We start from the raw sequence: 52,983 nt of genomic DNA on the forward strand, positions 1-52,983 counted from the left end.
AGTGGGGGAGAGAATTGGTGTTGAAGCCATGTACAGTTAGACTCTGCTGAATAATGCATTGAGTAAACCCTGGCATTGGGAAAGGGGAATGCACTCTGCATTTGATTAGAGAGGCTGCCAATGCGCCCACACACAGTGGGAGTGATGGAGCATATATTTCTGTTTTCCACAAAGGGGAGGAGGGAGAGAGGGAGGGAGCATGTGAGAAAAATACCAATTATGTAGAGACGTACAGCTCTGTACTAAGCCCTCTGTTGGAGCGTTGACCTTGAGCTACATAGTAGTGAACAATGCACATTTGATTTCACAATAGTACAATACAGTACACTTTCTCTGACAACACAAATGCGTACATTTTTCTGGCTTGCTGCTGCTCAGTTAGCGATTGCATGTTCAGTATATTTTCTACACAGAAACAAATTGTTTTGGCCCAAACAGGCACATGAATCCAGAAACCCTAGTAGAAAGCAAGCGCGCACCCCCCCCCCCCCCTCCCCCCCACACCCTAGTGACCACACCTCTTCACTGTGTGTTTAGAGCATAGTGTGTTTATCTGTGTTGTGTGTGTGCAGACTGTGGCATCGGTGTGGGGCACATTAAGAGATATTAGACTTGGAAGTCTAATGAACACTGCTGGGATGTTAACACTGAGCCAGATGACTACTGAGATAATTTGGTGGGAGGATCAAAGGGAGAGAGCTCAGAGCAGCAAAGGCAGTAGCTAGGGGAACAACATCAACGGGATACAAGAAACTGTAGTACAGCGGGTACTGTAGCACCAGCACTGTAACAGCCACAGTATCAGTCCTCCGATGTGCCAGATGCACCCAATGGGAACATGCATGCAGTATTACACTTTCAGTTGATCATCATCTGACCACCTTCAAATCACATTAAAACCAACAATAACATTACCAACTAAACAACAACATCCTAATTTGTTGACAACAACAACAAAATGCTATTCAGGTATAATGGTATTGGGGGGAAAAAAGTGCACGTGTTTTTTTGACAAGGAGATAGGAAGCGTTGGTTATTGCTTTACTCTTGCTCTGTCTGTGCTGTTAGTTACCAGGGTGATTTCATGTTTCTTTTTTCACTTCATCCATTACCGTAAGCAGATAGCAACCATTATCACCGGGAACTGAGAAGGCCCTGCGACTAGGTGGTGGGGAATAGTGAATAAAATCATTCTTTATGGACGCAGTGTAACATGCTGTCCATTCCATGAGACATAACATGGATCACATTTCCATCTATTTGAATTTGCATCATGTGTGTGCATGTGTAGGGGAGAGAGAGAGCGAGAGAGCGAGAGAGAGACCCGCTGAGACTCCCTGCTGAGCCTGTACTCCATAGTGGCGGGAAAAAGAAGAAAAACATGGAATGAAGGATGTGCTGTATATTGGCTACTCACTACCTATTCCTCTTGTTGTTCTTAATGTGTGTTTCTGCTGGCCACATTCACCATTTCATGATGTGTCATCATCTCGCACAGGGAAGTCTGGAGCGATGAAGCAGAATCTTCACTTGGGGATAGTTTGAGGAAAACAGTCATATGTTAGCACTGAATCAGTACTATTCAGTCTAGTTTTTTAATTATGGCAGGAAAAGCTTGTGCTATCGTCATCCTATCTTTGATACAGCTATAGTAGATCTAAAATGTGCAGAGGAATCATGGAATGATCCCATCTCAACGTCTCATCCCAGGGTGATATACAACTTCCATGACACTTTCACAGCCTTGTCAAGTGCTTCTCAGAAGATCTTACTCCCGTGTATCTTTTGATCAGCATGTCCAGCTAAAACAGTGCAATGCACTTAGGAAAATGTATGCAAATAGAAAACAGTTATATATGTAGACATCAATAATGTCAGCTTGTTATTGACTTTCTCAATATGAATGACCAGCAAAGGATTGAGGGTGGGGAGTAATTTATCTATGGCTAGTGGTGCCCAGCCAGGCAAAAATGTGCAATAGTGGGGGATGGGGGAAACACTGTTTTGACTGGTGGCTGGCTGTTAGCTTGAAGCCTCTATACTTTTTCCTTTTCATCTGATTGGTGGAACCAAGTGAAGGCTCTTAAACCCAATTTGGGAGGAGGGGGAGGGATGGTTATTCTGTGATGGAGCCATTGTGTGCTGGCTCGAATTACTGTATATGATTGTGAAAGTGAGTTGCCTATTTCTTCATAATTCTATTCTGAGTAGTTGAACTCTCCCATTTCTTTATGGACAATATTAATGCATTCAAAGAGACTGGTTGTATAAAATATAAATTCACAGAACTGTATGGCATCTAATTATCTAAATTAATACAATATTGGCTTACCATACGTTTTAATCGTTTTGCAGGAAATAACATTTCCTGTACACTTTTTCTACATGTGACTATGCTTTCTGTGTCTCGCTTCAATGAGTGATGTTTGGAAATACTGTAGCAAGCTGCCTGGACTGCCCATTTTTGTAGGGAAAGTCGCGTCACTGTGTTGAGTGTCTGAAGCCGTTGGCTTCGAACCGCCTGGCTTTGTATCTTATCTATTAGCGTTAAAATGTTAATTAATTTCCTTGTTATATCAATTTTGCAATCTTTGGAAAGAGATAACATGGTTTAGCTTTAAACACGTGGATTACAGCGGAAGCCATCTATCAAAAGATTTCAGACAAAGTAGGTAGCTAGCTACTGGATTATGGGGACACATTTTGAAAGAGCAGCTAGCTAGCCTTGCTAGCTAACCAGCACCGTTCATATAAAGAACGAATCTTGTTTTTTTTGGTTTTGTTGTTGGAACACAGGAATAAATGCAAAATATTGCGACCCCTTTCTAAAGGTATGCCCTGTAATATGTTTTTGTGACTAACTAGTTAGCTACCGCTAAATCCTTGTTTAGCAATGCCTCATGGTCGCGGGAGAGTGGCGACCGAAAAACCACGTCGCGGTGCCCAGGCTAGCTAGCTAATCACTACGTTAGCTTAGCCTCTTGCGTACAACCGTGTGGGGGATGGGCTTTGTGCTCTTCGCGCTAGCTAGTTAGCAATGCTAGCTAGTTAGCAATGCGAGATACGTTAGCTTAGGCTAGCCGGTGACATAACGCCAACTATCGGTAGCTAGCTAACGTTAGACGAAATCGTTTTTTAATATTACTGTCGCTAGCTAACGTTTATAAATTAGGTAAAACCTAAATTGCGCAGTTGGGTAGTTAACGTTAAGTTGCGGATAGTAAATTGTGCCGACTGGTGTAGTGTGTCAATGTTATAACGTTGACTATGATAGCGTTTTCTATCACAGCTGTACACGAAGGTACTGTACATGTTAACGTTACAGTAGTAACTAGGTAATTATTCTTTCCAGTCTGCTTCTTGCGTACTCCTACCAGGGCACTTGTAGCACAAAGGTCCATTGGCTGTATGGATTCATCACTGACCCAGTCTGATAGTATAGCGACACACCCCTCTTGGCCAGTCAGTTTTTAACTCTTTCCTCAATCTGCCTGCGTAGGCACTGCAACATTTCCCTTACAATTTCCATATAATATTGGCAGGTAATATATCAATGTACTGGGATTGTTAAGTCCCAGTTGTCGTGCATAATTATGAGCTCTGAAGTTGCTATGAAAGCATCATGCTCTTGCCATGATACCTATATACTTCTAAACAGTATAGTCAAGGGTTCACTCTTATGTACTTACTCAGAGAGGGTCAACATGAACAGTGTATAAACTGGAATTGAAAATAAATGCCTTTCGTTAACTAACACTCACGCTTGACTTTTCCAGTACTGACGTTCTTGAGGAAACTTACTATGACCGAGATGTGGTTGTCCCACCTAGCTATCTTGAGATGAATGCACTAACTGTAAGTCACTTTGGATAAGAGCGTCTGCTTAATGACTCAAGTGTAAATGTAATTATTCTGTTCACTGTCTTCGTTCCTAGATTGCGGAGTTCCTCCTCTGGACGGTGGAGCAATGAGCTTCTGAAAGACACTTGATCACATGGTGAGTAGTCTGGGGCTGACATAATCGTATGTAATTGCATGCATAGTGATGGCTGAGAAGTGTTTCCGAAGCAACACACAAGTTGTGCTTTTGTCTTATATAGTATAATAGAAAGCACAGTGGTTATCTCAGAATCACACTGACATGCCTGACGATTGCATTGTAAGGATGACTTTCTCCATACTTTGGCTCAAACCTGGACTACCAGAATGCGGAGTTGTTTTGGATATACCCACAGGAGCACATCTCCCATGATGTGGGTTTTCAAATCCCCAAACAGACCGTCAACTTTCGTGAAGGAGCAGGAGAGGAGTCTGCAGATGCAGTCAGACCCTCGGCAAGGTGTCAGGACTCTGGGGTTATGGCCTGTACTTCAGTGCATGTCAAACAGAGAGACAACTAACTCACACTGGTGAGCCATATTCGCCCTCCTTGACCCGACTGAATTGTCATCACCCCAAAGAGGCATGAGGGAAACTAGGGCAGGGCGATATACTGAATTAATTCAAAATAATGTTTTAGCGCAATGTTCCAAATACCTGTATTGCAAAAGTCAAGTATTATTTAATTGTTTTTGTTTCTTTGAGTGTTTTGTCTTTTTGGTCTCGTCTCCTTCGCTCCTTCTGTACTGTGTACTTTCGCACACAGACACCAAGCCCCTCCCCCTGCCATTTCCTCTCTGACAACAAGCAGTTTCAACTCGCTATTTGCATTTGAGGTTTGGTCTAACATAATTGGTCATATGGACCCCCAAACACATTGAGACATTATTTGTACTGTAATGGAGGAGAACTTAACCTTCATAATGATACCCTTTTTATGTCTCCACTCCCAAAATATAGAGCAGACCATACTAAGACGGCAGTATCAATGAATGTGGAAAATTAATACTCAGTTTGTCGCAGGCGGCATTGCAGTACCATGTACCGTTAGCAGCATTTTAGCCAGACGGTAATGCGCAAGCTGTCTAGTCTGTGTTTTGTAAATGTGCAAAGAGCATAAAAATACTCATTTATTTAAGGAATTGTCAACCCATTCTGAGAAATAAGCATCTTGTCCAGGTAGGCCTCTTGATTTCCACATCTAAACACAGTGATCAGGCTATTTTGTTCAAACAGTTGCAGACGGACAGGAAGGTGTGTCCATTAGCAAACAAATACAGTGCATTTGGAAAGTATTCAGACCCCTTGACTTATTCCATATTTTGTTACGTTACAGCCTTATTCCTAAATTGATTTTGGTTTAAAAAAAAATATATCTCCTCATCATTCTACACACACAATACCCCATAATGACAAAGCAAAAACAGGTTTTTAGAACATTTTGCACATGTATTAACTGAAATATCACATTTACATAAGTATTCAGACCCTTTACTTAGTACTTTGTTGAATCACCTTTGGCAGCGATTACGTTCTCGAATCGTCTTGGGAATGACGCTACAATCTTTGCACATCTGTAGTTGGGGAGTTTCTCCCATTTTTCTCTACAGATCCTCTCAAGCTCTGTCAGGTTGGATGGGGAGCGTCGCTGCACAGCTATTTTCAGGTCTCTCCAGAAATGTTTGATCGGGTTCAAGTCCGGGCTCTGGCTGGGCCACTCAAGGACATTCATAGGCTTGTCCCGAAGCCACTCCTGCATTGTTTTGGCTGTGTGCTTAGGGTTGTTGTTCTGTTGGAAGGTGAACCTTCACCCCAGTCTGGGGTCTTGAGCACTCTGGAGCAGGTTTTCATCAAGGATCTCTGTACTTTTCCCAATTCATCTTTTCCTCGATCCTGACTTCTCCCAGTCTCTGCTGCTGAAAAACATCCCCACAGCATGATGCTTGCCACCACCATGCTTCACTGTAGGAATGGTGCCAGGTTTCCTTAAGATTAAGACGTGCGCTTGGCATTCAGGCCAATGCGTTCCATTTTTGTTTCATGGTCAGTTCTTTAGGTGCCTTTTTGGAAAATTCCAAGCGGGCTGTCAGGTGCCTTTTACTGAGGAGTGGCTTCCGTCTGGCCATTCTACCATAAAGGCCTGATTTGGTGAAGTTCTACAGATATGGTTGTCCTTGTAGAATGTTTTCCCATCTCCACAGAATATCTCTAGAGCCATCGGGTTCTAGAGCCAAGGGTCTTCTTCCCTGATTTCTCAGTTTGCCCAGGCGGCCAGCTCTAGGAAGAGTCTTGATGGTTCCAAACTTGTTCTATTTACCCTTCTCCAGATCTGTGCCTCGACACAATCCTGTCTTGGCGCTCTAAGGACAAGTCCTTCGACCTCATGGCTTGGTTTTTACTCTGACATGTACTGTCAATTGTGGGACCTTTTAAATAGACAGTTGTGTGTCTTTCCAAATTATTCTTTAAAATGTTTTTTAACAAGGCAATTCAGTTAAGAACAAATTCTTATTTACAATGACGGCCTAGGAACTGCCTTGTTCAGGGGCAGAATGACAGATTTTTACCTTGTCAGCTTGGGGACTCAATCTAGCACCCTTTCGGTTACTGGCCCAACTCTCTAACCACTAGGCTACCTGCCGCCCCAATCATGTCCAGTCAGTTGAATTTACCAAGTTGTAGAAACATCTCAAGGATGATCAATGGAAACAGGATACACCTGAGGTCAATTTCAAGTCTCATAAAAGGTCTGAATATTTATGTAAATAAGGTATGTCTGTTTTTTTATATAATACATTTGCAAATATTTCTAAACCCCCTGTTTTCACTTTGTAATTATGGGGTATTGTGTGTAGAATGATGAGGATATATAAAAATACATTTTTAGAATAGGGCTGTAACGTAACAAAATGTGTAAAAAGTCAAGGGGTCTGAATACTTTCCGAATGCACTGTAGATCCAAGTTGGCTAAACTTTAAATATAAAAATTAGCTGGCTACTCACTACCAGGTGGGCTTGTGCTTGAGAGATTGTTTGAGACCTGTGTTAATGTTCTATAATACCTGGTAAGAAGTTGGCCATTATCAGTGGTTCTGGTTAAATTTGTAACAAAAAGGGAATTTTCTTTGACTTGAAAGTCAGATCAGTGATTATTGCAACAAAGCCGGTTATAATATTTTCATTTGTAGTGGATTTATTTAGCCTAGGTATAATTTTACAAGGCCGGAATTCATTAGATTATTCCTGACTGTTTGAAATAGTGTATTGACCCTCAACATTTTTATATATATGTTGTGAATCACTGATAAGTTTGAAAAGGCCATATCGCCCAGCCCTAGAAAAAAAAACGTCAAAAAATACTTTCCGTCCCCCAAACGCTGTAAATATTTGCGTGGGGTAGTTGGAATACACAGCCATGACCATTAATAAACGCCTCAACCCATTTTGGCTTGGCTTCTCGAGCTGTATCTGACATGCATTCCTGCACATAAACTCTCATACAAACTGTGCTGTTTTAATGCATTCATACTTATAGCCTTGGGCCTCGTGTTCAGAGAGAGAGTGCTGTCCTTGGGCAAAGTGCAAAAGGTGAGATACAGTAGAAGCTACAGTATAGCCCACAGAGAGGCTTGTATACAAACAGACTACAATCCTTTCCACTGAAATGTGTGGAGGGAAAGAAATGGTCCAAGGCTAGAATGGCTGGCATTTCATTGTTATTTTGTTGATGTTTTGAACAACAACGCCATAGTTAGCATCTCCGATATAAAGTCGAGCTGAGGATCGATGGTTCCAGGGACATTCTCTTCATATCAGATGTTTAATTAAGGCCTACTCTGTGTGTCTAACCCCAAGGAGATCTGGAAAAGGGTTAAAGGCCTGGAGAATAAACCCTCCTCACAGCTGCCCATGTCCCTTAAAGTTGATGATGTGGTTGTTACTGACAAGAAGCACATGGCTGAGCTCTTTAATCACCACTTCATTAAGTCAGGATTTCTATTTGACTCAGACATGCCTACTTGCCCATCCAAAATTTCTTCCATCTCCCACCCCTTCTAATGTGACTATCACCAATGCTTCTCCCTCTGTTTCCTCTGCCCTGCTACAAAGTTTCTCCCTGCAAGCAGTCACTGAGGTGCTAAAGGAGCCCTTGAAACTTGACCCCCAAAAAACATCTGGGTCCAATGGTTTAGACCCTTCTTTAAAGTTGCTGCCCCTATGATTGCCAAGCCTATCTCCGACCTTTTTAACCTCTAGCGTCGAGCAACCCGTATCCGGGAGTGTAATCATAGCCTCAAGCTTATTACCATAACGCAACTTTTTCTATTCATGAAAATCGCAAATGAAATGAAATATATTCAAACACAAGCTTAGCCTTTTGTTAACAACACTGTCATCTCAGATTTTCAAAATATGCTTTTCAACCAAAGCTACACAAGCATTTGTGTAAGAGTATTGATAGCCTAGCATAGCATTAAGCCTAGCATTCAGCAGACAACATTTTCACAAAAACAAGAAAAGCATTCAAATAAAATAATTTACCTTTGAAGAACTTCGGATGTTTTCAATGACGAGACTCTTAGTTAGATAGCAAATGTTCAGTTTTTCCAAAAAGATAATTTGTGTAGGAGAAATCGCTCCGTTTTGTTCATCACGTTTGGCTAAGAAAATGACCGGAAAATGCAGTCACTTACAACGCCGAACTGTTTTCCAAATTAGCTCCATAATATCGACAGAAACATGGCAAACGTTGTTTAGAATCAATCCTCAAGGTGTTTTTCACATATCTATTCGATAATCCTTCAGTGGTGGCAGTTGGCTTCTCATCAGAAGCAAACAGAAAAATACTGCAGCTGGAGATTATGCAATAATTGCAACGGAGGACACCAAGCGACCACCTGGTAGATATAGTCTCTTATGGTCAATCTTCCAATGATATGCCTACAAATACGTCACAATGCTGTAGAAACCTTGGGGAAAACGTGGAAAACGTAAGCTGACTCCTAGCTCCTTCACAGCCATATAAGGAGTCATTGGCATGAGGCGGTTTCAAAAAATGTGGCACTTCCTGATTGGATTTTTATCTGGGTTTCGCCTGTAACATCAGTTCTGTGGCACTCACAGACAATATATTTGCAGTTTTGGAAACGTCAGTGTTTTCTTTCCAAAGCTGTCAATTATATGCATAGTCGAGCATCTTTTCGTGACAAAATATCTTGTTTAAAACGGGAACGTTTTTCATCCAAAAATTAAAAGAGCGCCCCCTATATCGAAGAGGTTAACCTGTCTCTCCTTTCTGGGGAGGTTCCCATTGCCTGGAAGGCAGCCACGGTTTGTCCTTTATTCAAAGGGGGAGATCAAGCTGATCCTAACTGTTATAGGCCTATTTCTATTTTGCCCTGTTAATCAAAAGTGTTGGAAAAACGTAATAATCAACTGGCTGGATTTCTTGATGTCCATAGTATTCTCTCTGGTATGCAATCTGGTTTCCGCTCAGGTTAAAGATGTCAGTGCAACCTTAATAAAGGTCCTCAATGTTGTCACCATTGCAATTGATTCAAAGCATTGTTGTGCTGCTATTTTTATTGACTTGGCCAAAGCTTTTGATTTTGGTAGACCATTCCATTCTTGTGGGCCGGCTAAGGAGTATTTGGCCTGGTTTGCGAACTACCTCAGAGAGTGCTGTGTATAAAGTCAGAAAATCTGCTGTCTCAGCCACTGCCTGTCACCAAGGGAGTACCCCAAGGCTCAATCCTAGGCCCCACACTCTTCTCAATTTACATCAACAACATAGCTCAGGCAGTAGGAAGCTCTCTCATCCATATATATGTAGATGATAGTCTTTTATACTCAGCTGGCCCCTTCCCAGATTTTGTGTTAAATGCTCAACAACAAAGCTTTCTTGGTGTCCAACAAGCTTTCTCTGACCTTAACCTTGTTCTGAACACCTTTAAATCAAAGGTCATGTGGTTTGGTAAGAATAATGCCCTTTTCACCACAGGTGTGACTACTACCATCTGAGGGTTTAGAGCGGTGTGGAATCAAGGAAAGGGGCCCTGCCTGTTATTGGTATGGGACACGAGAAGAGCAGTGTACTCGGCATATAACGCGTGTGTGTGAAAAAATAAAATAAACTTTTTAGATTTAATTCTCAGGATCTACAGTTGAAGTTCGGAAGTTTACGTACACTTAGGTTGGAGTCATTAAAACTTGTTTTTCGACCACTCCACATTTCTTGTTAACAAACTGTAGTTTTGACAAGTCGGTTAGGACATATACTTTGTGCATGACACAAGTAATCCAACAACTGTTTACAGACAGATTATTTCATTTATAATTCACTATCACAATTCCAGTGGGTCAGAAGATGACTGCCCTTAAACAGCTTGTAAAATTCCAGAAAATTATGTCATGGCTTTAGAAACTTCTGATAGGCTAATTGACATAATTTGAGTCAGTTGGAGGTGTACCTGTGGATGTATTTCAAGGCCTACCTTCAAACTCAGTGCCTCTTTGCTTGACATCATTGGAAAATTTTTAAAAATAAGATAAGACTGCAGAAAAATATTGTAGGCCTCCACAAGTCTGGTTCATCTTTGGGAGCAATTTCCAAACATTGAAGGTACCACGTTCATCTGTACAAACAATAGTACGTGAGTATGAACACCATGGGACCACGCAGCTGTCATACCGATCAGGAAGGAGACGCGTTCTGTCTCCTAGAGATGAATGTACTTTGGTGTGAAAAGTGCAAATCAATCCCAGAGCAACATCAAAGGACCTTGTGAAGATGCTGGAGGAAACGGGTACAAAAGTTTCAATATCCACAGTAAAAGGAGTCCTATATCGACGTAACCTGAAAGGCCGCTCAGCAAGGAAGAGGCCACTGCTCCAAAACCGCCACTAAAAAAAGCCAGACTACGGTTTGCAACTGCACATGGGGACAAAGGTCGTACTTTTTGGAGAAATGTCCTCTGGTCTGATTAAACACAAATGGAACTGTTTGGCCGTAATGACCATCGTTATGTTTGGAGGAAAAGGGGGATGCTTGCAAGCCAAAGAACAACATTCCAACCGTGAAGCACGGGGGTGGCAGCATCATGTTGTGGGGGTGGCAGCATCATGTTGTGGGGGTGCTTTGCTGCAGGAGGGACTGGTGCACTTCACAAAATAGATGTCATCATGACGTAGGAAAATTATGTGGATATATTAAAGCAACATATCAAGATATCTGTCAGGAAGTTAAAGCTTGGTCACAAATGGGTCTTCCAAATGGACAATGACCCCAAGCGTACTTAAGTATTGGAGTGTCCATCACAAAGTCCTCACCTCAATCCTATAGAACATTTGTGGGCAGAACTGAAAAAGCATGTGTGAGCAAGGAGGCCTACAAACCTGACTCAGTTACACCAGCTCTGTCAGGAGGAATTGGCCAAAATTACCCAACTTATTGTGGGAAGCTTGTGGAAGGCTACCCAAAACGTTTGACCCAAGATAAACAATTTAAAGGCAATGCTACCAAATACTAATTGAGTGTATGTCAACTTCTGACCCACTGGGAATGTGATGAAAGAAATAAAAGCTGAAATAAAGCATTCTCGCTACTATTATTCTCACATTTCACATTCTTACAATAAAGTGGTGATCCTAACTGACCTACGACAGGGAATTTTTACTAGGATTAAATGTCAGGAATTGTGAAAAACTGAGTTTAAATGTATGTAAAGTTCCGACTACAACTGTATATCTTGAAATGTAAACACACTTCTTGTTTCTCAGCAACCTCACCCCTCATAGTCAATGTGAATAGGACCAACTATGGGTGTTTCCTATGTGTTATCCTGAATGTACAACCAAACCCATCAGCTGTACCCGTGACTAACGCCACATATTGCAACACGATCCCATTCCTACCATTGTCATGATTCTGTCTGTGTGTCGTGAAGTGCATCGCATTCTCCAGAGTCCAAGGCTCTCTTGATTTGTTTACCATTAGCTATCATTTCTGGTCTCGGTGTGTACTTTTCAGTGGGCTAGCATGATGAAGTGCTATAAATTCCAATCCAGCCATCCTACTGTTGTTTCTTTCCACGGTCCTGTTTAAACAGTGTGTGCACTTGAATAAATACGCATCTCAGGAATACGAACTATGCGGGATGTTATTCCTAACCCCCCCCCCCCCCCATCTTTCCTTTCCCCCAGTGGTTTTGTCCACATGAGTCAGCCTGCCCTCTTAAGGAGAGCTCAGTAATTATTTCCAGTTGTGGGGGTAATGAATGGAAACTGGTGCCTTGCCTAAGGGCCAGGATGGAATTTAACTCCATGATTGTACTGCCAATTGATAATGATAAGTTTGGCCGTAACCACAGAGTGTTATGAATTTTCCCCAAAGTAGGTCAGGCAAGGTAAGGGATCAAAAGGCTTGCCCATTTTGATACGGTGTTACATAGTGGAGTTATGTCATCTGTTGGCAGGGCTACAGACCATTTAGTCACATTTTGTGACCCTTTGACTTAGCTGTGCAAGTAAACATTTTTAAATTGGTCGCACTGGTGCAAGCTGCACATTCTACTTGGACACCTCAATCAAAAGGTTCAAATTTTGGGGCAGATAAAACCATTAATTTGTTAAACAGTAAAGTGTCTGCCCTGCTGCCTGTTTAGCTGGGGCTTGCTGTTGTAATGACACACTCTGTCCCCCCTCATGATTGTATAATAGTGATGGGGGGGGGGAAACAATATTATTTTTGGACACTATTATATTGGTTTTTAGATATTAGCCAACACTAGTCAGCTGTACTAGTGCCAAAATGCTGGTATTTTACACCCTATAGCTTGTTCTCCATCTTTTTAAATTATGAGCCTAGTTTTCAGCACTTATTTCCATGACAGAAACTAATTTTATCATGCTCTCTCATCTGCAGCAGACATAATGAGCAGTATGTTTGGAGCATCAGATCGCAGTATTGAATCACAATACATATAGAATTGTGAGAATTGCAATACATATCGTATCGGCACCTAGGTATCGTGATAATATCTTCAGGTCAATGGCAATTCCCAGCCCTATTGTATAATATTTCTAAATACAATTGGGGGAAAAGCACAACTTTGGAAGCAACTAGTGTCGCTATTAAAGAGAGACGGCCCCTAAAAAGCTATTTCTCATTTTCAAAATGGCCTGTGTGTCCTCTAATATTCTAGTGTCAAACTTTGTTTCCAACTTTGTGGCAACAGTTTGCAGAAGGCCCTTTCCAGTTTCAGCATGACTTTGCCCTGTGCGAAATGCGATTTCCATACAGAAATGGTTTGTCGAGATCGGTGTAGAAGAATTTGACTGCACAGAGCCCTGACCTCAACCCCTTCGAACACTGTTGGGATGAATTGGAACGCAGACTGCGAGCCAGGTCTAAGCGATCAACATCGGTGCCCAACCTCTCTAATGCTCTTGTGGCTGAATGGAAGAAAGTCCCTGCAACAATGTTCCAACATCTAGTGGAAAGCCTTCCCAGAAGAGTGGAGGCTGTTATAGCAGCAAAGGGGAGACCAACTCCATATTGATGTCCCTGATTTTGGGATGAGATATTCGACAAGCAGGCATGTTTGACACTGCAAATATGTTTAGGGGGTGCCACCAGATCAAGGGCTGGTGCCACTAACTGAAACAGTTAGAGGCACCAGTGCCACCAGGGGAAAATGTTAGTGTGGAACTCTGCGTTGTGAGTTCGTGTTTTTTTTACACCTTATTTTATTGACTCAGGGTATTTGCATGGATCTACTATCCATTGACTTTCAACATGTCGTCTAGACTGTAAATGTTGCCACTCTCCAAGACTCCCAAGTTCAAAAGCAAGCTCAGTTCCAACTAGATGCCTCGTCACTAATCAGTGTAGTGGTAAACTGAAGTCCATCGGCAAGCGTTCAACCATAATGAAGGCACTGGGTTTGTTTGAAGTGTCTGTTTTTAATCTGTTAATAAGTATCTGAGTATAACACAAGCTGTACAGCATTCATATTTTGTCAGGCTGTGTTGTAACTGTGTGGGTGTGTCTCTCTCTTCCTAGGCTCCCATTCCCTTTGTTGACCACCAGGATTAAAAATGAGCATTAGCAGTGATGAGGTCAACTTCCTGGTGTACAGATACCTGCAAGAGTCAGGTAAGACCCACATCTGATCTACAGTGCCTTCGGAAAGTATTCAGACCCCTTGACCTTTTTAAACATTTTGTTACGTTATATAGCCTTATTCCAAAATTGATTTAAAAAAAATCCTCATCAATCTACAAACTATCCCATAATGACAAAGCAAAAAACGTTTTTTGGAAATGTTTGCAAAAATAAAAACGGAAATATCACATTTACATAAGTATTCAGACCCTTTACTCATTACTTTGTCGAAGCACCTTTGGCAGCAATTACAGCTTTGAGTCTTCTTGGGTATGATGCTGCAAGCTTGGCACACCTGTGCCAAGCTTGCACCTGAGTTCCTCCCATTCTTCTCTGCAGATCCTCTCAAGCTCTTTCAGGTTGGATCGGGAGCATCGCTGCACAGCTATTTTCAATTCTCTCCAGAGATGTTAGATTGGGTTCAAGTCCGGGCTCAGGCGGAACCACTCAAAGACATTCAGAGACTTGTCCCGAAGCCACTCCTGCATTGGCTTGGCTGTGTGCTTAGGGTTGTTGCCCTGTTGGAAGGTGAACCTTCACTCCAGTCTGAGGTCCTGAGCGCAGGTTTGGCGCAGGTTTTTTTCAAGGATCTTTCTGTACTTCGCTCCGTTCATGTTTCCCTCGATCCTGACTAGTCTCCCTGTCCCTGCCGCTGAAAATCATCCCCACGGCATGATGCTTCACAGTATGGATGGTGCCAGGTTTGCCTTTTACTGAGTAGCTTCCGTCTGGCCACTCTACCATAAAGGCCTGATTGGTGGAGGGCTGCAGAAATGGTTGTCCTTCTGGAAGGTTCTCCCATCTCCACAGAGTTGCTCTGTCAGTAACCATTGGATTCTTGGTCAGGGAAGTTTGGTCAGGAAGATGACCAAAGCCATTCTCCCCCAATTGCTTAGTTTGAATGGACGGCCAGCAGTTCCTTCTTCCATTTAGGAATGATTTTGAGGCCAGCGTGTTCTTGGGGTTCTTCAATGCTGCAGAATCTTTTTGGTACCCTTCCCCAGATCTGTGCCTTGACACAATTCTGTTTTTGAGCTCTACGGACAATTCCTTACGTTTTTGCTCTGACAGGTGTGTACTAGAGGTCGACCGATTAATAGGAGTGGCCGATTTTAATTTGGGCACCGATTTCAAACTTTATTTTTATACCTTTTTATTTAACTAGGCAAGTCAGTTAAGGACACATTCTTATTTTCAATGACTGCCTAGGAACTGTGGGTTAACTGCCTTGTTCAGGGGCAAAATGAGAGGTTTTCACCTTGTCAGCTCAGGGGTTCCAATCTTGCAACCGCACAGTTAACTAGTCCAACGCTCTAACCATTGCACTCCACGGGTAGCCTGCCTGTTACACAAATATAGTAGAAGCCAAGGTAAATTGCTAGCTAGCATTAAACTTACCTTATAAAAAAACAATCAATCATAATTACTAGTTATAACTACTGATCCAGTTTAGCAGGCAATATTAACCAGGTGAAATTGTGTCATTTCTCTTGCGTTCATTGCACGCAGAGTCAGGGTATATGCAACCGATTGGGCTGCCTGGCTCATTGCGAACTAATTTGCCAGAATTTGAATTATGACATACATTGAAGGTTGTGCAATGTAACAAGAATATTTAGACTTAGGGATGCCACCCTTTAGATAAATTCCTGAACGGTTCCGTATTTCACTGAAATAATAAACGTTTTGTTTTCGAAATGATAGTTTCCGGATTCGATCATATTAACGACCAAAGGCTCGTATTTCTGTGTGTTATTATGTTATAATTAAGTCTGATTTGATAGAGCAGTCTGACTGAGCAGCAGCAGGCCCGTAATCATTCATTCAAACAGCACTTTCGTGCTTTTTGCCAGCAGGTCTTCGCAAGCACAGCGCTGTTTATGACTTCAAGCCTATCAGCCTAATGGCTGGTGTAACCAATGTGAAATGGCTAGCTAGTTAGCTGGGTGTGCGCTAATACTGTTTCAAACGTCACTCGCTTTTAGATTTGGAGTAGTTATTCCCCTTGTGCTGCAAGGGCCGCGGCTTTTGTGGAGCGATGGGTAACGATGCTTTGTGTGGCTGTTGTCTGTGTTCCTAGTTCGAGCCCAGGTAGGGGCAAGGAGAGGTACGGAAACTATACTGTTACACTGGCAATACTATAGTGCCTATAAGAACGTCCAATAGTCAAAGGTATATGAAATGCAAATGGTATAGAGAGAAATAGTCCTATAAATACTATATTAACTACAACCTAAAACCTCTTACCTTGGAATATTGAAGTCTCGTGTTAAAAGGAACCACCAACTTTCATACGTTCTCACGTTCTGAGCAAGGAACTTAAACGCTTTTTTACATGGCACATATTACTTTATTCTCAAACTTTGTTTTTGTATTATTTAAACGAAATTGAACATTTCATTATTTATTTGAGGCTAAATTGATTTTATTGATGTTTTATATTGAGTTAAAATAAGTGTTAATTCAGTATTGTTGTAATTGTCATTATTACAAATAAGAAAATTGGCAAATTAATCGGTATCGGCTTCTTTGGTCCTCCAATAATCAGTATCGGCGTTGAAAAATCATAATCGGTCGACCTCTAGTGTGTACTTTTCCAAATCATGTCCAATCAATTGAATTTACCTTCTTGTAAAAAGAAGTGATAGTCAGTCTCTCCTCAACTCTTAGCCAAGAGACTGGCATGCATAGTATCTATATCAGCCCTCTGATTACAATTAAGAGCAAAATGTGCTGCTCTGTTCTGGGCCAGCTGCAGCATAACTAGGTCTTTCCTTGCACCACTGGACCACACGACTGGACAATAATCAAGATTAGACAAAACTAGAGCCTGCAGAACTTGCTTTTTGGAGTGTGGTGTCAAAAAAGCAGAGCATGTCTTTATTACTGCCAGACCTCTACCCGTCTTTGCAACCATTCAATCTATATTTTATGACCATGACAGTTTACAGTGTAAGGTAACGCCATGTAAGTTAGTCTCCTCAACTTGTTCAACAGCCACACCATTCATTACCAGATTCAGCTGTGGTATAGCACATAAGGAATGCTTTGTACCAAATACAATGCTCTTAGTTTTAGAGATGTTTAGGACTAGTTTATTACTGACCACCCATTCCAAAACAGACTGCCACTCTTTTAAGGGTTTCAGTGACTTCATTAGCTGTGGTTGCTGATGTATATATGGTTGAATCATCAGCATACATGGGCACACATGCTTTGTTTAATGCCAGTGACAGGCATTGGTAAAAATAGAATAGAGGGCCTAGAGAGCTGCCCTGCGGTACACCACACTTCACATTAAAGAAAACCCTTTGAGTTCTATTAGATTGCCAAATTGTGGAATCAGAACTGAGGTTGAAAAGCCATAACACACACCTTTTTTCAACAACCGGTTATGGTCAATATTATCAAAGGCTGCACTGAAATCTAACAGCACCGCTCCCACAATCTTTTTATTATCAATTTCTTTCAACCAATCATCAGTCATTTGTATCAGTGCAGTACATGTTGAGTGCCCTTCTCTATAAGGATGCTGAAAGTCTTTCGTTAATTTGTTTACAGAGAAATAGCGTTTATTTGGTTTGTAATGTTTTTAAGAGCTGGCAGCAAGCTTATCGGTCTGCTGTTTTAACCAGTAAAGGCCGCTTTACCACTCTTGGGTAACGGAATTACTTTGGCTTCCCTCCATGCCTTAGGACAAAGACTTTCCTATAGTCTCAGATAAATAAAAAAATATGACAGATAGGAGTGGTTATAGAGTCAGCTACCGATTTACATTGTGCTGAGTCGGTTCCGGAAATAAGTGTCTCACCCTTTTGAAAATAGTTTTTTGAACTATTTTGGAAAGCAATACATTTTTCCATTATCAGATCTGCAAATGGTCTAGCTTAAATCCAGGGAAAATGCTTAATATCGCAAACAATTCAGCTACCATAATCCCCAAAATGAATCTTAACTGAGTGCTGCCCAGCGGGCAAAGCCAGTTGACATGTTTATCACAACCAGACATTGGTTGAAATTACATTATTATGACATCATTTCAACCAGTTTTGCCCGCAGAGTGTAAACTCTGCAAGGTGAATGTAAACATAGTGACGCAGTGGTGTGGTGATTTGAAGGACAGTGGTGTGCAACTAATTTTCCCCTTCCTCTCGCCCCATCCTTCTGCCAGGCTTCTCCCACTCGGCGTTCACCTTTGGCATAGAAAGCCACATCAGCCAGTCCAATATCAACGGAGCCCTGGTTCCCCCTGCTGCCCTCATCTCAATCATCCAGAAGGGCCTGCAGTACGTGGAGGCAGAGGTCAGCATCAATGAGGTCAGTACCCACAACACTAACTTTCCTATTTACTGACTGTACCCCAAACTCACCGAGTGGTATACCACATTTTGCTATATACCGGGATTGATGCATGGACCGGTTTGGGGTTTTACTTTACAATCTATAACGGTATTTCAATGTTTGGTTAGTTAAATGTGATACGCAACTCAGGCAGGTATGTCTGTTTTTATCATTCACTCCGTTTGCTACTTGAGTCGTCGTTCTCCCTCCTGCTGCATGCCACTTCCAAACACAAAGCCCTGCCCCCTGTCACACAAGGAGAGAGTAGATGTTCGACCACGGAGTCACGGACACTTTCTTGCCGTTCACTCGGCAGTCTGCATGGTCAGATAGATGGAACAAGACGTTGGTGAAAACTCTGCTGCTTTCCATGTGTTCTATAATTACACAAACTAATAGTAGTTTGCAGACAGTAAGATACACTATCTGCTAGTTTGTATTTTCTTAGCCATTTGTGACTAAAATAAATATTTTTAGATGCTAATCGCTAGTTAGCTGGCTAGCTAGCTTGCTTGCTAAATATACTCAGAACAAATGTATAAAGCTAATACAGCCTGGTACCAGTGCTGGTGTAGGCCTAGATGAGCATATTGTTTGTGCAACAATTTCTTAAATCAGAGAAGAATAGGTGAAACATATGTTAGCTACATGGGTTAAGAACATCTCATTACGGTCCCCTGGAAAAATTGACCAACACTTTGGTTTCTATCCTGTCAATATTTCATTCATTTTCATGTCAAACAACAATGCACAACAAATATTATGGCTGAACTTAAACGTGCTGGTTGATAAAATACCTGTATTTATGGGAAAGATGTTTGAAAAGGGTATTTTGTTTTTAAAGGATATTGTAAATTGGAATGGTAGAGTTATCAGAATTGTATGGAAAGGTCTGCTCAATCCAAGAGTACAACCAATTTATTACAGCGTTACCCCAAGCAGGTAGGAGGCAGGTAGGATGTAGGGAACTGGTCTGTCTGCCCAATATAAAGGATCAAAACTGGCAGAGAAATAAAAAATAGCATAAATAGGAAAGTAAATCAGTTTCATTAGAGGTCCCAGATGTGCTCAATGGGATTGAGATCTGGGCTCTTTGCTGGCCATGACAGAACACTGACATTCCTGTCTTGCATTAACCTCTCTGTGATATGTGGGACGGTAGCGTCCCACTTGGCCAAAAGCCAGAGAAAATGCAGAGCGCCAAATTCAAATAAATTCCTATGAAAATCGAACTTTCATGAAATCACACACGTAAGAAACCAAATTAAAGCTACACGTGTTGTGAATCCAGCCAACATGTCAGATTTCAAAAAGGCTTTCCGGCGAAAGCAAACGATGCTATTATCTGAGGATAGCACCTCCATAAACAAGACAGAACATTTCAACCCTGCAGGCGCAGAAATAAAAATATAAATCATACCTTTGACGAGCTTCTGTTGGCACTCCAATATGTCCCATAAACATCACAAATGGTCCTTTTGTTCAATTAATTCTGTCCATATATATCCAAAATGTATTTTTTTAAAGTAAAGCGGTCACGACGGGGCAGACAATGCAATGTCTTTTTTTGTGCATGCAAAACTCTGCTGGCACCCAGCCATCCACTGACGCGATGTGATCATTCTCGCTCATTTTTCAGAATAAAAGCCTGCAACTATATCTAAAGACTGTTCACACCATGTGGAAGGGAAAAGAATCTGGTTGATATCCCTTTAAATGGAGGGAAGGCATGCAATGGAACAGGGAGTTTTCAAAATAAGAGGCACTTCCTAGTTGGATTTTCCTCAGGTTTTCGCCAGCAATATCAGTTCTGTTATACTCACCGACAATATTTTGACAGTTTTGGAAACTTTATAGAGTTTTCTATCCTAATCTGACAATTCTATGCATATTTTAGCTTCTGGGCCTGAGAAATAGGCAGTTTAATTTGGGTTACTGCCCCCTACACACAACAGGTTAAACCCTTTACAATGAAGATCTGTGAAGTTATTTGTATTTTTACGAATGATCTTTGGAAGACAGTGTCCTGAAAAAGGGACTTTTTTGTTGTTGTTGCTGAGTTTATAAAACTACCCAAGATTCAAGACTTTGTGCTTTTCAGATAAAATTATTATATAGAATTCCAACATAATAAGAATTTCAACATAATGTTGACTATTTGGGGCATTCAATCATCGAAGCTCTGCAGATTTTGTTGTGAGGATACAGAATCAATAGACCATTTATTTTGGTATTGCCCTCAGGTAGCCTGTTTCTGGTCTCAGGTTCAGGAATGGCTGACAATGCAGAACATTGATCTAAAATTGTCCCTATAAATAGTGCTGTTGGGAGATCTGGAGAGACCGGATCAGTCAATTAATAATATACTAATACTCTTAGTATAAGTATTTATCTTCAACTCGCTGTCTTTGGATTCTATTCGATTATGTCAAACATCACAGCATAGTTGAAAGATATATGGTGCGTAAAAATCCAAAGAGGGTGAGAGATCTGAAGGAAGGGAGTGGAGTTTAAAAAAAAATTATTTTAGCATTATTTAACTAGGCAAGTCAGTTAAGAACAAATTCTTATTTTCAATGACGGCCTAGGAACAGTGGGTTAACTGCCTGTTCAGGGGCAGAACGACAGATTTGTACCTTGTCAGCTCGGGGGTTTGAACTTGCAACCTTCCGGTTACTAGTCCAACACTCTAACCACTAGGCTGCTGGGTGGGGGATAGAATGACGGTCAAAGATGAGTATTAAAAAAAATGAAGTCTAAAACAAAACTTAAGTTTGAATGAACGGTGTGGGACAGTGTTTTTACAGCTAATGCCTGTTTGCCCGAGGCTGATGCTGTGCTGGTGTTTGTACGCATGCATATACACACACTCTCATTCAAATCTGCACATACACGGACACATAGGTAAATAGTGCCATACATGCACTCAAACATATTCAGTTGGCCTTGCTGTTATGATTTTTGTTGTCCTTTGTTGTTTTTTTTGCATTGTTGTTTTCTGTTTTTCTCTCTCTTTTGTTCATTTTGTTGGTGTATAGGGGGGGTGGAGAAATTGAAAAAAAAAAAATCTGAGTGGAGGGAGGGGGGTCTCGAATGGTTGAGGTGCAGCTCTTGGAGATCTGTGGGGGGAAGGGGTCTTGGAGGGCTGGTGGTTGGGAGCTTAGGCCGGTGGCTGATGGAGCACTGGTTCAGGTCCCCGTTTTTTGACCTTGTGGAAGATCTGCCGACGTGCCCTTGAACAGGGCGTTGACCCTGGTTGCTTGTATGTCGCTCTGGATGGGAGTCTGTTAGATGACTAATGTGATGTAGTTGTTGAGTGGCTTTACGGCAAGTATGTTTTAATCATTCAATAATAAAGAAATAAATGCATTCAAGGAGCTCCCTGCCCACTATATCATGCATATCATGCAGCCCTGCATGGCACAGTGTGGAAATTATAACAAAAGTGCAAGAAATGGTTTAAAATATCGCCCAGCCCTATGTTAGACATATCTGTTTAAATATTAAAAGATTAAGAACAAAACATCAAATTTTAACTTTTGAGTGGAATTCCCCTTTTTTAATGAAAATGTTTCTGAACCTGTATCACTGGTCAATGGCAACTGCTGTGTTGAAACCCTAACACATGTCTCGGGTCGCGTTAATGCAGGATGGTGCGTTTTTTACACAGAAAAGGAACGTTCAAATGTAGAAAAGTTCTTGCTTCATTTTGTAAACGGATATCTAAAGTGCTTCCTATTGAAAATTCAGTTGCACTTCTCCACTGGGATTAAATATATTTGCTCTTGTCATTGAACCACCAGACAGCGCTCTGACTGATGTGTAGGTTACTTTTCTCTGGTACTTTCGTCCTGTGTATTTTTTTTTTTTTTTTTCTCCAGTCGCAAATTTAAAATGCAAGATTAACTTCAAACAAAACATTAGGAAATGTAGCTGGCTACATTCTTTCTATTATAAACATTTTAAAAATATGCATAGTTTTTGAAAAAAATAAAATTTTTCTTTGTACGCTAATTTACTTGTGTGGCTGGTAGCCAAATAGATTAGCACTTCTGTTGTCATTGATGAAAACGGTTTTCTGCCTCATGCATTTTGTGTGAAGAAAAACTAGAGTTGCACGCCCTGTATCACTCGATTGAAGCAACAAAAAAAACACTTGACTTTCAATGTGAAACTAGGAATGGGCATGAGTACTCAAACTGATGTCACAACTCAATATTTAACCCGGAGATCATTTTTTTTTACAATACTGTAAATGATTTGGTCAACGTTGTCTTGAAGACGACGTTCATTTGCTTTGATTCTAGTGTGACATTTGTACATGTGCATTTGTGGTACACAACAAAAAATAAACCAGGCCAGGCATCACACGGTTCTGCTCGCTAAATTCCCTTTCTCCTCTGTCTCACTAACTCGTTTGCCATCCGACCGCGCCCTTTACACAGAAGTGCTGAGTGCGACTACAGAAATAAATGCGTATAAAACTGTATTTAACTGATGGGATAAACGAGCTACATTTTTTTGCACAAATTCAAAATGGACTGGTTGAAGTAGGGAAATGTGTTCCCACAACAAGCTGCAGTTTTGGAATAACTGCGTAATTTTCCTCATAGGCTACTTTGTGGTTATCACTACAGCCACAAAGTCAAAGTTGGCTATTGTAAAAATTCATGACAAAAATTTGCTGAATTTGTACTTTTCTGTGTGAAAAACGTATAATCCTGCGTTAATGCGAAATGTGTCTTAATTTCAACCCCTTTGAATCAAAGAGGTGTGTTTGGGGCTGCCAGAATCGACATCCACGTCTTTGGCACCCAGGGAACACAGGGTTAAAACTGCCTTGCTCAAGGGCAGAACGACAGATTTTTACCTTGTCAGCTCTGGGAATCGATCCAGAAACTTTTCGGTTACTGGCCCAACCACTAGGCTAGCTGCCGCCACTTTTGAAGATTATGTTCCACGATATAATATAACCAGTTACAGTTTCATAAAAATAATGTTAAATGGATATATGAGGCAATTTAGCAATAAGGATTCGTTATCTGTAATGGTTTTTTGATAAATTAGGCATTGTTACGCACTGTTGGCATATAGATAAATAATGTTCACATTGTTTTCCTTGTTCTAAAAATAGCTCATGCGAGTACAGTCAAAGGCCAAATGCCCATTCCTATATGAAATGCAGATTAAATCCCAGATTTTTTTGACGGTCAGCGTTTTGAAAATGCAGATTTCTGAAAGCTAATGCTGCAACCCCTGTATCGTGTCATCCAGGATGGCACTCTGTTTGACGGGAGGCCCATCGAGTCGCTGTCTCTGATCGACGCTGTGATGCCCGATGTGGTGCAGACGCGGCAGCAGGCCTACCGGGAAAAGCTGGCCCATCAGCAGGCAGCCGGGGCTGGCAGCGCCAGTGGCACCCAGGGCCCCCAGCCCGGCAGCACCAAGAATGGAGAGGGTGGAACCGCTGCCAACGGCGAGGAGAATGGCGCCCACGCCTTAGCAAGTGAGCAGAACCTTTCATTATGACACCTCCTTTTTTATTTTTGTTGAATTTTAGACTTTTTTTCCCTTTCGTAATAACATGATATCATAACCAGGGCTGGGATCAAATCCAATTTTATTTGAAATTCCAATTCCATTTTTTATTAACTTGTTGAATTGTAATTGTAAAAACATTTACTCAGTTAATTAAATTAATGCACTTAGTATCAAAAATTTACTGCAGGATTTGTTTGAAATAATTTCAACTGATTTTGTATATTTCTAGTATAGCGAAGCTGTCTGAACATTGACATTATCGGCCTGAAGACCTGAGGGAATTGAAATCAAATTGGAATTTGGGGAATTCTTGGGGATAATATTGAACTAGAAATTGAATTCACCTAACATTGGAATTGGGAGGATTGGAATTGAGGACTTGAATTGTCTCTGAATTCAAAGACTGACCTGGAATTTGAATTGAATTAAAAGGAATTTATTGGAAGAGGGAATTGAATTAAGATTGGACAGTACAAATGAAAAACAGTACAAATGATTTACAATACATAGACCTACATAATCACCTCCTTGTGTTTAAGCACAACTGATGATGGAGATTGTTTTACCTTTTCCTCTCCATCATTCCTACTAACACTAGCATAGGTTTAGCTGCTACTCGACAAGCCTGACCAATGAAAATCTTGACGTTTCTTCCATCATGCATTTTAAGTGGTCGAAACTCCCTTCAGCCAATGCTTACATCAATCCCACACGTTTAAAAGATGATCAGGGAATGTCCAAGTGCACATTTAGGAGATTTAGGGGGCAGCCCAAGACCTCAATGTGATGGTAAGCGGACAAGATGGATATAATCCGCTTGATACAAAGTTGAGTCCTCTATCTAACTCTATGGTGTATTCCATCCTCTCCCACTCCAGACCACCATGCAGACATGATGGAGGTGGACGGGGATGTTGAGATTCCCCAGAACAAGGCCATGGTGCTGCGAGGGCACGAGTCCGAGGTGTTCATCTGTGCCTGGAACCCCGTCAATGACCTGCTCGCCTCAGGGTACAGAACCGACTCCTTTATCCTTCTGTTTCTTTTCTCTTTCTAACTTCTCTTTCTCTCTCTTTTGGTTTCACTGTGTGTCTTCTTCTCTCCTACTCCTCTCTCCTTTTCTCTCACCCTCCGATCACTCACTGTCTCCCTCTCCTTCTACTTCTCTATCCCTGTTTCTAGAGAAAGACAGCCTAAAGATAAATGCTTATTGTTCGTAAAGTAAATTCCCCCTTCATATAGCATTGGCAGTTTTCATGATTAGTATGCGTTGACCTACATTTTGATGAGTAGAACTTAATCAAGGAAGTTTACAACAGAGTGTTGGTGGTAAACTTAAGATAAAGCATGTGTATATTTGGCAGGTTTATGTACTCTCGCATCTAATTTAATCCTGAGAAGTGTTTTATTAGCCCTTTTCACACATACCCTTATACAGTTTGAAAATTGAAGATTTGGGCACTAGTAAGTGCCTAAATTGGAACGTAGTGGCTGTACAGTAACCTGCTATACATTACCTCCGAGCTCTCTCCTCAGAGTGATTTATTTAAAACGAGGCTCAATTTGGTGAGTAGAAAGACAATGTTTTCAGGGATACACAGACAGATGTTCAATTTAGTTTATTCTGCATGTTCTTTGGGATTTTCTAAATGGATTAACAATTCCACATTGAACGTTGCATGGTGATGAATTACGGCCATGACATCTGTTTGGTGAGTAGGCCTAGGCTTAATGATTCTGTTCCGAACCGAATGAGCCGATGTTGGTTTATTGAGTCGAACACGTGCCGCAGCAAATGCACCTGAAATGCACTCATGACTCTTTTCTATGCGCACCAAAATTCCGACCTGTTTCTCTGAATCGCCTTGTGAAAGCCTAACACTGTAAGATCGTATTTTATAACTCAACTAGTCATGTTGGCAATAGAGCAAGCTTTCAAATCATGCCCACCTGATCCAGATTGCTATTTAAAATGGACCGCTTTTGGATTGCGTAAACAACAGTAGTTGTGTGATGTTGGGGATGCAGGGTTGTATTCCAAACGAAACAACTACAGTGTGCTTGCTCTAGTTCCTCAACGGCACAGCTAGGAGAGCTAAAAAAAAAAAGTTACTTTTAGTTGAAGACTCTTCTTTTAGACATAAAAGTGTATTGAAAATGCTTAGGAATTACGTACACTTTGGAGATGTGTGTGTGTGTGGCCACTTGGAGACCCCAGTTAGTCCTCTCATACATTTTTTTATCTTATGTGGCCTCCTACCCCACATCTTCCAGGAATTAGTCTTGTCATTTCACTGAATGTATTGTAAGATTGAATTTAGCCCTATCGCTATAGTCCAATTCCCACGAGTGTAAAGGGTTAATGTTGCTATGTTTTAGGCTGACAAGCAGCCAAAGAAGTTTCACATTAGACGACAGTGTGTAACGTGTGCGTGTGTGTATGTGTGTGTGTATGTGCGCGCGCGCAGGTCTGGGGATTCAACGGCGCGGATCTGGAACCTGAGTGAGAACAGCACAGGCAGCTCCACCCAGCTGGTGCTGAGACACTGCATACGGGAGGGGGGTCAGGACGTACCCAGCAACAAAGACGTCACCTCACTGGACTGGAATGTGGGTTAGAGAGAGAGAGAGAGAGAGTGTGTGTTTGAGGGGTGGGGGCAGACAGACTGTGTGTGTACACACTCTGGTGTGCGTGTGTGTGTCTCGGCTGCCAAAGGCATTCTCTGGCAGCGCTTCCCAACCGGATATATGGGACTGCTTCATTCCCTCCCATGGAAAATGCAGGGCTTTCACTACCGCTACTCAGAATATAGACTTACAGTAGAGCAGGCTGTCATTTCTCCCTGATCTACAAGTTGCTGGAGGATACTGAACCAGCATTTTTAAGTACTTTTGGCCAAATCACAACTCGAGATGTAGGAAAAACGGACTTTCTCAAATGTTTGTCATCAGGAGATTTAATCCAAGATTTGAGTAATTCACATAAATCTCAAGTTAGGATCAGTGCCATGTTTTGTCCTAATTTTGGGTGCAACAGAAACCCAGAACTACAGGTTATTGAAAAGGTTTGGTTTTGGTCCCAAAAATGACTAACTGAGGAATTTCTATCTTTCAGAGTGAGGGTACGCTGCTAGCCACAGGCTCGTACGATGGCTTTGCCAGAATATGGACTAAAGACGGTAAGCAATTTAAAGATACACTATGGGCATGCTAATTGTTTACGTAAAATGTTGGCTTGAATCCTTAGTTTTAGGGGAACAATATAAACTTTTGCTCACAGGCGAGGGGAGGAATGATGCTTTCTGTCCAATTAGGTCATTATGGACAATATTTCTGTCCATTTAGGGGACCCCTTTGTGTGGCTCAAGAGCAACCTCGAAGGCAAAAGTTCCGTATTGCCTCTTTTTTTAATGTCAGAACTTTCACATCTCAACATTTCTAAACAGATTCACAGATGGTCTAAAGTACTGTTCTCTTGCTAACCAAGCACCATGACATGTTTTTTGCAGGTAACCTCGCCAGTACCTTGGGCCAGCACAAAGGTCCTATATTTGCCCTCAAATGGAATAAGAAAGGCAACTTTATCCTCAGTGCAGGAGTAGATAAGGTAAGATAATTGTTTGTGTGTTAAAGGTCCAATGCAGACATTTTATCTAAATTTTTACCCTGAAAGGATTTGATATCAAGTGCCTTACTGTGATTGTTTATTTTTTGCCATTTTCATTGAAAATAAAAATAGCTTCTTAGCAAAGAGCAATTTCTCAATTAAGATTTTTGCTAGGACTGTCTGGTTGTTGTCTGAGTGGGAGGGGAAAACTAGCTGTTATTGGCTGAGAGGTTTGGAACTCTCTTTCTTATTGGTCTATGTAACTAATTTACTGGCAGGCCAAAAATCCTTCCCACCAAAACAGGCAGAACTTTCAGGCGGTCGTTTCAAACAAATCTTACACTAAAAGGGCTTTATCATAATTGTAACAATTTCACAGTATTATTCCGAACTCATAGTGAAAATACCATGAGTGTACAAAACATTAAGAACAACCCCTCCCTCTTACTCATTCCAGTGTTTATCTTTATATTTATGTTCTACATCGATGAAGACATCAAAACAATGAAATAACGCATGGAATCATGTAACTAAAAAAGTATAGTTGAGATTCTTCAAAGTAGCCACCCTTTGCGTTGGATGACAGCTTTGCCTTTCTCAACCAGCTTCACCTGGAATGATTTTCCAACCGTCTTGAAGGAGTTCCCACATGCTGAGCACTTTTCCTTCACTCTGCGGTCCAACTCATCCCAAACCATCTCAATTGGGTTGAGTTCAGGTGATTGTGGAGGCCAGGTCATCGAATGCAGAACATCACTCTCCTTCTTGGTCAAATAGCCCTTACACAGCCTGGAGGTGTGTTTTGGGTCATTAGCCATGCTGGTTAAGTGTGCCTTAAATTCTAAATAAATCACAGACCGTGTCACCAGCGAAGCACCATCATACCACCTTCTCCATGCTTCACGGTGGGAACCACACATGCGTAGATCATCGGTTCACCTACTCAGCGTCTCACAAAGACAGGGCGGTACGAACCAAAAATCTCAAATTAGTGCTTGATGGTTTTTGCGACTGCACTTGAAGATACGCCCAACGTTCTTGAAATTTATGTCTTAAAGTAATGATGGACTGTCATTTCTCTTTGCTTATTTGAGCTGTTTTTGCAATAATATGGACTTGGTCTTTTGCCAAATAGGGCGATCTTCTGTATACCACCTCTACTTTGTCACAACACAAGTGATTTGCTCAAACACATTAAGAAGGAAAGAAATTACACAAATTAACTTTTAATAAGGCACACCTGTTAATTGAAATGCATTCCAGGTGACTACCTCATGAAGCTGGTTGAGAGAATGCCAAGAGTGTGCAAAGCTGTCATCAAGGCAAAGGGTGGCTACTTTGAAGAATATAAAATAGATTTTAATTTGTTTAAACACTTTTTTGGTTAGTACATAGAGGTCGACCGATTAATTGGAATGGCCGATTTAATTAGGTCCGATTTCAAGTTTTCATAACAATTGGTAATCTGCATTTTTTGGACACCGATCATGGCCGATTACATTGCACTCCACGAAGAGACTGCATGGCAGGCTGACTACCTGTTATGCGAGTGCAGCAAGGAGCCAAGGTAAGGTGCTAAGCTAGCATTAAATGTATCTTATAAAAAACAATCAATCTTAACATAATCACTAGTTAACTACACATGGTTTATGATATTACTAGTTTATCTAGCTTGTTCTGCGTTGCATATAATCGATGCGGTGCCTGTTTAATTTATCATTGAATCACAGCCTACTTCGCCGAATGGGTGATTTAACTAGGGAAATTGTCACTTCTCTTGCGTTCTGTGCAACAGAGTCAGGGTATATGCAGCAGTTTGGGCCGCTTGGCTGGTTGCAAACTCTGAAGACTATTTCTTCCTAACAAAGACAGCCAACTTCGCCAAGCGGGGGATGATTTAACAAAAGCGCATTCGCGAAAAAAGCACTGTCGTTGGACCAATGTGTACCTAACCATAAACATCAATGCCTTTCTTAAAATCAGTACACAGAAGTATATATTTTTAAACCTGCATATTTAGTTAAAAGAAATTCATGTTAGCAGGCAATATTAAACTAGGGAAATTGTCACTTCTCTTGCGTTCATTGCATGCAGAGTCCAGGTATATGCAACAGTTTGGGCCGCCTGGCTCGTTCCGAACTAATTTACCAGAATTTTACGTAATTATGACTTAACATTGAAGGTTGTGCAATATAACAGCAATATTTAGACTTATGGATGCCACCCGTTAGATAAAATACACAACGGTTCCGTATTTCACTGAAACGTTTTGTTTTCGAAATTATAGTTTCTGGATTCGACCATATTAATGACCTAAGGCTCGTATGTCTGTGTTATTATAATTAAGTCTATGATTTGATATAGCAGTCTGACTGAGCGATGGTAGGCAGCCGCAGGCTCGTAAGCATTCATTCATACAGCACTTTACTGCGTTTGCCAGCAGCTCTTTGCAATGCTTCAAGCATTGTTCTGTTTATGACTTCAAGGCTGTCAACTCCCGAGATTATGCTGGCAGTACTAAAGTACCTAATTAGAACATCCAATAGTCAAAGGTATATGAAATGCAAATGGTATAGAGAGAAATAGTCCTATAATAACTACAACCTAAAACTCTTTACCTGGGAATATTGAAGACTCATGTTAAAAGGAACCACCTGCTTTCATATGTTCTGAGCAAGGAACTTAAACATTAGCTTTTTTTACATAGCACATATTGCACTTTTACTTCCTTCTCCAACACTTTGTTTTTGCGTTATTTATTTGAGACTAAATTGATTTTATTTATGTATTATATTAAGTTAAAATAAGTGTTCATTCAGTATTGTTGTAATTGTCATTATTACATCTATATATTATAATAATAATCGCCAATTAATCGGTATCAGCTTTTTTGGTCCTCCAATAATCGTTATCGGTGTTGAAAAATCATAATCGGTTGACCTCTACTACATGATTCCATGTGTCATTTCATAGTTTTGATGTCTTCACTATTCTACAATGTCGAAAAATAATCAAAAAATAGAGAACCCTGGAATGAGTATGTGGAGAAAGCCATCTAAGAATAGAAGAAACCAGATGTTTTTTTCCAATGTTATGGAATTGTCATTTTGTCACGCACATGACGAAAAGGCTCTGACAATGTATCCTTCTCTCGTTTAGACCACGATCATTTGGGATGCTCACACAGGGGAGGCCAAGCAGCAATTTCCCTTTCACTCAGCGCCAGCGCTGGACGTGGACTGGCAGAGCAACAACACGTTTGCCTCCTGCAGCACGGACATGTGCATCCATGTGTGTAAGCTGGGCCAGGACCGGCCAGTCAAGACCTTCCAGGGACACACGGTACGGACTGGACTGGCCTCTGGCCTGGGTGCATCTCGATAGTCTCTTCTCCCCGTCACATTAACAATGGTTGTGTTAACATAGGCAGACCAATTCTGATTTTTTTGTTCAGTTATTTGCAAAATATCTAATCTGATTGGTCAAAAGATCTGAATTAGTCTGCCTGTGTAAACGCAGCCATTGTGACTGACATTGATTAATCTCAGTAGTCTAAAGTGGCAGCCTCTGGGTCAAACGCATTGATCTGAATATAGAGGATAGGTGAAAGCTTTTGCCCATCCTGTTTCGTCACATCACTGCAGGAAGTGCCTTTGTACGTGCACCCTGTTTGTGCACTACCCATGTTATAAAGTTCACGCAAGTTTCCTTGTATCCTCCCTCCCTCATAACCCCTTTGACTTTTCCCTCTAGAATGAAGTGAACGCAATCAAGTGGGATCCTACGGGGAGTCTGCTGGCCTCCTGCTCCGACGACATGACACTCAAGGTCAGGACACACAGCTCACACACAACTTCCTAACTACTGCCAAATATGTCATTTCATGGAGTAAGAACGGTACAAAATAAGTGTTATCGGGGTCCACTTTTGGCTGTAGTTTATAAGCCGTAACTAGAATCTCTTCTTCCCAAGTCGGTTCATATAATTGATTGGAGTCCTCACGTCTCTTTCTCTCTCTCCTCTCCCCTCCATCTCTACCAGATCTGGAGTATGAAGCAGGACTCGTGTGTCCATGACCTGCAGGCCCACAGTAAGGAGATCTACACCATCAAGTGGAGCCCCACGGGGCCTGGGACCAACAACCCCAATGCCAATCTGATGCTGGCCAGGTAATATAAGGCTAGGAACCACTCCAACTCCCAGCATGCCTCTGGGGTTTGGGCTAAAAAGGGGTTTTGTGTCAAACAAATGCATTTAGGATCTGTACGTGATGTAGTATGGAGTCATGTATGTTCATTCTATGCTTCTCAATCTGTTACGTTCTGTTTGCCCCAACTGAATAGATCCCAGGATAGTCACTGTAATCAAATGAAAGTGAATGGTTCTTCTCTCCCTCTTTCCTCTCTTCCTTTCTCTCTTTCCTCTCCTCTTCCTTTACTCTCCTAAATTGCTTCGGGGCGCTGCACTGGGGCTGACCCTGTACTCCCTCCAGAGTGTGTCTGCTTTTCTGTGGCGTCTTGGAGGTTAGGAGCAGAGCAAAAGATGAATTTCCTTTCCAAGATGGACACTAAAGTCTTATTCCATCTCCCCCCCCAGTGCGTCGTTTGACTCGACTGTGCGCCTGTGGGACGTGGAGCGCGGCGTGTGCATCCACACGCTCACCCGCCACCAAGAGCCTGTCTACAGTGTGGCCTTCAGCCCCGACGGGCGCCACCTAGCCAGTGGCTCCTTTGACAAGTGTGTCCACATCTGGAACACACAGGTACAGGATGGACTGACACGGACTGACACACACACACACACACACGCTCTTCTCACTCATACGTCATTCACATCTCAAGACCAACTGTTTATTGCAGGGCTGGTCTGATGGTCGATGCATGGGTTTGAATATTTAGGTCCAAATCCTAACTTGAGATGTGAGCGCAAAACTCTGACTTTCACGTGAATCATGCGTTGATTTCAACCGGTGATTTGTTTGAACTATTCTCAAGTAAGGATTCAGCCCTAAGTGAGATGCATGTAAAACATGATTGAAATTGACTTGTCCCCAGTTCTCCTGTTTATCAATGTTTTGCTGATCACATCCGTCTGTCCGTCTGTCTGTCCGTACAGACGGGTGCTTTAGTTCACAGCTACAGGGGAACGGGGGGCATCTTCGAGGTGTGCTGGAACGCCACGGGGGATAAAGTGGGAGCCAGCGCGTCAGACGGATCAGTAAGTCACCAGCCACCTCTTCATGGCCAGGAGTTATTTTCCTGATTTCAGAAGGAACAAATATTAGACCACAGTTAAAAGGTATATCTGGGGTCCCAAGTTTTTTTCTGGCTTCATTTATGGTCACTGATCACCTATTAGTGACACATATATATGGATGATGGCACTGTGCTAATAGCAACTCGCATGCCCAGCCCACCTTAGGATCTGTCTTTTTTCAGCCATCTATGTCCTGTGTTTTTGAGAGGTGCCAAATCCAATTCTAACTTCAATCTCGCTGGATTGATTGCTTTCATTCTACTCATCATACTCTTTCATACCTGTTGTCCCCCCCGTTAATGTTACGACCGGGAAAATGTTTGGAATGACCTGTCGAACACACCCCGGTAATGGCTGAAATGGGCTCAATGGAATTCATCGTCTTTCCAGTGAATCTATATGAACGCTAAAGCTTCGTCAGGGATTTAACACATCTCGGCACTTGCATTACACACAAAAAAGTTCTCATTTGATACAGTTGAAATGTTTTCAAATTAGATGAGCTGAAATGAAACAAATTTCCGAATGTGAACACTCTGATTATAGTGGTATTTTATCTGATCTCTCAAACAATGTAAAGTGTGTATACTGTAGATGGGTGTAATCTAGAGCCGAGCGTGTTGATTTTTTAATCAGAGCGTATCCTGCTATTGACATTCTTGTTGAATTATGCAACAGAAAGTGACAACAGTATTTAAAGAGGCAGTCTAGAAAAGTGTAGGTAGGCCTAAACGGAGGACGTTTTTGTGGTTGTAAGCCCTATTCCACCTAGGGTTGTGGCAGTCCTGAAATTGTCAGCCAGAGACCGTCAAGCAAATAACTGCCAGGCTCACAGTAATTAACCGTTAATTAGCATAACCAAGTTTAGCATCTCCTGGCTTCCACACACATCTTACAAGCCACTGACGCAAACCTTTGGAACATCTACTTTTTTTTTAAGTCTTAAGAAATCTATTTAATATAGTCTACGCAATCACAATAAATTCATGATTTATTTTAGACCGGTCTAAAGAAACATGATATGAAGAAAATGTAGTCTATTTCAGAAGAACAGAATAGCATACTCGGAGTTGTCCTTATGTTAGGTCCTGATCTGGCTATGCCATATGGCTGTGGGCTACACTAGTTCATTTAGCAGATTTGCTTAGAATTCCATTTTTTTTTAATGATTTTATAGTATGAAGAATACAATTGAACATAGCTTAATAAAATAGAAACAATATTTTCTCAATGATTCCAGAGGAAGTGTGCACATGCGACTATTCTGTGTTGAGCGGTTAACGAAGAAATGGTATATGCTTAACTTTAATTGTGATACAAAGGTTGGGCTATATGTTTTGATGTTTAAGACATTCTAAGGCTGCATGATGAGACTAATGATTTGAAAAAAGTCGGAATCTGCACACCATCAGTATCCCATTCACAATTTGACAAGCACTTGATAATATTCTCACCAGGCCTTGAATTTCCCGGCGGAATCCCCCTTGTGTGGCCCTTAAAAAAAAATCTATGCCTCTTGTGGCCATTGTGCCCTTGGCCTGAATATGATAGGCTAATTGTAATTCCCTTCTCTTGGCTGCCATGCTCCGACGCACCTCCCAAGGGAAAACGGAGCGCTGAGTACCAGGCAGTAAGCAAGTTTGTTAGGCTGCTAATGACCATCCGCAACATCAGAGCTTGGAGAAGCCTAGTTGCCGTGACTGAACGGCCACGTGGAATTTGACTGCTGTCATGACTCGTGGTCCCATGTGGCTCAGTTGGTAGAGCATGCCCAGGGTTGTGGGTTCGATTCCCGCCGGGGACCAGTACTGAGAAAATGTATGCACTCACTACCACTGTAAGTCTCTCTGGATAAGAGAGTCTGTGAAATGACAAATGTAAAAATGTGACACACAATATAAAATAAATACCTGATACCATTTGAAAATAGACTTGAGTATACATTCTCTTTCCATGACATAGACTGACCAGGTGAATGCTATGATCCCTTATTGATGTCACCTGTTAAATCCACTTCAATCAGTGTAGATGGAGGGGAGGTGACAGGTTAAAGTGAGGGTTAAAGTGAAAATGTTTTATGTGCTATAATTCATTAAATACATTATGGATTTAAGACATTCAAAGAGTTTAGTGTCTTCATCCATTGTCCAACTGTTTCATTTAAAAATATATTTATTATTATTATTATATATTTTTTTAATCGTGGCAAATGATCTCTAGATGTAGGTCCTCGGTTGGTAGAGCATGGCACTAGCAATGCCAAGATGGTGGGTTAGATTCCCGGGACCACCAGGAATCGAACTACCTATCCAGTTTTCAGTATCTGTTTTACTCATCAAGTGTCGGTATTACAGCTAGAGCAGTAAACAATGTTTATTTTTATGTCAATAGTTGCAGCTGTGGAGTAATTAATCAAACGGATAGTTTGTCAATAGGCTTGAGCATCTACGGATAATCTGTAAGGGATTGTCCTAGTGCATTGAGACCCACCACCAATTATCTCCTTGCATAATGCAGTGTCTATTGACGGGGACGGTTAGGAAGCCGATAGCTATCGTTCTGACTGGACTTGAGAGGTTTTACACATTGGCACAGCTGAGTTCTAAAATTGAATAATGAAAGGAAGTGTTTTTCAGCAGTGGAAACAGCACTACTTAGACTAATAATGGATGTGTGTTTCTTATTGTTAAGGCCAGGGGTTTCTCTGGTCACATGGTCAGAAAAAAACAACAACCTTGCCCTGCTCATTACATTTGACCTTTAACCTCTCCCTCTCCGTTCCAGGTTTGTGTACTAGACCTGAGGAAATGACGCTCGTTTGGGGAGCCATGGACCGACTACGAATGTGTACATAGCCAAAATGACTGTCCCAGCCTGTCGTCTACACTGCTGTAGTCCCATCAGAAGCCATGGCCCATCCTCACAGCCACCACCACCACCATTACCATCACAGCCAAACAGAGCACCCCAACACCCCATAAACACAGACTACCCCTCCAGAGAAGAGGTCAAACTAACCCCCAGCAAAGGGGATCTGGACTTCCCTCAAGTCCGACTCAGACCCACAGGAGAGAAAAAGGACTATATTATGGTCACCGAGACAAAAATCATATTGAAGAGAAGAGGACCCATTGCATACATACCAAAATATCTGCAATTTGTTGTTTGTTTTATTTATTTTTTATCCTTTATACCAGAAATGAGAAATGTTAAGCTTTTTTCCCCCCACGTTGTTGGTGTGTGCATATTGTACATGTCCACATTTTTTGTTGTCCTGTGGCCATTTTGTTTTGCTGTAGGTTTGTGTTACATGTCGAGAGAGGTAAGGTCAGTAGGATTTTTTTTCTTAAATTTGGGTTTCAAACTGATATTGGGAGAAATCATTCATTTTGGCACTGTCCATGCATGTTTTTGTGGTTCACAAATACATTGAACAACAAATATATATTTATAAAGTTGAAATAGGTTCATTTGTTTTCAATTCAAAGCTTCAAACAATTAAATTCAAAGTTTTTTTTTTCAGTTTGCCAAAATCCTTTTATTAAACATTTTTGGGAGAGCAGTTAGAGGGGATTAAAGGTGCCATATGCATACTTGTACTTCTTATTACCTTTAAATGGCTTCAGGTGTGCAAAACTGTTAGCTTAGTAGATATCTGAGAATTATAATAAACTCTTGGACTAAAGATCATCACTGCAGCTACTAGAAAGCCCCATCCTCTTACATTCTAACTACATGTGATGTTAGATTTGAGTGTAATGGATTGGTTAGGGGAAGTTGCAGACACTGATCTAAGGTCAGTTTGGCGTTTTCTCCCGTAATGGCTATGGCTAGGATTGGGGGATGGTAAGCTGATCCTCGATTTGTGCCTCTCGGGGAGCTTTTAGCCAGAATATAGGGATGGCAGTGCTTTGGGTAGCTCATGAATGACAGGACAACCCACATTCAAAGCCACAATGTCCTACAGGCGGGTTGTGTTCAGTAGGACACTAAGTAGCAACAAGTTTTGCAATGGAAAAACACGTGTTTCACTTTGGACACGTTCAATTAGAACCTCCACGTTTCAGAACGATTTCTCCCTATTGAACACTCTCCATGTATCCTGATTGGTTGATAGAGGATGTTACCATTAACATCTGAGCTGTGCTATTCACGATATGTTGTACCTCCACTGTCCATCGCGTGCTGAGCTAACAAATGCTAAATGATAATCAGACTAAGCCATCACTTAAGTTTATTTTTTGCTTTGTTTTGTTGACCGGTCTTGCTTGGTAATTAATCTGGACATACTGTAGCTGTCTTGATTTCAGCAGTAACACTTGCATAGAGTGGGCGTGTACTGTACAGAGGACCTTCATAGCACCTACATAAGTATTACGCCCGGCCCTTTCAAATGTCTGCAGTCAGTTTCAACCATGCTTCCTTCAATCGACAACCAACTCATCACATTTGAAATGTTAAGGCTGGGCAACCTTATTGCAATTTGTCATGTTGAACAAAATGTTATGATTGTCATTGACTGTTGATGTCTGGGATCTAGTGATGTTTATGTTGATGTCTTCAGGTGTCATGTTTAGGTGGTTGACTCCGACGTCAAAGTTAGACGGTAGTTTTCGGGCCCGAAAGAGGTCTAAAGGCGTCCGCATGCTTCAGTTTGCCTGTTGGCTAGCCAAAGTCGGCTAGGCGAACTGAACAAGTGTGCTCGTATACTTCCGTAAAAGACCTTCACTTAAAAAAATTGAAACAAGCGGCAATAGTACTGTTTCTCCATTTTGAGACACCGTAGCCAGTATACACTTTCTCAAAATAATCTGAATTAATCTAAGATTAATCTAAATCCTGAGTTATTATATATTTTTTTACCTTTGTTTAACTAGGCAAGTCAGTCAGTTAATTCTTATTTTCAATGACGGCCTAGGAACAGTGGGTTAACTGCCTTGTTTAGGAGCAGAACAACAGATTTTTACCATGTCAGTTTGGGGATTCGATCTGGCAACCTTCCGGTTACTAGTCCAACACTAACCACTAGGTTACCTGCCACCCCAAATCTATCAATTTTTACATTTTTGCAGAGGAGATCTTAGATATAAAATTGTGCGACTAAGATGTTTGGTGCAGTATTTCTCAATTAAAAAATGTACATGAAAATGAGTTGTCTCATTGAATGTCAACAGACTTCACTGAAGAATCCTGTTCTTCAGGATGTTGACCAATCACTGACGAACAGGTGTAGACTTCAGCTACCAACCTCTGCTTTTCTCGAGAAAATATTGTGTGCCTGGAAAAACCCTTACCGATGTCCAAAACGAACAAAAACATCACAAAATATCATCATAATATATGCACAAACTCTTCCGAACTGTTTCGGCTGGGAAGCATGCGGACGCCTTTACACAAGATTAGTCTACGTTCCAAGACTACTTTTTGAGTTCTATAAACATCTGACAAAGTTAGATTTTTGGAGTGAACCATTGCTTTAAGTGTTCTGTTTTAGGACACAATGCTGTGTCTGCTCTTTGGTCGTGGTTTTAAAAGTGATTTTGTGCACAGCACCAACACAGGCTGTGTTGAGGCCTATGCATGGATAGACTGCGTTTTTGTTTTGTAGTGTTTCAGAAGGTGCAGGTTTTGTTAATTTTTTTTAAGCCTTTTTTTTCCCTTTTGTTTTTTTTTTTGCAGGGAGATTAGTTGAGATGAGAAGCGGACTTTGGGACATATATGACTTCATGTAACTACATATAATATATCTGCGACATCACAGGCGATTTCTTTTTATATGCCACTCAAGTGCAAGGGTGGTTTTAAAAAAAAAAAAATCTAACTCTTGAAGACATGCTTGGAAAATGTGGCGGTACTATACATCATGTGGGTCTTTTACCATGAGAAATGGTTCTTTATAAAATACCATTAAACGGTCATAGCTATAAAAGAGAAGAGCAGCCCTAAGACTGGGTTTATATGTTTTTTTTCCCCCTGCACTTCAGAATAATGTGTAACAGGGAGATGTTTAAACCAGGGTTGTAGTCAATTCTATTTTGATTCATTCTGTAAGGGAACTTTCAATTCAAGAATTGAAAAAAATTCCTCATTCAAAATTAATGCCACTTTTTTTCCATTCTTGAATTGGAATTTCAGTTCATCCCATAAATTTAATTTAGAGTTGATTCCCAACCCTGGTTGGCACATCCAGACGGATTAATGCTCGTGGTTTTATTTCACTCTCAGCTGAACGTGTGCAGTAGTTCCGTTAAAAAGGAAGGGGAAATAGTAGTGTCTAAACAGTTGACTTATTGGATCCAGGCCAACTTCATGGCATTCCAAAATCCCATATCTTAGCCCTAGCTATCATCCTGTCGCTTTAAAACACCAATGTTGTTTTTTGTTGTTGTCTTTTCAAAGGCCTCCTTTGCGATTTTCTTTCTCAGAATGTCACTTGTTTTACAAGCAAATTTTGTACAGAAGCTAAGAGTATTTTGACGTTTTCTTTAATATAATCAACAGTGAGTGGATTGTACCATGATGACACGATTTATTATGAAGTCTATGACAGTGGAATGGTATTTTATAACCCTTTTGTTTTTAAAAAGAGAAGCTTTTTACACTGCATTCAAGTGTTTGCTATTTTTTTTTGTTCCTACCTAAAGTACTAATTCTATCTTTGCTATGTCTAAAAAGCCCTTGAAGGTTTTGTACTCTTTGGAAACTTTTATAATTCAGATTTATTTGTAGCTATGTACGCAAAAATGAACAAAAACAATAAATCTCAACATTAACAAGGACGTGTCATAACACCCTGGACCATGTAAATACCTGTTTGCAGATTTTTTTTTTGTTCCATGTTGTCTTTGCCCTCACCCTTATGTTCTCTCTCTCATATGGTTGCTGAGACTCTCTCTGCAACCTACGCATTTGACTGTTGTAATATCACTCAGATCTTTGAAACGTCTAGAATAAAATCTATTTTGATAATAGCCAAGTGGTTTTTCTGTTGACTTGCTTTGTTCCTCATGACACCTAGAGGGCCTTCTGTTGTATTGCATTCTCCCTCAATGTACAGTTAGTGGCAATCCGCAGTAGAAACTAAGTGGCCTCCCCACCCCGGTTCTGTAAAAAGATGAGGGGTGAGGCTGGAGAAATGTTATCTCAAATCGTAGACCAAGCTATGGATACAAGGATTGACCATCTATGGTATCAACATTTTAGTTTAAACCATGTTTTGAGGTGGTTTGACATTTAAAAAAATTATTTACAAGCTTATATTTTGGGTTCTGATGGGGTACGACAGTCAAACTAAAGTCATGAGTCGTAAATTACATTTTAAAATAATGAATGGGTAAATATCAATTTATAAGTAAAAAAAATAATTGATCATGTTTACAATGTTTATTGTAGCAACTGCTGGTTGCTCATTTAATGGTATCCGTATCCCCTTTAGCCATAGGGGCTGGTTGTGTATAGTACTCTACCCTTGGACATGGTACATGGCACAATGTCTTGAGCACTTTCGGGTCTTGTGATGTTTGCATGTTCTAAATCCAGGATACAAATTAAGGAAACATGCAGACCAGAAGACAGCATAGCCTACATTTTTTAAAAGGCCAGTGACTGCCATCTAGTGGTCAAACGTTTTATGAAATTGGGAAGTTAAAGGTGCTACACAATTTCTCCCCTATGTGGAAGCTAGGTGAATTCCAACAGCACTAGGCTACATTCAATTCTCCCTCCCAGAATACCATTTCAGTAACATGGCAGACTCCCACTTGAGCCTTTTACTTTCTGTTTTGGTCTTCCAGCTTCAAACAGCTGTAAAAACTATTTTTGTTATTGAATATATATTTCACAGATGGTAAAATTATATCCTACACTATTCATTGCTTGTTTTCTCACTTAAACAGAAATTGAGCGAACAGTGTAGAATTTTAGCAACCAGGAAAATTACAGCGGTTTCTACATTGGCTGCTTGCCCCGGTTTCCATTAAATAACACAGCCACAAAGTCAAACCGTTTTCGCATTTTTCTGGTCCAGCGGGATAAATTAATTAGCGAATGTCACAGCCAATTACAAAACTGACGAGTAGACTTTAAAGAGGCAATCTGCGATTGCGACATTTGTGGACATTTAATGAGCGACTGCCTTTCAAAAGCAACAAATCCCATCGAAAATGGCCTATGTGGCATCGATTTGAGTCAGAAACAGTTATTCCGAGTGTCAAAATTGACTACAAACTGTAAACAGGATCATTTTGGTCATGAAGTCAGCCTTGTCTAAAACGGAGTTTGGAACATCACTGCGTCACAATGGGTAAATGGAGGTTGGGTTTTGATTTGACCATGTCCATTTGCCCACTAACATGGGGTGAACAGTTGCGGTGATTTCCCTCTATCCAATAGCATAGACAGTAAGACAGACCTGCCCAGCAGCTCTGACTTTGTTTACATATGACAACACGTTGCACATTTTTAAACTTGAGAAATACTGCACCAAACACCGTAGTTAAATGTCAAATTGAGCAATTAAAACATTATTGGCAAAAATGTCGACATTAATTGCAAAATTCTTGATTTATTTTACATTCATTCTGGCGATTTTGAGGAAGTGAAATAGGTTTTTGCGTCTCATGTGGGACAAATATCATTAACCAAACGTAGAATATCAGGAAACGCACCTCCAAGACTGAAATCACGCAACAGAAAGACACGCAATTGATTATTGAGGAATATAACTTAGACTAAATGCCTCATGAGCTTAGTTCTACTGTCTTACACCATCAGAACCCCAGAAGAAGCTTCCCACTGGTCAATCAACTTTGTTTCCACGCCATTTCATTGAAGTTATGTTGAACCCAAGTGGAATAGACATTGAATTGACATCTGTGCCCAGTGGGTTGTTGTATCCTACTCCACTGTAAACAATGTAAGCAAACATTGTTTAGCTTAAAACATGGTACAAACAATATTTTACGGAGGGTCAGTCATTGCATCCATAGGTCTGTCTATGAATTTGAGTGGTTACATTTCTCCAGTGCCATCCCTCAGCTGTTCACCTAAAAAGGTGTCTGGGTGTCCTCTTTGTTGTTGTTTGAAGTGCTCCTTTCCATTTAAGATCATTGGAAGAAAGGAATGTCTGGTTAAAAAAAATGATCAGAATAACATTTTGAGGTCACGTCATTATTGACCCACATAGGCATACATACACAATCCATTTTAAACAAGTTTGATATTCAAGAGATACCCTTTGGTCTTTGAAAACAGTTGCTTCTGAGTTAATTCACTCCTATTGTTTTGGGGGTGAAATATACCAATGAAAAATAAACTAGGGGGACAAAGTCAGAGAGCATTGGCTTTCTTTATTACAGATAAAGGCTTGTATTGACTGTGACATTGCAAATTCAATTGTAAATTGAAACCTGGGCCCTACTAAAGTGTGAACCTAATATGTCTTCTTTTTTCTGTTCTCAGACTGGTGTCAAGCTTGAGTTTGAGGGCCACGGCTGTGTGGAGAAACATCTATTCTTCAACGGGTCTTTTCTACAGCCCTTGGAGCAGCTCTCTCTGGCGCAGCTTGAAATCAAGTTCCAGTGGGATGTGTTCTGCACACCAAGGTTCCTCCTGGGCCCACAGGCTCTCAGTGTATCCCTGTACAAGGAGCTGCGTGCGACCCTGAGGGGAGCGAGCCACGAGGCCAACCGCAGGCTGGTGCTGCCCCAGTCCCAGTCGGTGCAGCTAGAACCAGAGCCCAGATCCCTCTCGCTGGACCTCACAGCCTTGGCTGAGAACTGGCTTAAAACCCCCTACAGTCAATTTCGAAGACCCCGTGTGAATCGAATTAGCATAACAACACAATCAGTGTTTTTGCATTGGATGCATCTCAATCCACCGCATGTCGCACTTCTGCATCTGCAGTGAAAGGTGAGAGAGCTAGAGCGGTATTCTCACACATTTGTCTGTAGCATACGAACAGTTTAGCCTACAAACTATTATGACCACTCTATGGAACGATGAGACTCTCACAACACGAAGTCGGAAGAGCCGATCTGCCAACTTCTGTCTGTAGTGTCCGAACAGTTTGGACTACACCCTAATAGGACCCCTCTGTAGAAAGGTGAGACTCGTCTGAAGGTCCCCCAGTACCAGTTAAACACTTTCTATGGAAGTCTATATGGAGACAGTTTAGTGCCAAAAATAATGGGTTAAAAACATGTAAAAATATATATATATATCAAATGTTTCCTGATCTTTCTTAAATGTCTCCGATATAGGACAGACACTTCAGAACAAACTTCCTTTAGATAGAACATGGAACAAAAACTATCTGTTGTTCCATGTATTGAATCTGTTATTCAATGTGTTAATTAAACCAGGGAGGATCTACTGGCTGGAGCTACAGCCTCAACCCGCCCACACCCTGGTCAGGGACACCATCATGGCCCACCACCTCAGAAACACTCTCCCGATCGGGCCAACAGTAACCTTCCCAGAGTTCCAGACTTCATTGGTGGCCCATATCCCTGAACCCGCTCTAGTGCTGCTCTCGGCGGAAGTGGAGAGTCGTCTATCAACTCCTGAACAGCTAATCAAATGGCTCCCAGACTATTTGCATTGCATTGCCCCTCTTCTACGCTGCTGCTACTCTCTGTTATTATCTATGCATAGTCACTTTAATAACTCTACCTACATGTACATATTACCTCAATTACCTCGACACCGGTGCCCCCGCACATTGACTCTGTACTGGTACTCCCTGACTCGTTTCTCTGTATATATCAATGATGTCGCTCTTGCTGCTGGTGATTCTCTGATCCACCTCTACGCAGACAACACCATTCGGTATACTTCTTTGGACTTTGGTATACTTCTTTGACCCTTCTTTGGACACTGTGTTAATAAACCTCCAAACGAGCTTCAATGCCATAGAACACTCCTTCCGTGGCCTCCAACTGCTCCTAAACGCAAGTAAAACTAAATGCATGCTCTTCAACCGATTGCTGCCCGCACCTGCCCGCCCGACTAGCATCACTACTCTGGACGGTTCTGACTTAGAATATGTGGACAACTACAAATACATAGGTGTCTGGTTAGACTGTAAACTCTACTTCCAGACTCACATTAAGCATCTCCAATCCAGAATTAAATCTAGAATCGGCTTCCTATTTTGCAACAAAGCCTCCTTCGCTCATGCTGCCAAACATACACTCGTAAAACTGACTATCCTACCGATTCTTGACTTCGGCAATATCATTTACAAAATAGCCTCCAACACTCTACTCAGCAAATTGGATGTAGTCTATCACATCCATTTTGTCACCAAAGCCCCATATACTACCCACCACTGCAACCTGTATGCTCTCGTTGGCTGGCCCTCGTTACAAATTCGTCGCCAAACCCACTGGCTCCAGGTCATCTATAAGTCTTTGCTAGGTAAAGCCCCGCCTTATCTCAGCTCACTGGTCACCATAGCAACATCCACGCACTCCAGCAGGTATATTTCACTGGTCATCCCAAAAGCCAACACCTCCTTTGGCCGCCTTTCCTTCCTGTTCTCTGCTGCCGATGACTGGAACGAATTGCATAAATTACTAAAGCTGGAGACTTATCTCCCTCTCTAACTTTAAGCATCGGCTGTCAGAGCAGCTTACCGATCACTGTACCTGTACACAGCCCATCTGTAAATAGCACACCCAAATACCTCATCCCTATATTATTATTATTAATTTTTTTGCTCTTTTGCACCTCAGTATCTTTACTTGCACATCATCATCTGCACACTCCAGTGTTAATCCTAAATTGTGATTATTTCACCTCTATGGCCTATTTATTGCCTTACCTCCCTAATCTTACCACATTTGCACACACTGCACATAGATATTTCTATTGTTTTATTGACTGTACGTTTGTTTATCCCATGTGTAACTCTGCATTGTTGTTTTTGTCGTACTGCTTTGCTTTATCCTGGCCACAGTTGGAAATGAGAACTGGCCTACCTGGTTAAATAAAGGTGAAATAAAAAATATAGCCCTGCTATTGTTATTTACTGCTGCTCTTTTAATGATTTGTTATTCTTATCTCTTACTTTTTTGTTGTTGGTATTTTCTTAAAACTGCGTTGTTGGTTAAGGGCTTATAAATAAGCATTTCACTGCATTCGGTGCATGTGACAAATACAATTTGATTTGATTTGCCACCTCTACATCGACTTCAAGGACGTGGGCTGGTAGGACTACTGCCACATAGAGTGCCCATTCCCGCTGAGCGAGAGAGCCAGAACGGCACCAACCATGCCATCCTGCAGACACTGGTACACTCCCTGGACCCCTGCGGCACAACCCAGCCCTGCTGAGTACCCATCCGCCTATCACCTGTCTCCATGCTCTACTACAACAACAACGACGATGTAGTCCTATGCCACTACAAGGACGTGGTGGTGGATGAGGAAGGCTGTAGATGAAATACATGAGGAGGTGTGAAAAGAAAGAAAATGCCTTGTTGATTAGTGGAGTGGATTTTAGGAAAAATGTATTTGTCATATGCATTGTTTTTTAAATATATTTTTTTTATCACTCATACAGTGAGGCTCCTGTGGTCAAATGGCTTTGACATCGTCATACAGGTAGATGGTCTCTCTCCTCAGTTTGGCACATCAAATCAAATGTTATTGGTCACATACATACAGTGCCTTGCAAAAGTATTCGGCCCCCTTGAACTTTGCGACCTTTTGCCACATTTCAGGCTTCAAACATAAAGATATAAAACTGTATTTTTTTGTGAAGAATCAACAACAAGTGGGACACAATCATGAAGTGGAACGACATTTATTGGATATTTCAAACTTTTTTAACAAATCAAAAACTGAAAAATTGGACATGCAAAATTATTCAGCCCCTTTACTTTCAGTGCAGCAAACTCTCTCCAGAAGTTCAGTGAGGATCTCTGAATGATCCAATGTTGACCTAAATGACTAATGATGATAAATACAATCCACCTGTGTGTAATCAAGTCTCCGTATAAATGCACCTGCACTGTGATAGTCTCAGAGGTCCGTTAAAAGCGCAGAGAGCATCATGAAGAACAAGGAACACACCAGGCAGGTCCGAGATACTGTTGTGAAGAAGTTTAAAGCCGGATTTGGATACAAAAAGATTTCCCAAGCTTTAAACATCCCAAGGAGCACTGTGCAAGCGATAATATTGAAATGGAAGGAGTATCAGACCACTGCAAATCTACCAAGACCTGGCCGTCCCTCTAAACTTTCAGCTCATACAAGGAGAAGACTGATCAGAGATGCAGCCAAGAGGCCCATGATCACTCTGGATGAACTGCAGAGATCTACAGCTGAGGTGGGAGACTCTGTCCATAGGACAACAATCAGTCGTATATTGTACAAATCTGGCCTTTATGGAAGAGTGGCAAGAAGAAAGCCATTTCTTAAAGATATCCATAAAAAGTGTTGTTTAAAGTTTGCCACAAGCCACCTGGGAGACACACCAAACATGTGGAAGAAGGTGCTCTGGTCAGATGAAACCAAAATTGAACTTTTTGGCAACAATGCAAAACGTTATGTTTGGCGTAAAAGCAACACAGCTCATCACACTGAACACACCATCCCCACTGTCAAACATGGTGGTGGCAGCATCATGGTTTGGGCCTGCTTTTCTTCAGCAGGGACAGGGAAGATGGTTAAAATTGATGGGAAGATGGATGGAGCCAAATACAGGACCATTCTGAAAGAAAACCTGATGGAGTCTGCAAAATACCTGAGACTGGGATGGAGATTTGTCTTCCAACAAGACAATGATCCAAAACATAAAGCAAAATCTACAATGGAATGGTTCAAAAATAAACATATCCAGGTGTTAGAATGGCCAAGTCAAAGTCCAGACCTGAATCCAATCGAGAATCTGTGGAAAGAACTGAAAACTGCTGTTCACAAATGATCTCCATCCAACCTCACTGAGCTCGAGCTGTTTTGCAAGGAGGAATGGGAAAAAATTTCAGTCTCTCGATGTGCAAAACTGATAGAGACATACCCCAAGCGACTTACAGCTGTAATCGCAGCAAAAGGTGGCGCTACAAAGTATTAACTTAAGGGGGCTGAATAATTTTGCACGCCCAATTTTTCAGTTTTTGATTTGTTAAAAAAGTTTGAAATATCCAATAAATGTCGTTCCAATTCATGATTGTGTCCCACTTGTTGTTGATTCTTCACACAAAAATACAGCTTTATATCTTTATGTTTGAAGCCTGAAATGTGGCAAAAGGTCGCAAAGTTCAAGGGGGGCGAATACTTTCGCAAGGCACTGTATATCTAGCAATGTTATTGCGGGTGTAGCGAAATGCTTGTGTTCATAGCTCCTACAGTGCAGTAATATCTGACAATTCACAACAATACACACAAATCTAAAGTAAAAGAATGGAGTTAAGACATATATAAATATCAGGATGAGCAATGTCGGAGTGGCGTTGACTACATTTCAGTAGAATGGAATACAGTATATACATATGAAATGAGTAAAGTGGTATGTAGACATTATTTAAGTGGCTAGTGTTCCATTATTAAAGTGGCCAGTGAATCCATGACTATGTATATATGACAGCAGCCTCTAAGGTGCAGAGTTGAGTAACCGGGTGGTACCTGCTAGTGATGACTATTTAAGTCTGATGTCCTTGAGATAGAAGCTGTTTTTCAGTCTCTCTGTCCCAGCTTTGATGCACCTGTACTGACCTCGCCTTCTAGATGGTAGCAGGGTGAACAGGCAGTGGCTCGGGTGGTTGATGTCCTTGATGATCTTTTTGGCCTTCCAGTGACATCGGGTGCTGTAGGTGTCCTGGAGGGCAGGCAGTGTTCCCCTGGTGATACGTTGGGCAGACCGCACCACTCTCTGGAGAGCTCTGTGGTTGCAGGCAGTGCAGTTGCTGTACCAGCCAGTGATACAGCCCGACAGGATGCTCTCAATTGTGCACATGTGAAAGTTTGTCAGGGCCTTCGAGGCCAAGACACATTTCTTCAGCCTCCTGAGGTTGAAGAGACGTTGTTGCGCCTACTTCAACACACTGTCTGTGTGGGTGGACCATTTCAGATTGTTGATGATGTGTACGCAGAGGAACTTGAAGCTTTTCACCTTCACATGGACACATTTCACCTAACACAGAAATTTCAGATAGAAATTGATATACCTCTCACAGACTGGGATTTATAGTGCCATCCTCTGGCCACTACACATGCCGAAAGCAATCCCTGACCTATTTTTCATTCTGCAGTAAAAAAAAATAAAAAAAATAATAATCAAGAGAATGGCAGTGAGTGTCGAAGATGTTTTAAAACAGCTTTGCTGGTAACATTTGCATCGTATAATCAACTCCAGTGAACTTGTAAGATGTTTCTGCTTGGCTGCCATGATCGGAGAAAATCTCAACAATGAGGCTATTCTCATTGCTGCCATTGTTATCACACAACCTCAGACCTGTTGTATACCTTTCAAAGAATGTCTAGGTGGGGGAAGCTTTCAAACCAGACCTGGGCTGTTGTCAGATCTCATCATTATGAATTATATTATTATCTGAAATTGCCTTGGTTGCAGGAAAGAAGCAGAACAGAGTCCCTGGCTTTCAGTTATTGTTTTATGGCGAAAGGGGAAGGAGATACCGAGTTGCACAACTGAATGCATTTAACCGAAAACGTGTCTTCCGCATTTAACCCTGAGAGGTGCAGGGAGCTGCCTTAATCAACATCCACATTATCGGCGCCCAGGGAGCAGTTGTTGTTGGGGGTTAATTGCCTTGCTCACCGACAGAACGGCTGACCAGGGACCAATGCCCTTAGCCGCTAGGCTTCCTGCCACCCATGCTATAAGCAGCATTCATCCTGTTTGGCTTCTTTCCAATGTTGTCAAAAGGCAGTGTCTTTGAGTCCTTCTACATTGTTGTTGTTTGACTGCGGTGCTGTCAAAAGGGTCTACACTGTAGTGAGTTACATACACTAACAACATTCTTATTCAGAACAATGGTGTTGGAGGTTTTACATGTTTAGCTCTGCAGGCAGTTCAATGTAGAAACCACAGTGTCCTAAAATGTAAAACACTGCTGCATGCAAAAACAGGAAATGCTATGTGGTTTTCTAAATTATGTAGAAGTATCTACCTCATCCCCATACTGTATCTATTTATGTATCTTGCTCCTTTGCACCCCAGTATCTCTACTTGCTCATTCATATATATATTTTATAATATATATATAAAAATATATACACATTTATATATATATATATATATATATATATATATATATATATATACACACATATATATATATATTCTGCACATCTACCATTCCAGTGTTTAATTGCTGTATTGTAATTACTTCGCCACCATGGCCTATTTATTGCCTTAACTCCCTTATTCTACCTCATTTGCACATACTGTATATATACTTTTTCTACTGTATTATTGACTGTTTGTTTGTTTATTCCATGTGTAACTCTGTGTTGTTGTATGTGTCGAAATGCTTTGCTTTATCTTGGCCAGGTCGCAGGTGCAAATGAGAACTTGTTCTCAACTAGCCTACCTGGTTAAATAAAGGTGAAATAAAATTGTAAAAAATCAACAGTGTAGGCTATACACTGTTGTTTCTATGCTGCATTAACAGCTACTATTGTCTCAAAAAGATTTCTAGATATTGCGTACTAACAGCTCCTTGAGGTGAACAATCAGGTGGACTCAAGCAATAGCATAAATAGTAAACAAACTGTTACTCTTCGATGGTGTACAAAGGGCCTTACTCTACCTTGAGATGTATGTACTTATGGTCACTCTTTCTCTAGGCAAAGAGTAGCTACATTGTAGCAAACATTTTAGCTACAGAAAAAAAATGTTTTTGTCAATGATTTCACCATTAAGCTCATCGCCTTCTTTATTCTATATGAGTAAATCAGCAAACAAATGTGTGTCAAGAAATACATTTTTTTTAATATACATTGATTCCATACTTCATTAATATGTGTACATATTATAAAATAAAACCATTCAAATAAAGCACATCACTTGTAGAATCATCATAGATTTGAAGAGGCAGCAGCGTTCATATACAGTGCTTTCAGAAAGTATTCAGACCCCTTGACTTTTTCCACATTTTGTTACGTTACAGCCTTACTCTAAAATTGATTAACTGTTTTTTTCCTCATCAATCTACACACAATACCCCAAAATGACAAAGCAAAAACAGGTTAAGACATTAAGACATTTTTGCAAATGTATTAAAAATAAAAAAACTGAAATATCATATTTACATACAGTACCAGTCAAAGGTTTGGACACACCTACTCATTTAAGGGTTTTCTTTATTTTTTTTTTTGAAGACATCAAATCCATGAAATAACACATATGGAATTATGTAGTAACCAAAAAAGGCTTAAACAAATCAAAATACATTTTATATTTGAGATTCTTCAAAGTAGCCACCCTGAAACAGGTTTTTATCAAGGATCTCTATGTACTTTGTTCCGTTCATCTTTTGTGCTAGTCTCCCAGTCCCTGCCTCTGAAATACATACGGTGACCTCACCCAGTATAACCAGCGTGTCCAGAGATGCAACCTCTCTTATCATCACTCAGTGCCTGGGCTTACCTCCACTGTACCCGCACCCCACCATACCCGTCTGCACATTATGCCCTGAATCAATTCTATCACGCCCAGACATCTGCTCCTTTTATTCTCTGTCCACCACGCACTAGACAACCAGTTTTTCTAGCCTTTAGCCGTACCCTCATCCTTCTCCTCCTCTGTTCCTCAGGTGATGTGGAGGCTAACCCAGGCCCTGCGTGTCCCCAGGCACTCTCATTTGTTGACTTCTGTAATCACAAAAGCCTTAGTTTCATGCATGTTAACGTCAGAAGCCTCCTCCCTAAGTTTGTTTTACTCACTGCTTTAGCACACTCCGCCAACCCTGATGTCCTTGCCGTGTCTGAATCCTGGCTTAGGAAGGCCACCAAAAATTTTGAGATTTCCATACCCAACTGCAACCTTTTCCATCAAGACAGAACTGCCAAAGGGGGAGGAGTTGCAATCTACTGCAGAGATAGCCTGCAAAGTTCTGTCATACTTTCTAAGTCTATGTCCAAACAGTTCGAGCTTCTAATTATTATTTTTTATCTCTCCAGAAATAAGTCTCTCACTGTTGCCGCCTGTTTAGCGACCCCCCTCAGCTCCCAGCTGTGCCCTGGACACCATATGTGAACTGCTTGCCCCCCATCTATCTTCAGAGTTCGTTCTGTTAGGTGACCAAAACTGGGATATGCTTAACACCCCAGCAGTCCTACAATCTAAGCTAGATGCCCTCAATCTCACACACATTTTCAAGGAAACCACCAGGTACAACCCTAAATCCGTAAACATGGGCACCCTCATAGATATTATCCTGACCAACTTGCCCTCCAAATACACCTCTGCTGTTTTCATTCAGAATCTCAGCGATCACTGCCTCATTGCCTGCATCCGCTGTGGGTCCACAGTCAAACGACCACCCCTCATCACTGTCAAACGCTCCCTAAAACACTTCTGCGAGCAGGCCTTCCTAATCAACCTGACCCAGATATGCCCAGATTGCCTGGTCGTTCGTTAAAAGTAATTTCCTCACCATCTTAAATAAGCATGCCCCTTTAAAAAAAATGTAGATCTAAGAACAGATATAGCCCTTGGTTCACTCCAGACCTGACTGCCCTTGACCAGCACAAAAACATCCTGTGGCGGACTGCAATAGCATCGAATAGTACCCGCGATAATGCAACTGTTCAGGGATGTCAGGAACCAATACACAGTCAGTCAGGAAAGCAAAGGCTAGCTTTTTCAAACAGAAATTTGCATCCTGTAGCTCTAACTCCAAAAAGTTTTGGGACACTGTAAAGTCAATGGAGAACAAGAGCACATACTCCCAGCTGCCCACTGCACTGAGGCTAGGCGATACGGTCACCACCGATAAATCCATGATAATCGAAAATATCAATAAGCATTTCTCTACGGCTGGCCATGCTTTCCTCTTGGCTACCCCAACCCCGCCCAACAGCTCCGCACCCCTTGCAGCTACTTGCACGAGCCCCCCCAGCTTCTCCTTCACCCAAATCGCAGATGTCCTAAAAGAACTGGAAAACCTGGACCCGTACAAATCAGCTGGGCTAGACAATCTGGAACCTCTCTTTCTAAAATGATCTCCCGCCATTGTTGCAACCCCTATTACCAGTCTGTTCAACCTCTCTTTCGTTTCATCCGAGATCCCTAAAGATTGGAAAGTCGCAGTCATCCTCTTCAAAGGGGATGACACTCCCAAACTGTTGCAGACCTATATCCATCCTGCCCTGCCTTTCTAAAGTCTTTGAAAGCCAAACAGATGGCTTTAATAGATCACTGACCATTTCGAATCTCACCATACCTTCTCCGCTGTACGTACCGGTTTCCGAGCTGGTCACGGGTGCATCTCAGCCACGCTCAAGGTACTAAATTATATCATAACCTGGCCAAGGCTTTCAACTCTGTCAATCACCGTATTCTTATCGGCAGACTCAATAGTCTTGGTTTCTCAAATGACTGACTCGCCTGGTTCACCAACTACTTCGCAGACAGAGTTCAGTGTGTAAAATCCTTTTGTCAGGACCTCTGGCAGTCTCTATGGGGGTTTGAAAATAAAAGAGCCGCACACTCTAGGAGCTCAGATGCAAAAATGTTATTACCAACGTTTCGACAGCCAAGCTGTCGTCATTAGGGTATCAGGGTATATACCCTGGTATATACCCTGATGAAGACAGCTTGGCAGTCGAAACGTTGGTAGTTAAATTTTGCATCTGAGCTCCTAGAGTGTGCGGCTCTCTTTTATTTTCACGTTTTCTACTCCGCTAGCCAGCACCTCGCCTAAATAGGTGTGTGTTTCTTTTTCTTCTAGATTATTCTTCTAGTCTCTCTATGGGGGTACCACAGGGTTCAATTCTCGGGCCGACTCTTTTCTCTGTATATATCAACAATGTCGCTCTTGCTGCGGGTGATTCCCTGATCCACCTCTACGCAGACGACACCATTCTGTATCCATCTGGCCCTTCTTTGGACACTGTGTTAACTAACCTCCAAACGAGCTTCAATGCCATACAACACCCCAGCTGCTCTTAAATGCTAGCAAAACCAAATGCATGATTTTCAACCGTTCGCTGCCCGAACCTGCCC

General features: G+C 41.4%; 1 protein-coding gene and 1 pseudogene across 4 annotated transcripts; both read left to right on the forward strand.

Annotated features, from left to right (window-relative positions):
* The first annotated feature begins 1,972 nt into the window (after positions 1–1,972).
* On the forward strand, positions 1,973–39,765 carry LOC110530054 (F-box-like/WD repeat-containing protein TBL1XR1). 4 transcript variants are annotated; one of them, XM_090181889.1, is made up of 16 exons: positions 2,630–2,668; positions 3,777–3,855; positions 3,936–3,997; positions 13,943–14,035; positions 18,216–18,361; positions 23,660–23,891; positions 24,805–24,937; positions 26,395–26,536; positions 27,042–27,105; positions 27,436–27,533; positions 30,693–30,875; positions 31,287–31,361; positions 31,575–31,702; positions 32,130–32,295; positions 32,649–32,750; positions 35,574–39,765. In XM_090181889.1, exons 4-16 carry the CDS (start codon positions 13,978–13,980, stop codon positions 35,598–35,600), a joined length of 1,554 nt encoding a protein of 517 aa, XP_090038015.1. In that variant the 5' UTR covers positions 2,630–2,668; positions 3,777–3,855; positions 3,936–3,997; positions 13,943–13,977; the 3' UTR covers positions 35,601–39,765. The 4 variants fall into 4 exon arrangements, with proteins under 4 accessions (XP_090038016.1, XP_090038015.1, XP_090038014.1 ...); XM_090181890.1 differs by lacking the exons at positions 2,630–2,668; positions 3,777–3,855 and adding an exon at positions 1,973–2,173; XM_090181888.1 differs by lacking the exon at positions 3,777–3,855 and having other exon boundaries at positions 2,630–2,831.
* Positions 39,766–42,158: 2,393 nt separating this feature from the next.
* Positions 42,159–45,233, forward strand: LOC149981688 (protein DVR-1-like; annotated as a pseudogene).
* Positions 45,234–52,983: the final 7,750 nt, after the last annotated feature.

The sequence above is a fragment of the Oncorhynchus mykiss genome, chromosome 8, assembly GCF_057628025.1.
Source record: "Oncorhynchus mykiss isolate SJ-2025 chromosome 8, ASM5762802v1, whole genome shotgun sequence".
Lineage (NCBI taxonomy): Eukaryota > Metazoa > Chordata > Actinopteri > Salmoniformes > Salmonidae > Oncorhynchus > Oncorhynchus mykiss.

What these genes read in the sequence shown, in the direction of transcription:
- LOC110530054 (XM_090181890.1), top strand. Translation starts at nt 13,978, where the DNA reads ATGAGCATTAGCAGTGATGAGGTCAACTTCCTGGTGTACAGATACCTG. An exon ending in TGGCGCCCACGCCTTAGCAA is followed by an intron (nt 23,892 to 24,804) that starts GTGAGCAGAACC and finishes CTCCCACTCCAG; the next exon opens with ACCACCATGCAGACATGATG. An exon ending in TCAGTGCAGGAGTAGATAAG is followed by an intron (nt 27,534 to 30,692) that starts GTAAGATAATTG and finishes TCTCTCGTTTAG; the next exon opens with ACCACGATCATTTGGGATGC.